The sequence below is a fragment of the Rousettus aegyptiacus genome, unplaced genomic scaffold (assembly GCF_014176215.1).
Source record: "Rousettus aegyptiacus isolate mRouAeg1 unplaced genomic scaffold, mRouAeg1.p scaffold_m13_p_4, whole genome shotgun sequence".
Taxonomy (NCBI): domain Eukaryota; kingdom Metazoa; phylum Chordata; class Mammalia; order Chiroptera; family Pteropodidae; genus Rousettus; species Rousettus aegyptiacus.
Window position 1 is genome coordinate 59959892 of NW_023416307.1, and position 72089 is coordinate 60031980.

Genomic DNA, 72089 nt, shown 5'->3' on the forward strand with positions numbered 1-72089 from the left:
GTGGTGTAAATTAACAGATCTTAGAAAATAGAGTGGAGGACTAGGTTTTGTTTCAATTCCTTTGAGGGCAAAGAGGTAGAAGAAAGGGGCCCCATAGCACAGGTTCTTTTTCAGAACTATGTATTTCACTGAACGAGGGGTAAAAATGCCCTGGATTTGAACAAGGAACATCATCTTTTCACACCACTGACCAAAACACCTGGATTCCAGTGGTTCTTCAGACCCAGCCTGTTGCTCCATAAACTGAATATTTTCAGACTAAAATCTAATCTGAAATGACCTCAGTAAAGGTATTTTCTCAAGAAGCCACTTGGAATAAGAACTATTGCCTTAAATCAGAAAGCCCAGGGGAGAGGACAGAAGATAGAAAAATTGGAAGGATGTGGAGACATGGATATTTCTTGCTTTCTAATGGTTGCATTATCACAAAAAAAGAAAAAAAAAAAAAAGATTAGCCCTATTCATGACTTAAGACTATGGAAACAGTGAGCACCAAACTTGTGGGAACTGGCCGCTCTCAGGAAGTGGCTATTTCCTACCTTATTTCAGTGACACAGATCTGAGCTAGATGTAAAAAGACATCATATTAGCTAAATAGTGAATCCCATAAGACATGATCACAGGCGCCTGTGATGCCAGTTTTAATCATTTCTTAACAAGGAGAACAATCTCAACAAAAAGCTTTTTTATACAGTATGTATGTCTAAACTTTTTTCCCCTCACTTTTAGTGAGTATCTGGTTTATCTGGTGGTTCTTTGTTTAAATGAAGACGCACAACTTTCAAGTCTTCAATGAAGTAGCCTAATCTTCAGATCATAGGGAAAATCTAGCCAGAGTAATGGGAGTCCTGAGTTTTAAAATACCTAATTAGCGTGTAAAACATCCCTCCTATCCCCCTTTCAAATTCGGAGGTTTCCTTGGTTCAAAATGCCTTGATGAGATCCTGATACACCCAAGATAGGGGAAAAAAAAAAAAAAAAACTAACCCCATAATAGACATCTTCTACTGTTGCAAACAGAAGTTTGTTACTGCTCAGCAAAATTATTGCAATTTATATATTCTAGTAATGAAAGGGACTTAACCCATCTAGTATATCACAGCTGCTGTCCAAAATGTTTGTAAATGAGTATACGTTACACAGGTACACATCCAGTGAGAGGTGCTCTCAGTACAGAACTGTTCCACGTCCATATTCCCCAGCAACAAAACAGATTTTGGAACTTCTCGTCAAAGGTCTCACATATCTCCCATATTTGCTCCTGCTCTGTTTACCTTGTTTGGGTGTATCAGTTCTGTCCGCTCTGTGTGATGAGGCTGTAGGGCATTCTGAAGGAGCCCAACCATCAGTAATTTCTATGTACCCTTTTCGTGAGAAACTTGAACATGCTTGTGTGGAATAGAGTGCACTTAACAAATTCTGCACTTCTACTGGATTTAGTGATGTGTTTGTGGATGTGTGTGTGTGTGTGTGTGTGTGTGTGTGTTTTTGTGCTACTTATAGACCGGGAGAGTGTGTGTGTGTGTCTTCAAACGAAGCATGTACAGGCATAGGTCCTGGTGCATAGATACAGTTGTTGCTTCTTCACACCATTGTGCTCAGGACTTGTGACTTCTTTGCCAGGAAGCAGTGACGTGCCCACTCAGTTGCTTTTTGTAGCATTTCAGATTTGAGAGAAAGAAACGCAGCTTGTTGGATCCACAGCAAACCCATAGTGATGAGCTGTTTTCTTCCAGAAAAAAATAAAAAAGAAATACTCAACTAGTGAGCAGACAAGAGGAAGCAAAAGTCTGAGAGACCTTGCCAGGTCTCCTGAGGAGGAAGGGGCATGGAGGCCATGCAGGCAAGACCCATGTAAACTTTGGCCTGAACCATTCCATGGCTTGAAGGCCTCCATGCCTTCCCTCTATGCAACCCTGTGTGTGCGCACAAACACCCATCCCCTTGTAAATTTTACTCCCAAACTTAAGCTTCCTAATCCCGCCTGCATCATAAACTGTGTCTCCTGAAACCATTGTGGCCTTTGCTGAAGTCTTTCCAGGAGTGAGTTGTTTACCATGTCTAGCAAACCAATAGACTCTCGGGGGAATGTGTTTTTGGTAATCTCTAAGGGTTGACCGCTCATGTCCATCTCAAATGTTAAAGTAAGTACTATTCTCAATGAATGGACCTGACTCTCGTAGCTGACTTTGAAAGGTGACCTGGAAACAGTCTGATTCCGTTTTCTCTCTCCCATGCCCTTCTTTCACTAGATGGTTTATTATTTTTTATGACATGTACATTATTTCTGCTGATTTCCAGAATTCAGAGGACCTTTTCTCTCCTCTTCTGTTTTGGTGACTTTTCCCCTCCCCCAGTAAGTAAGGCTACTTCAGTTGCAATCTTTTCCTTATTATTATTTTTTTAAATGTATATCATCTTTCTATATCAAAAAGAAGTCTGTGACTGTAACCATAAGTATTTCTTTTTACTGGAAAAAAAATGAGTTGTTCTTTTTTTTTAATTAACAGTACTAGTGACCTTGTGGAAGAATATGAGTTACTATTAAGGTATGCTTACTTAAGTACAGTACACTACATTACAGTATTTCTAAAAGCTAGAACGTACACATTATATATAACAACTATATTGAAATACATTACATTATATTCATTTTACCTTTTGAATCTGCCTATGATGATGAGTTGATTGAACTATTATTTCTTTACATTTATCACCCATCACCAACCTGTTGCAGTTAATCTGGTGCATTTAATAATAATCATTAGTGCTCTAGTTTGCTTTTTATATTATCAGCTTTAGTATTGTCTTCACAGGATTTTAGAATTTTTTTAAGCTCAGACTTAGCAAATGTAGGAAAGTGAAAACTTTTTGTAAAAAAACTTTTGTTTTTGGTGTGGCTGATACAAAGAAGTTCATACTCAAAGTGATCTTGTTTAGCTGACCCTCTCAATATCTGAAGAACAAAAGAAGTGCATATGAATGTATATGTGATTTTCCCCTCCAGGGCTGTCACTGTCTATATTTGCTTTTTAAGATAAGACCAAGAGGATGCTTAATCTCCGTACAATCTGACCAATAATTTATAGGCTGCATTTCAAAGGGCTGCTCATCCAAAAAGCGTAAGGCAGGGAAATGCCTAAGTTTTCCAAATTTATTTTCAAACATTGGTTTTAAGATTGGTTCTTTACTGACTGCTTCCTGTTTTCAGTAGGCTTACAGTTATTTAAACTAGTCTTCAATGCTTCCCTGGAAGCAGCTTGGCAATATAATATCCATTTTCCTAGGAGATTTTTAAAAAAAGAAATAGAGTTTGAGGAACTTTTTTTATGACCAATCCTAATAGAAACAGAACTCAGAAATATATCACACACACACACACACACACACACACACACACACGTATATGTATATCATTTAGTCTGCAGAATCAATTAAAATGGTGGCTCTTGGCTATCTGGCCTTCAGTATCTCCATCTCTCTGTTAAAGTGAGGATTTGGTGCCTTTCTTCTTTAACCAGGCCATCATGGAAACTTTAGAAACCAGGCACCTTGTCTTCCTAGCAAGAAATATTTTCAAATAGTATTTTCAGATAAAGAGCTTCTTCAGCTTCCCTCAGCTACTTGACCCAATGCCAGGGAAACTCCACAGTTGGTTAAACTTTACATCCATCCTGGGTGTCCGAAACCAGTCTCATTCTCTCGGTTCTGCATTCAAGACAAAATAAAAACAGCTGTTTGTAGTACTCAGAGTGAAAATCCTCCCCACTCTGGACTAATATTAAGGCTTCTCAGTGAGAATAATGCCAACTTCTTCCTTTCATCTTTCCTAATAAATATTTATTTTTAAATCCCATCCAGTTCTACTGTGCCCCTCCAACAGATTCTTCCCCACCCCCTTTATTTAGGCTTTCCTCCATGCATTCGTTTTATGAAGCATGGCACTCATTAAAGAACTACCTCTTCTAGTCTACTTTGAAGGGGTAATATTGAGTCCAATAGCAAAATTATCAATCTGTTTCTCCAACGTTTTCAACTAAAAATATTTCTACCAAACATAATTGTGAATTGAGAGTTGGAAGCTGTTTCATTTTCAATGATCACATAATATGCTAATTGTATCAACTTCATTATTTCTCTCTTTCTTTTCCCTAAAGCTTTCTCTTTATTTCTTGTTTCTCTTTAAGACTTCTTTAAATTACCTCTTCTCATTACCACTCCCCAAAACTCTGATAATTATGACCCCTCCATGCTCATTGACTTTTCTTTCCCATACCTCGTTGTGAATATCCTTCTTTAAGGTTTATGTAGTTAAAAAAGCCTCGATGTGAGTTCACCAACTTGAGACTTGTTGTTAGAGTGAAGCATTTCTTCACTGTACCTTCAGATTTTAAAACTTATCAATATTCTTTTGAGAGTAGGAGGACCTGAGTCACAGTTTTAAATGTCAACTGTACTAGCTGAGGTCATTAATTCCTTTCACCTTCACATCTGGCCAAAAGATAAAGAGAAAAATATTTTCTGGTTTTTTTTTTTAAATACCACAGTGTTAAAATTCATGATATGAGTAGACCATTTCCGAGGGAGAAAAAAAAAGCATCAATGTTAACTATTTCAACACCTGCTTGTATTTAGCCAAATGACATACTGCTGGATACTAGGGTTAATCTAACACAAGGGTTAACATTTCAAAATAACTTTGATAACTGCTCAAGCCATAGTTCTTCTGCGACATGTAAAGCCACTTCCACCCAAACACATTGTAGGAGACAATTAGGAAGAATTTTTCATTAACTATCTTTTTACAAAACAAATAATTATTGATTGGTTGAAAACTTTAAGCAGTAATTTACTAAGATGAAAAGATCCAAAAAGTTCCTAAAATATCTACTTCATAACCAGATATTTTTTAAGCATAATTTTAATATGTATTTAAATAAAATAATAAGGCTGAGTGGATACTTGAAGAGCTATGTAATATACTCTGTAGTTCCTAAGTACCACATAATTTGGTCATTGTGCTGGATCTCATTTGGGTGAGTTACAAGTGTCTGGTCACCAGAGCATTGCCCAAAAGACTGGTACTGTTCTAGATCTATCCTGTTACAAGATGTTGATCATGTGATCTTAATAATGACTCTGTAACACAGTGTTTCCTGACTTCCAGTCCAACACTCGTTGTCCCTTGGCTCTTATGAAGACAAATTCTGTGACATTTAGAGTATTACCTGATTTTGAGTGCACAGGGGTTTGCTTTCATTCCTTGCTTTTCCCATAGACAAACAGAATCAACATAGGATATGGCAAACAAAGACAGGAAATGTATTCTTAATTGGACTTGAAGCTTGACCCGGCTTTTATCTTAATCGAACCAGAAACCATAAAGAACAATGCAGTAAAAAGAAGATTCAGGTGCTTTCCTGAGTCATGTATCGAGTAAGAAACCAACATTTCTTAAAGCTAGAATTTATGTTAAGACTATGATCATCACTTGGTATGTTCTCTCAGTCAGTCCTATGTCCTTTTCCTCTTCTGTGCATTCTGACTCCCTATATCGTCTTTTAAAATACTCTTCATCTGAAGGACTCTTCTCAGGCCTTGGCTTCTGAAAGAATCAAAAGACTCTCTTTTCAATTCCACGTGCTGTCATTTGAAGTATAATGTGGAGTAGGACATGATCTGGTTCTGTTAGATCCCATTTGGTCCAATTAATCAGAAGAATTTCTCCAGGATGCCATGTTGATACTATTACTTCCAGTCTCCGAAGAAGAGTTCTAACCCTGACACCCAGGTCTTCTCATTATGATCTCTGGATTAGCCTAGATTAATGTCTAAATCCTGTTTAATATTCCAGATACTACAGGGTGTGGATTTGTTATCGCTTATGAGCCTCCTGCTTTTCCAAGCTGACACCTGTCAGGAATACCTACAGCCCTAACAATAACTAATGCAGCAAAGTAATGGTCAGAAACTTTATAGTGTGTGTTCAGGAGGATAGGAAGGGATTTCTTTTTTCTCCCCATAAAAACCTTGCTTCCTCCCCCAACCCCACCACAATGCATTTCAGAAAGTCTGCATCTCATTTTACAGATATGTAGTTTTAGGATTTACAAATATAGCTTAGGAAATGTTCTGAGATTGAGGCTGGTTGCAAGCCAGTTTATTTTCTGCACTGGACTTTAGGACAAGTGTGCACAAATGCAACTCCTTCCAAGAAAGTGAAACTAACATAAAGCAAAGGGATAATACTTTTACACATTAAAACAGTTGTTTTCTATCTATAAACCTTGATTTAAGCATAATTATTACTTTTTTGAAACCTGAAACTGGAGGAATGTGTATTTTAGTAAAGTTTGTCTGTTAATTTGTTTGCCTTTATCTCTCTCTTTTCAAGGTAATAAAAGATTTTGATTTTTTTTTCCATTTGATAATGTCCATGGCCATAGGCATCAGTCAGATAACTGCAAGCCTTTATCAGACTCCTTTCCCTTTCCCTCCTAGAATGAAAAGCCTTCCATCCTACCATTAAGGGGTCTTTTCTCCATGAAAATCTTATCTTCCTTTTCTAGTAGCACTTGAGAGCTTTGAGGAGAGAAATTCTCTCTGCACTTTGAGGGTGGAATAGTTAAAATAAAAACCTATTCCTTGAGAAAGGTACCCATTTACCTAAACTAACAGGTCTGGGGCCAGAGAATAGGAATTGATTGCAGGTGAAGGTCATGCATTTTACACTACAAATCCTTATTAGTTCCTCGAATTTTACAAACAAAACTGTGAATAAATTAATTTACTGAAAATCCTCTTTGGCTATTTCTTATTAATATCTAGTGTGCAGAATACCCAGAAAAGAAAAAGAGAGGGTGTTCCTAAAATGCCAAAATGAATCAGCTATAGATTTCTATAATTGTTCAGCTTTCTTTTCAAGACTGTATGTTGTTCTGAGGTCTTCGATAGAGAAACATCCACTTCTCCATTGCTTCTCATCTCTACCTAGCGCTAGAGGTGATAGTCGCAGAGGAAGATTGGCACTGCATTGCCGGGACTTTACTTGTCCATACCCCCACCACCACAAAAGGAGAAAACAAATTAGAAACTTTTTAAACAGGGAAGTATAGTGCTTCATTTGAAAGCATACTGCCTTCAAATCAACTCAACTTACAGATAGCATGACAACCTTTTTAAAACCTATCTTTTGTACCATAATTTATATTCTTAGCTCAATCTTTTAAATAACTGCAATTTTAATTAAATGAACAAAGGAAAAGCAAAGAGGAGAAACAGGACAATGTGATAGGACTAAATCTGATATAGGTCTGGATTCCTAAAGCCAGTTACCAGGGTTGCCAGACAAAGTTAATGCCACTCGCCCTTTGCCATTCTGCCCATCCCTCAATATTATGGTTCCAAGAATTAGTAAAATAACCTCGCTTCTTTGTGATTTAAACTCCTCTTAATCCTATCAACCCCTTAGAGAAACTGTAGACACCTTTGATTGCTCCTATATCTAACCTGCTCTCCAGGGCATATACAGAGACATAACTGAAAATAAAATAACGCTTCAAATTTGATATAAGATTTAGACATAATCTAAAGTGCTCTGTGTATGTTCACTGCCAGGGGTTTCTTTGAAAATTAGGCTAATTACTCTATTCCTGCTCTCCTTTGGACAAACTTTGATTTGGAACAATCTGTAGGTAGATGCATAAGAGAAAATTGTCAAAGGCATTGTTAGCATTAAACACCTTCTTTAGTCCCATTGATTTGAACCTCAGTTTTCCTGAGGGGCCTATTGCAATATAAGGGTAACTCTTGTACATCTTAATATTAAATTTGTTTTTTTGCACTATTGTTGAAAGAATTGTGGTTTTCAAAGTTGAAGCTGGGTCTCTTAATAATCCTTATCATGGCAAAGGCAAGTATTTGATAGAATGTGTATAGAGAAAATACATAGTAACTTTATATTTTAAAGTAATTTGAGTGTACTGGCCCTACTATGCCAAATGCCTGTTTCTATAATCTATTCAAAACTACACATTGATTCTCCTGAGACTTCCGGCATGTACATGTGTGTATGAACAGACAAGGAGATTTACGTTTGGAGCATGGAGGCCTAGACAAACTGAAAAGACTGATTCTTGAGGACCAGAATCACTCAGTACTGCCATATCCCAAACTAATTCCAGATTAATATTAAGTGAGAAGCTCCATAAAATATCCTACTATGAATGTTTTTTTTTTCTTTCTTACAGAATAATACAAGAAGAGGTACAATGCAGATTCTTAATTTTGGTGTAATAATTCTTTTATATTTTGTAACTATACTTTTTGCGTGAGTGTGTCATAGAGATATTTGTACCAATTTTCAACCTATCATCCTGAGAGGGGCCTTGAGAATTTTTGTGTATGTGTATTTAGATCTCTATTTAAGTATATTCAGAAACATAATTGAATAGGAAAGGAATGAGGGAGATGGTGGTCAGTGTAAAGAAGCAAGTATTTCAAGTGGCCCTATCTATGTTAGGGAAGGTGTCTGCTGCCCAAAGCCCTTGAGGAATAGCTGATTGCACTATTCAAAAATAAGAGCCCAGCACTGTTAAATTTAGGACCGTGTTTTGAGAAACAGGAAAGCTTTATCTTTTCCTGTACCCATTCCCTTTAGCATCAGAGCCATTTGACATGATGTAACCATTCAGTAAAAACCACTACTGACCTTGGCATTAAATCGTTATTTTCCTCTTCTAAATACTACCCTTGGTTTCAATTCGACTACTTCCCTTTATTTTCTGTCTATTGGTTTAACATTTTAAAGAATAATGGAGAGGTGCGTGCTAGTCGTTTCTCTCCCTTGAGCTGAAACTAACGGGCATCGAAAGAGATGACTCACAGAAGTGCGAGGTAAAAACTGAATTTCCCACTTTTGTGGCGCTGGTAACCTTTAGTAAGAGCTGTTGAAGGCTGAGCTTGGGTCGGTAATAGGGCTTTTTTTTTTTTTTTCTTGCACTAAATATGACTGCACTGCATTGCACTACTGAAATGTATTTACTTGTGCTGGGAGAGAGTGTGTGAGGTATGGGAAAGAGACAAGTTATGAAACTAGAAGCATTGCAAAAAATAGAGTGTTATTTCCATCAGGTTTGTTCTTTAGCAGGGCTGGTGAGAATCTGGAATCTGCCAACTCTCAATCAGGCCTAGAAACTGCCATGCTAATAGGATTTTTTTCTTATTATAAAGAAGCTGAGTTAGTATATTAAGTCTAAGATATTTAAAGAGAAGGTTGGCCAATGTTGTCTCCAGCTAAGTTTTCGGTAAGAGTTGCCAAGGTGAGGAAACCAAGCAAGGTGACGTGAAAATCTTCCCTTGGGCCACACCACAAAGCCCTTGCTCTTCAACATTTCAGTGTGGCAGAGGGCTGTGGTGATGTCCTCCTTTCAGAAAAACATAACCTTGTCCATGTTAGAGATATTCTTTCAGCCTGAGCATGCTTTTCCCTTCCTGGGTGAAACCTAGATCAGGCTAACCAAAGAGGAAGGCCATGCACATGGTAAAATCCTTTAAGACGACAGTAAGGGAACAGTGCAATAAACACTGAAAACCAGTGAGGCAAAAGGTTTATTTTGAAACAAGCTAGGCTAACTTTGAAAATGGAGGAAGGATTGGAGGATCGGTCAGAACCTATTTACTAGCTGCTCTGTCATAGACTATCCTTTATTAAGTAGAAGACCTTAACAGTGCCTGAAAGTTTAGTTTTAAGGTTGTTGGGTTATTTCAATTTTTCTTTATTGGATTTATTTTTATTGCCTTGTTTAATCTTAGAAGTAATTAGAGTTGGATTGCTCTGTAGCATCCGTTAATAAAATAATCTTACACCACAGGAAAAGCAATAGATTATGTAGGGAATAATAACACAAGAATGAAGATATTGAAGGATTCTTACAGAATCCAAGGTGAAAGCTTTGAAGATTTTGGTTCAGTAAGAAAGGGTCACAACTATATAAATGTTGAATTTCTCTGAACACTGTCACATGTGGGGGCATCAATTTGGAAAACTCTCAGTGGAGGCCTCTTTTCTAAGATTATAACATCGATACCTATCTCTTTTTCTCTTCTCTTTAGCATCCATCCAAGTCTACTATTCCAAGGTTAAAAAATAAATAAAAAAATTTTTAAGGAAGCTGTCAGCCTTGCTAGTCACACAAACTCCATTTAGAGCTTTCAGAACTAACATAAGAAATCCCTTTAGCACTCAAAGCATTATCTCCATTTTAAATAAGAAACTCAAAATTCAGAGCTCTTAACAGGTACTTACAGATGTGCATTGGGTAGGCACCAAGAGGATATTGACTGCACCAAACCAAAGTTATAGAAGGAAACAACTGACTTTTTAAAATGTGTTCACATCGACTGCCCTACGACACTTGTCTGGAGGCTTTGGGAAAACAACTTCCTTGCATACCCACTGCAGTTTTGTCACCAAAGATTTTAATCTCCAGAGCCCAACCTCCTCTCTCACAGACAAAAGTAATACAATGGGCCCAAGAAATATGCTTTGGTGGTCAAGGGATGACACTTTGATTTTCATTCTCTACACAGCGATATTTGCAGGAGACTTGTTATTAGAGGAGCTACTGAACTGTCTTTCTAACCAAGGGTTTGGACAGAAGTTTTTAAAAAAATAGGAAAATAATAAATAATAGTTTTTGACACTGCAAACTGGTCTTTAATAGAGTCATGACCTGGAGACTGATGGAGAGAAAGAAACTTCCATGGAAGAGAGTGAGCTAAATCATTTAGAACCAAACAAGGATCACTGGTGAAACGTGGGGCCACATGGACACAGAGCAGATTAGTGCTCTGCATGGCCAGAGCCAAGAGCAGTGGCAGTTAGTGGAGTCAGATAACTGGCTAATGAATTGAAGTATTGAAAAAGCCACAATCTGGGTTTCATTGCGGTTGCTGGAGTGGTTAAAATGTCCATGCCCGTGGCAAGGAAAATACAGAGGCTGACTTGTTGTGATAGTGCCTTTCTTGTTGTAGTGAGTGCTAGATTAATAATTTGTTCAGTTATGCTTTTCTGGAACATTGCCCCCAGTCTTCCAAGGAGGTCTGAAGGGATAGTATTCACATAGGATGAAGGGATAGGATATTGCTCCTGGAATGCTGTGATTTGATATTTGCACTAGATTCTAAACTCTACTTTAAACTGGAGCAACTGAATGAGAGAAAAACCAAGGATGGTTTGAAGTTAAAAGAAACCAAAAGCAGTATTTTCTGACTGACGCCATTTCTTTTTCTTCTTTCTTCCTTTTTTTTTTTTTTTTTTTGTGGAAGAAAAACTTTATACTTGTTGATTACCAAACTCAACTCTTACCAATTCTTTTTCTTTATGTTCTTTTTCCCACATGGAACCATCAACATGAATTAACCATCAGGTAGAAATGGTTAATGTAAACTTTGCAGCCTTGCAGCCCTCTCTGCCTCATCAAAGGCATGGGACATTGGAAGCTGGGATCCTTCAGAGCCACCCAGCCCATGGGAAGGCCAATAAGTATAGATATCATACTGAGAGCTGAGCTGACGTATGTTTGCTCAGAGGATATTGGGGCCTGTAGCTGGTCCTAAAAGATGCTCAGAAAGAGAAAGAAAACAACGTGTTGAAGAAAACAAAGGGAGGTGGTACCCAAAGTTTGCCTATTTCAACTCTCTCTTCTCTTTCCCGCCTCACCGCCACGTCCTCTCTATTGGAATTATATTTCATCTCACATTTAATATGTTACCAGAAGAATTATTTGGTTCCTTGGTTTCTCTCTTTACCAATGGGCTAGGAACTCCTCCAAAATTAAAAACATACCATCAGCAGCTCCTCTATGTCCTTCCAGTTTCTCAAATGCTGTCCACCTTATGTTGACTAGTCAACTAAGGTAACTTGGAAGCTCTAGCTGGCTCAACCACCTGTCCACCTTATTTTCATTTTGTTTCCATTTCTATTTGAATTTTGAGTGATCCTGTGGGAAGGTGGAAATCACAGAAAAGGTTTGGAGGCTACAATTCTATGGCATAGCTTGTCAGGAGTTTGTATTATCCGAAATATATCTTTCTACACCTGTTTTCAGTATAATCTGTTGCCCTGATTTATAATTTCTATTACATTTGTGGTTATTTTTATAAGAGTAGAGTCCATTTGCTATGTCTATTTGAGTCCTTTTTTTTTTTTCATTTTCCCCATATGGATGCAGTACCAACCTGTTCATGAAATATCTTTTTATTATATTATTAATATGTAATTCTACTGTAGACCAAAAATATAAAACCGAATTTGTTCTTTTTAAAGATATAAAGAACTAGTGAGTTAAAGATTAAGAGTTGAAGGAAAAGACAGAAGAGCAGTGGTTAACTATGTTGAGTTAGAAATCTAAGAGTAGCCTTACCTGTTTTTTAACCAGTGCTTGCCAATCATACCATCATACCATGGAATTATATAGTCTTGGCTCCTTCATTCTTATGTTCTATAATTCTTGTTTGTCTGTTTGTTTTTCTTTTATGTAATTGAGGTTGCACATCATGCTATTTTTGGCAATGCCTGATTTTATTATATTGTACTTTTATCAGTCATTTCCTTTAGAAGGATGGGGGGGGAAAGTTTTATTTCTTTTAATTTAAAATTTGTTTAATGCACTGGAAATAAAATTGGACATATTTCACTGTTTAAAAAATCAAAACAAAACAAAACAAAAACCACAAAGAAAAAACCAGCAACCCAATGAGCAACAGGGAAAAAAGCTATGAAAGAAATCAATCTGTACTGAATACACATATAGAATACATCCCATACAAAAGAGAAACACCATCGAATGAAAAAATATATATTGTTTAAGCTACAATGCTGAAAAAATAAAAGCAACCTGGGTTCAATGGGGAAGAGGAAAATAGGGCATTCTCTTGAGATCTGAGATCTTGTCATTGTTCCAATTAATGCCCAAACAGGTTAAATGTGGGAGAGGCAATGATGGAGAAAGTCACCCCAGCCTTCCTCATACCACCGGAGCTCTATGTGACCTTGTAGCCTATGCTTGAGCTCCATTTTGAGAAAAAAAAAAAAAAAAGTCCTATGATTGAGAAAGGTGCTTGTGTAGAAGTATGTGTACAGTACACATGGACATAGTTTAGTCTTCTGCCCGTGTACTACTTCACGTGATTCTTTTTTCCGTGAGGTTTTGCAGTAAAGAGGCCAGCAACATGGAGACTATAAATGACTCAGAACATCAGCTATTGCTAAACAACCTCTTAACTCCGACGTGATCTCATTTCTTCAGCATTCGCAGATACCAACAGAGCCAGTTAACCCATACAAATGCACAGTGAATGGAAAGACAGATAGTTTTCCTAGCCAACTGGCTGTATCATTTGTTTAATATTTGCTGGGTTTTTCTGGTTTTGTTTTGTTTTAGAGTAGGGGTGGGAGTGGATGTAACTTTACAAACCTAATACAGTAATTGTTTTGCATCTTCCATGTTTTATGCAAAAACAGACATTTAAATCAATAAATAATTGTGCCCTAGACTGAAAGTTAATGTTTAGGAGAGGAAAAAAATTGTTGGAATTTTTTCTACATTTTTTTGTGAAGAATCTTTTTTGGAAAGGAAGGATACATATTTTTGTTGTGTAATATTTTCTATTTTTGAATGCATTTTATTGGTACAAGACTGTTTTTTTGGTGAAGACATTATTTAAAAAAAAAAAAAGAAAAAAACTAATTGAAAAGTTTGCCCTTAAGGATATGCTGCAGTTTTGAGGTTAAAAAAAAATAACTGATTCAAGATGCGTGTTAAAAGTTGGGATTATATTGTTGTTTTTTGTAATTGTTACAAGAAGAAGTTTGTACCCACTGCTGTTTATTTTGTTTCAGATGAGTAAGTAAAGGGATTGTTCTTGTTTTATTCTTTTTTTAGAGAAAAAAAAAGCTATTTATGAAATGTCAAAAACACTGGACTGTGAGTTTAAGTGTGGAAGCATTTTAACACCCTGTGTCTTCGACCAATTATGGGAACCCCTTTTCTCTTCCCCCACGCCTTATCCTTGCCAAATGAGAAAAAAAATATATAACAGCAGTCAGATGATCGAAGCCACTGAAGCCCTGCTTTAATTTTTATGGTTTGAAAAAGTTGTAAAACCAAAGTTAAATTTGTTTCTGACATCCCACTGTCCATAGTCCTTTTTTATATGACACAGCCAGCTGACTCTCTGCCTCTCTGTCTTGGACCATTGCCTTCAATAAGACTGGGGCCAACTCTAATGCAAAGTGAGGCTGAGAGGTGGTGAGCCTGAGAGTTGAGGTCTCATGAAGTAAATGTGAGTGGGACTTCAGCCTCTCAGGGGGCAACCACGATTCCCTATCCTGGGGCACAGCTACTTAGAGCACGCTGCTTAAGCTGCCTGAGGAGAGAGCCTCCAGTCGCCTCCACCCTCGCTTCTAAGACCCTCCTGTTACTATTGCTCTCCAGGATGGCTTTGCCTTTCTCAGCAGCTCACATTCCATGGATGGGGGGAGGTAGGGAGAGGGATCCAGTTGAGAGAAATGGCTGTGGGTGCTATGACGGCAACCCAACCCCGGGGAAGGTAGGGCAGGGGACTGTCTAGCACAAAGGATCTTGCCCACCTCCTCCTTGATTCTGTGGATTGTCCATCCATCTGCTCACTGTGAAGATGAAGAGGCAGAGTGCCCTAAGGCTGTTCAATAGCTTTTCCATATTTTTTCAACATTGAAAAAATAATTTTTAAAAACTGTGATTAAAAAAGAAAATCATTTGGCTGGAGGGAAGGGAAAAGGGAAACACCAAAAGCTGTAACATGATTAACTGGAGATATTTAACTGGGGGCACTTTCTAGACCAAGACAAATGAATTCCATTCTGGACCCAAAAGCAGCCAAGTCTTGAGACTGTCAATGACAGAAAGCTGAAGAGACGCCTCCATTTCCTCCTTTCTCCTTTCTTTCTCTCTGTCTCAAAATTTCCTATTCTCTTTTTCCAACTTCCTTCGAACTACTGCCCCAATGGCCCTTGGACTCCCATTTTGTGTGTATGTGCACATGTGTGCATGCGTGTGAACACACGCACACATACACACACACACACACACACACACACTTGCAAAATGCCATTTTTCTTAAGGATTGTGGGACCGAATAAAATCATGTGCCTTCATTTTTTTTTCCTTTTATAGTTATATGAACCTCTTCCTTTTTACAGTGTTTAAAAAAATAGGGGAGGTTGAAGTGTTAGTGGACTTGGGCATCATTTGAAAAGTAACTTTTGTTTAGCACTTTCCCCCTAAACATTGAAAACAAACATTTTAGCCCCTTTATGATGCTCTTTGGACATTTAGAGCATCAGGTACCCAGATACATGACAACCTAAACCCATTTGATCTGAGAATAATTCCTGAAAATTCTATTTCATAGACTTCTTTGATTTTTATCAAAAATGAGGTGAGCAATGGCAAGCAGCCTTGTTCTCCTGATTTGGTGCTTTTTGCGTGTGGCGTGGGTGGGCATGGGGGTGGGGGGAGTGGGTGTGTTTAGACAAAGGGTGCATTCCTACAGATCTCTGGTGCTGAAGGGCCTCGTGTTCCTTTCAGAGACTGCATTCGACACACTTTACACACAAATGAATGGTATCACATGCAATATTTTAATGGAGCAGTGGAAGAGGCTCTTTGAAATGGGGTTTTGCATCTTTTTGTAACATTTTGATTTCTCTGGTGCCTTATTCCTACTTGATGCTGGCACTCACGTACCCCCCAGGGAAATGACATGGAAGTCAGCCTCGGCAGTGGGGACGCCCGGGTGATGCTTGAGCATGCGGGGACGTGGGGAGGTTGGTGTCAGTTGGTGGGGAGAGGAGTAGATGGCATCCCTTAGCTGAAGCCAAACAGGAACTGTGCAAATCCTTACAAAGTTAACAATTCCGACCTGTAAACACACCCCAAACTCATTCTCCCTCATCTGAGCTTTCCTTTCTTCCTTCTTCCTCTTCTATCTCCGCCTTCTCCTAAAGGTGCTGCTGCTGCTGCTGCTAAGGTGCCCGGAGTCCAGAATGCCCAGTAATCACTCAGGCACAAGCCTGGCACTGCCACGTCAGCCCCTGGCACGACCAAACTCAGGTTTCTCTTGCTTGGGGCTGAGAACTGTCAGATTTTCTCATCAAAATGTTTTCCAAGGAATCAGTGGATTACAGTTATTCTGCATTGAAAATGCACTTTAAAAAATAAATAAAAGCTCCAGACTGTTTAAAACGGACAGAAGGAGCAGGGGAAAGATAAACGTGCTAGTGTCTGAACCCAGTTCAGTTTATCTCCAGTTGAAACAATATACACTATATTATGTATAAATGTATACACACTTCCTATATATATCCATATATATAGTGTATATATTATACATGTATAGGTGTGTATATGTGCATATATACACACATGCACACAACAAAATCAGATGCTCATTACAAATCCAGATGCTCATTACAAAACCAGTTGCTACACAAACAGCAGCAGAGGAAACAAGGTTGGACTCTTGCAACAGATCACAAAAAATAAAAACAGCTACTTGCAGTGACTTTGGTCATTTCTGTGTGTTCATAAGGAATGGATTGTAACAAAGAAAAAAAAGGAACAGTGTTAGTGAAAGGAAACATGGGCGAAACCGTCTTGATCCAATGGGAATGCAGTAATGTTCTATACTATACCATTTCATCTGTTATTTCTTTTAGTCATATTGATTTGATTTCAGTTTTTGGCTATTGAGTAAACTTTTTCAACTCAAGTGACCCACAACAAACTGAATAAAACAACTACAGTGAAAGCCCTTTTCAATGGAAGATGTCAGAAATCTCAAAACCCTTGGCCTGGCTCAGAACTACCATGTGCAAATCAGTACTCTCTTAATGTTTGAAATAAAAACTTAAAAAAAAAAAAAAACTTTTTGAAGCACCTTAATGTGGTCATCTACTTGAGGAGTGGGTGCCACTCTTTTTCTTTGAGCACCTTATTGATGTGTTTTGCTATCTGCTGTCTTTCTGTTTCCTGTTGGCTGAACGGCTAACTCTTAACATCCACATGTGCACGGACTGGATGTCCGGGCATGTGATTGCTGAAAGGTGAACCCATGTCCTGATTTTTCCACCACAGTGTTGTGATAAGATTCAGAGAAACCCTATTTCCTGCACAGAAATGTTTCTTATCACATTGTATTTTAGTATGGAAAGGAATATGGTCCCTTTTTTGCAATTGCTACTATACACACACACACACACATATTCATTCATATCCAAGTGGTATTTTCAATGTCTGTGTGGGTGTCACTGTTTATGCAGTTTCTATTTCCCAGTGAATTTTGAAAGGAGGGCAACTTTCCTAACCAGATTGTCTTTTCAGACTGAAGACCTAGGAACTGGGGAAGAGTTTGGAAAGAGGGAGAGGCAAGGAAAAAGAGAGCTTTAAATTGAAAGAATAAATTCCCAAGAGGATCCTGGGCTCAATGACTGCAGACACAGTACCCTCTAATCTTTTCATGTGGGCATGGAACACTGCTCATATCAGTCTGTGTACGGTATAAACCCATGTAAACACACACACACACACACACACACACACACACACCCATCCATCCATCCATCCATCAGTATATACGTGGTTTGGGATGAGCAGGTCAATAGTTTTGAGAGGGAGTTTGTTCCTTTTTTTTTCCCTCATTATACTCTTAAATTGTTGTCAGTTATCAAACAAACAAAAAATTGTTTTCGAAAAACCTTGCATACGCCTTTTCTATCAAGTGCTTTAAAATATAGACTAAATACACACATCCTGCCAGTTTTTTCTTACAGTGACAGTATCCTTACCTGCCATTTAATATTAGCCTCGTATTTTTCTCACGTATATTTACCTGTGACTTGTATTTGTTATTTAAACAGGAAAAAAAACATTCAAAAAAAGAAAAATTAACTGTAGCGCTTCATTATACTATTATATTATTATTATTATTGTGACATTTTGGAATACTGTGAAGTTTTATCTCTTGCATATACTTTATACGGAAGTATTACGCCTTAAAAATACGAAAATAAATTTTACAAGGTTTCTGTTTTGTGTGGAAGAGTAATTGATGTTGCTAAGAATGATGTTTGTTTTTTGAGGTTTTTGTTGTTTTTTTTTTAAATGTTACCAGCACTTTTTTTGTAAGTTTCACTTTCCGAGGTATTGTACAAGTTCACACTGTTTGTGAAGTTTGAATATGAAGGAAAAATTAAAAAAAAAAAAACCTCTTCTCTTGGTTTCCTATCGTGTCTTCTTTATACGGTGCAAGTTTTCCTGTTTTAGGCAGTTCTCTCTATTCTTTCATATGTTGTAGCTTAGGTCTAGTTTGAGATTATCTAAAATGAGGACTATACCAATAAAAAAAAAGAAAAAAGAAAAAAAATTCTCACTATATCAGTCCTTATAGTTCAAGAGGTAAGAATTCCATGATTGGTGAGGTTGAGGTCACTTCAGGGAAAAATAAGGCAAATTTGGGCATTTTCCATCCCTATCCAAACCTCGCAAATGATCCCATGGCTCATTTACTGCTGTCTAAATCATTCACCTTTCATTTTCTCTCACATGCAAATAACTATATATCTGCTTCTTGTGGAAATAACCAATCCCATATAACACGATGCCTATCCTTGTATCCAAGGAAAGTTCATAGCTCAAAATATGTCCGCATTTGATGACTTCGGAGACCTCTAAGGGACTCTTATTTTCTACATAAACCCTTTCTCATATGCAGCTCTACCCTAAGGGCCAACTTCATCATTCTCATAGAAAATGCTAGTGTGATGAAGAAGACTTATACCTCATTTGTCCTTAGTGAAGTCAACCCAACTGAATTAGATTTGCGAAGTCTTCAGTAAGCATCTATATTTCACTCGATATTGCGCAGTGTGTGAAGAACATGGAATCAAATTAATTCAGCCCTGGTAAGCCTTAAAGATCCAATAACTAGAAATAAAGATTTGTATAAAATCAAGAGCTAGATTGTACCAGTCAAACTCTCAGTGGCATGAGAGTTTATAAACTAAGAAATGTATATGAGCAAGGTAAGTCAAGGAAGTGTTCAAGAAATAAGCAGTCTAGCTTGTGGACTCCCAAAGATGCAGGCCTTGGGCTGGAGGAGCTGAGTACAGACAGACATTTCCACCAGTGTGAAGAACACAGAGATACCCAGGTGTGAGCTTGGGATGGGAAGGGTCTTGAGAAATCTGGGTTGAAAGGTGACCTCTGTGAATTTAAATATTGACTCTTGCAACTCGATCACTGAACTCCTAAGTTCACCTGGTATTCTAGGAAATAGGAAATAAAGAGGAAGAAAATATTTTCATGATGCATGATTGTCCCTATTTGATTTCTACGAACCTTAGCAACATCTTAATGATGCCAGCTAACCTCACCCAGAGCCTCTGATCTCTCCGCATCATCCCCAAACTGTTGAGGGCTCTTCTCTGTCTGTTGAAATATTGTGATGTGGTTTATATACAGGCTAAAAATGGCACATAGGCTATTCATACAGCACTTAGCAGTTTATGAAGTTCTCCTTCATTTACTTCATCCATCCTCACGATTATCCTGTGAAACATGAAGTATTTATTATAGAAACGGAGGTTCAAAAACGTGTTTTTCCAATACAAAATGATTAATAAACTAGTGCTTGAAGTCGAGTTTTCTGAAATCCAATGATATATATACCACACCAGTGATATATAAACCACACTCCAACTTGGTATATATCCTTACAAAGGAGGAAAAATTACTTCTCAAGACCTCCCCCCACATGAGGGGTCTGTGATTATTTTTATTATAATGTTTATAAATAAACTAATATAAAGTATAATTATTTTATTATAATCTTTCTTAAATCTGCTCAAACATAAACCAGGTAAACCTATTATGGTTATAACTCTTAAAGAATTATAAAACTAAAATAAAAATAAAAGTAAATTTTAAAATATTTTAAAATACAAGTAAAAAAATAAATACAAGTAAACTATAATAGGTTATAATAACAACATTAATATATTGGATGATACTTGGCTGAATCTAAGTCTCTACACACACACACACACACACACACACAAACGCGCACGCGCGCGCGCGGAGTATTGCCTGCGTGGGCATGTGTCCTTCTAAGTGCAGCCCCTACTCTGCAGTGAGCAAAGTGCAGACAATTCTCCTGCCACTTTCCTAGTATTTCAACTGCTGCAAAATCTTCCACTGCTCTGCTCGCCTGGAACAAATGAATCATTTATGAATTAAGCCTCCATGTCTTGAAATCAGCTTATTTATAAACACAAACATGGAGACTGGAGACAATGGCAGCACTCTGTTCTAAGAAGGTCATCTCTACAGGTATTATGCATTGGAAAGGGATACCACCAGGAAGAAACATGGCTGGCCCATAAACCTGCCTCTCTGTGTTTTCTTCATATGCAAGGCAATTACTAGAATTGTGATGTCTAATATACTAACCACCAGTCACACGTCACTATTTACATTTAAGTTTAATTAAAATTAAACAAAGTTCAGTTCCTTAGTCACATTAATCACTTTTCAAATGCTCAATAACCCCATGTGGTTAGTAGCTGCCATATTGGATGGCACAGACATAGAACATTTCCAACATCATGGAAAGTTCTATCAGATAGTGTATGTCCTAGATGCTATAATAAATTCTCTGACACATCAAAGTATATAGTTCTGACTTTGAGGAAGCTCAGGCTCTTACACATATAAGGATCTCCTGGGCCTCTTGACAGGTGTGCTTTGGAGTAGAGGTGGGGAATACTAGTTACAGCCTTGAAGCAGGACTATGTAGAACCAAAAGACTGAACAAAACTCACACCCTACAGCTGGCACCTACGACCTACTGCTGATTCCCTCCTCTTTGTGGGGTATAGTATGCCTGTCAGAATACTGCCACTCATTGTAACACAGCTGCCCTGCCTCTCCAGCTCGACGCTGATGGAATCTGTAGACCCTGGGTGTGTGAGGATTCATTTCCAGGGGCTCGCTGGGTAAGAAGGGACAAGTCATGAAATAAAATTGCAGAGGAAGGTCCTGTCTACTCATGCAGATTATCTACCTCAAAGCTCCATGACTCAAAATTTCTCATATTTGTTTAGCATAATCCTTTGGATTATAGATCAGACTCTATATGCCCAGGCTTAGAAGGCAAAGTGATAAAATGTAGGGAATCAGTAAGTTTGTTTCTTTCTGAACTCTTATTCAATAATTCATTTATTCTCCTCTCCTCTTGTCAGAAGATCCAAGAGGGGATCCAAGAGAGCTTAGGGTCTCTTCCTGCCTGTACTTAATGGTCCCCTACCTCAAGCTCCCCTGTGATTCTTCCCTATGTTTTTCTCAAAAGACATAATAAAAGCAAAAAATCTCCTCAAAGCCTATTTTGAATGAGAGGAAGAGACCACCAGTCAGAGACAGGCACCCTCCACAACTACCAGTATGGCTTGGATTTAGAGTCTAGAGCTGCACGGTCCAATAAAAATATGATGGGAGCCACATCTGTAATTTGAGATTTTTCCAGTAGTCACATTAAGGGAGAAAAAAGAAATATTTTATTTAACCCAATATATCTAAAATATTATCATTTTGACATGTAATCAATATTTTTAAGTTTCTAATGTGATAATTTACATTCTTATCATTCATATTAGGTCTTCGAAATCTGATATATATTTTAAACCTACAGCATAGCACACCTCAATTCAAACTAACCACATCTCGCATGCTCCATAGCTACATGCAGAGTGACTACTGAACTGGACTGTGCGTGTCCCCAGGAATCTGGTTCTTCAAGGAAAATCTAGTCCATTGAATTCCATTTTAAAATGTATTTTCCATTGAAGTCAATCTCATTTTAGTAACTTGACCCACTTACAACATCTATGGGTCCTTTTGTATTTCTATCACCATCCAAGTGGTATTTGTAAATGTTTCCCAGTTACCATCATCATGTTAAATAACACCCAACTCTCAATCTACCTCAGGTCAATATGTGCCTCCATCGAATCAAAATACCACTCCCTTTTTGTCATTACATCTTAGTTAATTTCCAATTTTTGAATTGTGTTCTACTCCCAATTTACACTAGTTTGCGAGAAAAATGTTGAGAACTGCCAAGGCAAATAACAGCATTTTACATATATCTTTCTTCCAAAAATCTTGGCACTTTGGACAGATTTCAGTTTATTGCTCCTAACTACATACCTGTTTCGTAGAAAGGGGAGGAACATAAAAATAAAAATTCAAGAAGGAGTAGGAGTTGAATTGTCTTCTTGTTCAACCAACCAAATTCTTATGGAGCAGGGCAATGCTTTAATTTAGCAGTTGGCAAAAGACAGCCTTTCTTCACATTTTCTCTCAGTTCCTGTGCCGTGAAAGGAAATCAGTCACCTGTAAACCAACCTCCCTCCTTATTCCTCTAGGAGAGATGGTGGGAGGGTAAAAGCCCAAATGCCACTTAAACAGAAATGAACAGCTCAGATGCCACCCCAACCAGAGCACAGAGAGGTCAGGGCTGAATTTAAGGGGTCAGAGAAGCTAGTTTGAGGGTGTACATTTTTAAAATCCTCTATCACCCTCCTTTTATTTTTTCCTAGGAAGAGTACCGATTTTAAAAATCTAGGTTTTCCTTGTAGTGAGAAACGGATTCTTTATTCAAAGGCGCAATGGTGGATTGATAGAGAAAAGGTGGGTCACGGCTAAGACAAAGGCCCCACAAGGACGTGACGTCCCAGTTCACTGTGGGAGGAGCTCCTAGTCTCCACATCAGGCCATCACTGGATCCTGAGTACATCCAACAAAAGGAGACTTCAGTTACCTGCCCAAACAATAAAATCTGAAGTCTCTTTTAGTTCCTTTGGTACCAGGTTCTTCCTTATAGGGCTTTCACTCCCACCTTTAGTTTCTACTAGTTCCCTGCACAAAACTCCTGTTCTCACCAGACCAGCCTCACTGCTCCTTACACTGTCAAGGGCCACTTCACTGCAGATAAGCCCCTTCGACCGGCTCACACCAAACTGACACCTTTTCCCAAACATGTCTCATATCCTTATCTCCTTACTACCTCTCCATGTAAATGTCATCTCCCTGTCTAACTGTAAGTTCCTAAAGGGCTGAGACTTAAGACCATGGCTTAGTCATCCTTGAATCTCCCCCACAGAAGCTGGTACCAATGCCTTCTTCACAGGTCACCTTGAGGGTGTGAATGTTGGCGAAACTGACATTGGGAAAGGAGATGAGTGTGGCTCTGCAGTCATACACCATCATCACCCACCACAAAACCCTGTAGCCTAAACCACTTCCCGATGTGATGTCGGTAAGAGGAATAGATGGCTCAGAGCCACAGAATCGGCTCAAACCGCCCAATTCAAAACCAGGTCTTTTTTTTTAAAAAAAAAAAAAAAAAAAAACATTGCATTTATAATCAAAGCTTGAGCTGCTCACCCCAGGCCTACCATAATGGAATGGAAGGAAAGGGTACAGGAAATGCAGACAGAGAAGAGGATGACATTCATTCACTCAACTGAACACACACAGAGCACACGCACGTGCCCACGCACACACACACACACAGAGCACTAATGGAGAGTTAAGATGCTTATACATCCATTTGTAATAGCAAAGACAGTCTGTGTCTCCCAGAAGATGCCTCTGGTGGCTAACCCATCTCTGCTGGGAAGCTGAGGCTCCCAAGGCTTCTATAACTCAGGACGTTGAAGTAGTCATGCTGCTCAGCATAGTCGTCTTCCCTCTGCTCTCTGTGGAGGCCTGCAGGCACAGCTTCCGCCTGGACACAGCTTCCATGGGGTGACAGCATACTGGGGCCCCACTCCTCCTCTGCAGATGCTGGTCTCCTGAGGCCACTTTCTACAGAACGGGTTCTGAGAAATTTCTTCTAAAAACAAACAAACTACAAAGTGATTGTGTAGGGATGTTATTCAAAAGTTACTCCCCAACATGATACATAATTATTATGATCCCTCTCTTCCTTCCTTACACACACACACACACACACACACACACACACACACACACACACACATATTCTTCTACTGCCCCATACCTAAAAATACTGGCTGTTCCAAATCAACTACAATTGCATTTATGGGACAACAGGCCAGAACAGTGAAATCTGTTGAAGAAAATCAAGGATGTGAATGAAGTTGGCCATCACATCCATATGAGAGCATCAAAGGTGAGGGTGCTGCAAAGGCAAGGAAATCAAAAACCAGCAGGCACAAACAGGATGGGGGAAGAAAAGCTGAATGACACCCAATGCAAAGATGACAACTTCTCAGCCTTACCGGACACTGCTCTAAAACTGGTCGCTCACCTCCACTGTAGGTCTGAATGACAGAATCACAAAGAGCCACATACAGGCTTGGAAAACAATAGCAAACACCAGCACCATTACTGGCCAGCATCACGCTCAGCAGTGCACAAACATATGCAAGGAGCTGAGACAGAGGGTGGGTTGGGGCCGCATGGATGGGCACCATGAACAAATATGAAAAATTGAGATGATGTCACAACTGCAGGCCCTGAGGTGCTGGGCCTGGAGAGATGCCATAGCCTCAGAAGCACACACACAACTCAGGTAACCTCTCCCCACATGTGGTTTCATTCATTCTTTTTCAGTAGAAGCAGTTGCACCTTATCTACCAAAGGTATAAAGAAAAAGAGTGTTTTTCATAGGTCATGCTGACGCTATGCTTAAAAGGAGTACTATATCCCTTAACACAACCCAATTCATTTTTATAATATGTATACTCAATTCATTCTGAGAGAACTGCTGTGACCTCTTGTGCTGGTGTGTTCTCGTTTCCATTCTTAGACTTGTCACCCTTGCCTTTGAATCTTAAGACTCTTATGGCTTCCAAAAGTCCTCTGGGAAATGTAAATATGCCTGAGCTGAGTCTCTCAGCTGTTCTGTTTGCATGAGGGACTTTGTAATTGTAGTCAATGTAAAAAACAAGTCTGGGACCACTGCACTGCCGGGACAGACACTGCGCTCTTGAAGAATCTGAGGAGAATGGACAGTGGGGTTAGTGGTCATTATCCTGGAGCTGCACACACCCATCTCTCCTTTACCTCACAGAAGGTTCCTTGAGGGCACTTTTGCCATTAGCTTCTTGGCAAATAATATTCATTCATTTAGTCATAATCAACCTATGCAATATAAATATTTATTGAGCATCAGGTATTATGAGGTGCTATAATAAATGAACTTTATAATAATTATAAGAACATAATTATAAGAACATGTATTTATAAGAATAATAGTTATTAATACATGCCAGGAAAAATGCCATGTGATTTGCGTGAATTATGTGACTTAAGTTTTTCCACAACATCATGAAGGTAGCACCATAATTATTCTTAATTTACAGGTGAGAAAGCTGAAGCTCAGCAAGGTTAGGTGACACAGCTACTCAAGTGGTAGAGCCAGAATCTAAACCTATGTCTGCCTGAATCCAAAGGCCATGTTCCTAAATATTGCACCCTACTGGCTCTCAGAGTCTGTAGGGAATGCTATTGGTGTCCTGCTCAGATCCTCTCCACCTGGCCATTGCACCCATTCCCCAGACCTGAGCGTCTCACAGCTGACTCTTCAATGCAGAGTTGTTTTCGGGCCTTCCCTGGTGAGGAACCAGCAGTCAATAACTAACTGAGGTGGTTTTTAGGAAGCCAGCTCCTTGTCTGAAGGTGCAACCAACTCTGCATACAATTCTTGCTTTAACCAAGTCTCCAGCTGAGACCACATCATGCTGAGCTTTCTTCCCTTAGCCTAGGAGTCCCCAACTGGTCTGTGGCCTGTTAGGAACCAGGCCACACAGCAGAAGGTGAGCAGCCAACAAGCAAGAAAAGCTTCATCTGTATTTGCAGCCGCTCCCCAGCGCTAGCATCACCATCTCAGCTCCACCTCAGATCATGAGGCATTAGATTCTCATAGGAGCCCTGGTCCCTAGTGCCAAAAAAGTTGGGGACAGCTGCATTTGGCCTATCCTGCTTCCTTCAATACTCTTCTTCTAAGAGGCTATCTCAATAAGTCACTGTTACCAGAATTCACATATCAGGCTCTACTTCCAGCAACCAGATCTAAAACAGTTGCTTCTAAGAATGGCCCTAGATGGGATGTGGAAGGAGATCCCTCACCAGCTGAATGGGAATACAGGCCCTACCACTGGTGCTAGAAGGGGATGGGACACAGATGGAAGGGAATTATGAACTAGTGCAACAGCTCTGACACATGAGAAGTATGGGGCAAGTAATGACTATTAGGACTGGGATTGGGTGGCTTTTGCTAAATCCTCTGGTGCACTGAAGAGAGAAAATGACAGATCTATCAGCAACTGAAAGCAAAGTGTGAGAGTCAAAGGTCCTCCTCAACAGCATTTAAAGAAGTTGCTCCTCTCCGGTGGTGAAGACCAGACACAGGACTTGCTTGTAAGAGAGACAGAACTTCACAGAAGGCTGGATTCTAAGCCTGGGCAAGTCTCCTATACCAGGGTCTTGATAAGAAAAGTGGAATCTCTTATCCTCCTTTATTTCTCACCCTGCAGAAGTGCTAGATAGCCCAGCACTACTAAAGGATTGTTAACATTAAATAAGCTAATGTACCAACATCCCTAGTACAGGATGATGCCCAAGATGCACCAGACTCATAGTAGATGAATCAAACTCCCAGGGGACTGGCTTAAGGGACAGGCAATTGTATATGACAGCAAGATGGAGAGGAGGCAGGTCCAACCTTTCAGGAGATCCCAGACAAGGGAAAGGACAGAACAAGGACCATGAAAAAGACACAGAAAGCATTGGGGGAGATCACATCTAGGTCTCTCTCTAGACAGAAAGAGGGTGTGAAAGGATCAGCGCGCCAGGGGCGAGGTGCTCAGGACTGAGCTGTGCAGCCTGAGTTGTTACCTTTCTGGCCAATGCGACCGCCGCGAGGACCGCTATACAGATGACGACTAGCGCTGTGGCTCCAAGCAGTGGGGTCAGGAACCTAGAGCTGTGCTCCGCCTCTAGAGAGGACAAAATAAAGGGAGTGGGCTGAGGCCAGAAGCAAGGGGAAGGTGCAGCATCAGGGCACAGAGGCGGGTGTTGGCCAGGCCTTTCTCCACCCACATACAGCACTGGAGTCTCTAAGGCCAGCTTTTGAGAAAGCAGAGCATCTGCCAGGCCCATCATGAAACACTGACTGATCCCTTGAGCAGGGGCGCACCTCACACATGTGATACCAGAGCAGACCATTTTTAACACTCCCTTCCTCTGCATGGTAAAATCACCATTACTAACAATCATGAAATGAAACAACATCCAGAAAAAATAGAAAATGAGCATTTTCTTTTATTATGCTTCATATTTATAAGCATACTAGTAAAAGTATTTTTATTTAATTAAAAATTGAAATTAAAGTACAAAAAAGTAAAGAAACCATACAACCTTTCACCTTAAGCCCATAACACTTGACCACCTAGGCTGAGACCCCAGAGGGAGTGAGGTTCTGGGGCTTTCTTTATCTTTGCTGTTCCTCAGCACTCGACACACAGCAGGTGCTTAATAAATATTTGTGGTACGAATTAAAGCATGAACAAGTGAACTTCTATTAAGATATAAAGTGTAACTGGAAGGAAGAAGAGGAAGGAAGGGAGTTTTGAAGAGATGAGTGATATTTGATCCAAGAGAGTGGGAGAGAAATCGGACCATTGTCTGGATGTGTGCTGTGCTGTAGGTGGAAGGGTTTCCAGGCTGCATCATCCCATCTCCACTCCCTCCCAGGTGTCCAGAGAAGTCTTGAAAAGAGAAGCGTGTAGTAGAGACCAGGCTCACTTCCTTTGAACTAAGGGCTTAGATTGCCAGAAAGGTGGCTAAGGAATGCAGTTCCTTAGGACAAGGGCAGTGCTCACAGGTCCCATGTGGTACCAGGCAGAGGAAGGGAGGAAGCCCAAATCCCCTAGAATGTGTTCCTCCTTCCCTGAGGACTCAGCCCCCTGTCTGGCTACAGGTGGAAAACAGGGCAGATGGGGAGCAGAGCGGCCATGGAGAGCACAGTTGGGGGGTCCAGAAGGACTGCAGAGGGCTGTGCACAGAAAAGGGTGTAGGTTCTTCCCCATATGCCGCATCGGTCTATGTCGGAGCCAGCCAAGAAGTAGCCTTTGAAAACAAACTTGAAGGTAACCTTTTATCTTCTCGGTTTCACATATTTTGCTAACTCAGAAAATTTAATCTCCAACTCAACCGACAGCAGCAAATAGAAGTTCTGAGGGTGCAGTTTTGTGAAACCAGAACACCTGTGTTAAAATCAGCTCTAACGTGCTGAGCAACTCCAGGTCTCCGCTTCCACTGCCATCAGTCAGATAGGAATCACATTCATAGCTAACAGTTATTTAGGGCTCACCATGTTCCAGGGCATTTGCTGTTCTATGGGAATTTTCTTGTAATAAGTAATTCAATCCTACATTAGCATCTCATAAAGTCTTACACCTACCTCATTGAGAAAAACCCAGAGGAGCTAAGAAATCTTGTCTGAGGCCAACAGCAAAACCAGGATTCAAACCTAGGTTGTCTGGCATCAGTTTGAGCTCATACCCACTTTGCTATACTGTTTCTCAGATATGATAATAACCCTTTCCCACCTTCCAGAGAACTGATTTAAGTGTCCAGGTGGATAATGAATGTGAGAGCATTTGGATAACCATGAAGTATGCACGAATGTAAATTATTACACATTTGTACCTAGCACACAGCTTCGTTTTTAACCAGGTATAATCCTTTATAAACTAATTTCCGTGATGGATGCTAAACTAATAAATGAGAACCTTTCCCAAATGACCTTACTGTCTTCCTAGTAAATACACATAGATGTCCTTCTTCCACCCAAAAGTGTGGTTCACAATCCTGGCTGCACATTCGAGTCACGAATGATGCTCTTAGAGCCTATCCCATCCTGGCTCTGCCCCTAGAGAATCTGATTGAATTGGTCTAGGATGGGGCACTGCCATCAGCATCATTTAAAAGCTCCCGGGTGATGTGAGTACGAGCCAGGGTTGAGAGGCCCCGCTACGTAGTGTTTGGCAGGAACACATTTTCTACCCTAGAGGATGAGGGTCATCAACCACTCTGCTCCAGAGGGCATACCTGAGTTTAGTAGGACCTCCAAGAAGAGTCTCCCTTTGTACATCCCATCGGGGAAGGTGTAATAGACGCAGAGGTACTCCCCTGTGTCGTTTACAGTCAGCGACCGGAGGGTGAGGCTCAGGTTGGCGCCAGGGACCACTCGATCCCTGAAGACTGGGGAGGTGTGCCACCCCAACTTAGCATTGTGAACAGCCAAAAGTTTGTCCTGCTGCTCCCAGTTGACCTGAGTCACTGTGGCAGTGGTGAAGGAGAGGTGACATTGTAAGGTGACAGAGCCACCTTCCTCTGCAGAAATGTTCCCCGCAGTTACAATTCTGCCTGTCACAGCTCCTAGAGAAGAGGAAAAAGCATGCATGAGTCCTGGGTCAACAGCTGATCTCAAACCTTCCCGTAGAAATTCCAAGGGGCTTCGAGGCTAGACTTGGTTTTTGAATAATAGTCTCCCCAATTCATCCTGTCACTCCCCGACCTAGACTACAACTGCCACACAACACAGCCCTTCACCTTCTCAGGGTATTCTGCTATAATAAATATAGTTTCACGACCAGCTCATTGATTATTTTCATATGCTTATTTTGTCTCCCTACCTAGAAAATAAACTCTGTCAGCCACTGTTTCTGTTTTATTGAATCTTCCATTGGCTTAGTTCTGTGCTGGACACATTATCCTTTGAAATAAAATCTGGCTGTTTGGTTGATTGCCCTGTGGGGTGCCTGGAAAACCCATCAGGAAAGTCACAAAATTCAAAGAAAAGGAGCACTGGAAAGAAACTGTTTCTCCAAGGTAAAACCACCGTTTCAGCTCTTACCATTCCCAGCACCCTCGGACACAGCTCCACCCTCAGATGGTTCAGAAAGCAACATAAAACTAATTTACACTACAGTTTTTAAATATTTGTGTCCGCTTTTAATACATGAGGAAATAGATTTAACATACATTCAATCTATAATGGTAGAATCTCCAGAATCTGTGAAGAAGACATTTTGATCCGCAGAAAATGTACAATGTTTTTCTAGAAGTTTCCTCAAGGACATAAGAACAGACGATGGAGCGGAAGTGAATTTATACTAGCAAACTGATCATTCTTTCTTCTTAGTCCCTATTGCTCCTCCTGCTTCCTTTCTTGTCTTGGCCTGTCAGACACCCCCAACCCCAAGTCCTTCATCTGCCACCCAAAACAGAAATATGCTTCCTTCTCAGAGAAAAGAAGTGGGACACAGGACTCTGAAAACTGTGGTTTCCTTCCCACAGACGGATATAGCATTCACTCCCAACCTTCCTCCCCACCCAAGCCCACCCCAGTCCCCTCACCCCCACCTCCACCCCTCACCCCGTTCCTCTTCCCTGGTCTCCCTCTTCCTTAGGTTCCAGGCTAGATTTTCAGTCCTTACCTGAGGCAAGGAGGGGAGCCTGCCTCAGCCCCTGGGCCCAAATCAGGAGGAGATACCACTGCATGCTTCTGCCCAGGGGGCCTACAGAAAGCACATGTGGCCTCTTCTACCACCGAAACAGGCCGACTGCAGATGGCAAGGTGAAACTGAGCCTGTGAGGAAAGAGGGTCTCGGAAAAACTGAGTTCAGCAAAAACAAAGCCAGATAAATCTCTCAACAAGTACACAAACTGCATAAGGCTGGCCACAAGAAAGACCATGAAGGAAACACATTAAAAAATAAGCAAAAATGTGGTTAGAAGTACACTACATCGTCTTTGGATTACATTAGTCAATACATTATTTTAAGTTCTCTTACTGTACTTCTTAAAAAAAAAAAAATCAGCCATTATCTAACGAGCTCAGTGCATTCCAAGATTCTGTAGAATCTCTTACCAATGGAGTTCACTTGCTCTCCCTGACTTCATTCTACTAAAGAATGTGCAAAGATAAGAGAAACTTAAGTCCGCACACTTATTGGCTAGGAACTGCTCTTGAAATCTAATGAGCCAATGAGCAAGAGGCATTTACTTTGGCAACAAGACATGGATGGGACAAAAGTCTTGGACAACACAGCAACTTTTCCTTGAATGAAGTCCTCTCCTTAAAACTTGTACCGTTTGCCTTATTTGTCTCGACTGAGACTTTGCTGAGTTCTGGCTTAGTCTCTCTGACCCACTATTATCACAGGAGACCGGAAGAGTGAGTTTTCTTGTGCATGGTGACTCCATAAAAACCGGGAATTCAGAGAAGGGCAAGCCCCAGTTGCCTAACCCTAGAAAGGGATTAGTTCAGCAGTCCCCAACCTTTTTGGCACCAGGGACCAGTACTCTTATGAGAATCTAATGCCTCATGATCTGAGTTAGAGCTGAGGAGGTGATGCTAACACTGGGTAATGGCTGCAAATACAAATGAATCTTTGCTCGCTCACCTGCTGCTCACCTCTTGCTGTGCAACCCAGTTCCTAACAGGCCACAGATCAATACTGGTCCGTAGCCCAGGGGTTGGGGATCCCTGGATTAGTTGATCCTTGCCTGGAGATCCCAGCTCATCATCAAATCCTACCGGTGACTCATTCTCCCTCCCCCCTGCCTGCCTTCATTCATTTGAAAGTTACTGAGTGCTTACAAATCACCATTCTCAACACCAGGCTCTGAAGATACAGAGGTGAATCATCACAGCCCTGCCCTCAGTTCACAGTCAAAGCTTGCTCTCTGGTGAAGCCACACTCTACAGAAAGGAGGTGGGGGGTCCACATTCACCTGCTTCCAGGGCACATTGTTGCTCCCTTGGGCATGCTCCACAGTGCATAACCTGAAAATCTACAGTTCCAACAGAGGAAGCATCTGAAGTCGGGAGCTCTGTCCTCGCAATTCCAGGCATGCATCCTGAGCATTCTACACTCTCCAGGCTCCTGTCTTCCTTCTCCACTTCAAGATGTTCCATCTCAGACCAATTTTCTCCCCTCCCTGGGTCCAGCCTATTCCCAACTCTACACCATGACCAATCCCTCAGAGCCTACCTCCAGCCCCTTAGACAATATATGCCTCGCCAGCTTCTCTCTGCCTTTCCCAAATTCAACCTGTCCTTCAAGGCTTACCTCAATATACAACACCACCCTTTCCAACAATCACAGTCCCTTCGGCTAAAACAGCAGTAACACCTAGTGTCTGAGGGAAGGTGCTGAGGCCGAACTGGTGGGGTGTTTCCAAAACTCGTTGTCAAGAAAAAGGAGGCAGGAATGGGACAGCCAAGAGTAGCTAGTGGGACCAGAACACAGAAAGAGGTGGACACTGGGGTCTGCGCTATAAAAAGTTTACAACCTGTGTTTCCATAGTGGGGGTGGGTGGAAACCACAGAGGCAGGGCCTGTCTTACATAACAAGAAATCCAAAGTAGTTAAAGTATTGATCTATTTGTTTCTGAGCAATTAGTCCAAAGAAGAACACAGTCACGTTCATTTTGTTGAATGATGCTCCCAAAGACATTTGAGGATGGCGATTAGCAGACTATAGAGTAAGAAGTATCTGGGTCTAAATTCATCCTGGCTTGGTGACTTTAGGAAAATTACTCAGCCTACTTAAGATTCAGTTTCCTCATCTGCAATGAGAACAATAGTATCTCCTCCCACCTCCAGCATAAGGTCATTGTGAGAACTCAGTGAATTAACGTTCGGTAAGGTGTTGAGCACAGTGCCTGGAACACAGGAAGTATTCAAAACATCAAAGATATTGATAACAATATTAAGAAGTAAAACAAAAATCAGTAGAGAATATCTCTCTCAATCTATGTAATATATTTTGCCAGGAGTAAAACCCTGGTCTCTAAACTCCAAAGCTAGGATTCGAGACAAGCTTTTTGCTCTGTCATATGCATCTGATATAAAAAAAAATATGAGGACAAAATGTTCCTGCAGAAAAGAAGCCACTGTACCAGCTAGACCCTGAAGAGGCTTTGGATGAAGGTGAAATGACAGAAGAGTCTTCCAGGGAATCTTCCAGAAGTCCCTCTTGGAGCCACCCACTCAGCAGTGGCTGCAGTCAGAGCGAAGCAACACAGCTCTGAGGAGCAGGTGTGCACTGAGAGGTGCGCGCTGAGCCTTTGGGGCAACCCCTGTAGCACAACGTAAACCTCTGAGATCAGTCAGATGCCGACTCATTCCATTTAAAATTTTTAAAAAGAGCCACCATAGTTTTCCCTCCCTACACTTTTGGGGTTGCAGGATGACCAGGTCTAGTTGGCCTTGATGCAGCTAGATGGGTATAGGTGCTAGGGAAGGGCCTCTACTTGCATGTAAAGGGAGAAGAAGTGCTGGCCTAGAATATAAAACATTCCCGGGGCTCCTCAAGAACGTTCACAGCACAGCCTTCCCCTCAACCCTGCAAGCCCCGCCCATATGAACCCACAGCCCATTCTCCTGGTTACACTTGTAAATCTGTGGCCAGGTGGGGACCACAGCACTGGGCGAACGCAACTGAGAGTGGTCACACTTTCCACAAGGCCTATGACATGTACACAGAAAACACTACCCAGAGTTCTCTCAGGGCACTTACCAATCTCTCAGCAGTGTCTTTGAACTTCAGCCTCTCCGAAGTCTTGCCTCTGGCTCAGACATGGAGGAGGGGCTTCAGACATATCACAACTTTCTTCTCCCTCCTTTCCTTGCCTCTAACCAACTGCAACGTTCTGCAGCTGCAGGATTGGTGACATCCTCAGCCAAGGGCTCTCACTCTCTATCTGTCTCAAAGACCAGCGCCTCCTGGTGGTAGGCTCTCTTGTTAGGGAAGGGGCAAGAAGGCCCTTAATGCATGCAGGTCCCACAGAGGTTGTAGAGAAGAGAGACAGGAAGTAGGCAAAAGGAGAGAACACAGCTGCCCAAGACACCACAAGAAGGGAGACACCTCAGAAAATCAAAGACTAAACATGAAAGAAATGTGTATCGCCTGAAGCGTTTGAATAAGTCTTTGAGCCACGGGTTTGTTGGTTAAAACTGGCTCATGGTAAATGCGAGTAGGGAGAATTTGGGGGTGAGATTGCTGACTGTTATTCACCTAGGGAGAGGTGACTTGTGAGAACCTCCCTGACAAAAGCTGCCAAAGACTTTGGTGGACTATGGGAAATTTGGTTTCCCGGCTGTGAAAATAGAATAGTGACTCCCCCGCCCCCGCCCCCCACCACCTCAGGAGAGGTTAGAATGCAGAATCAGAAGAAAAGTCTTTAGGAAGAAGCAGCTGACCTCTCACCTTAGGCCTTTCCTGTAGCCTCTCTTTAAAGCCCTCCCACCCACTGACATCCTGGATGTGATTATATTGTCAATTCACCCTCCCTTGTCCCATCTGCCTTAGGAAAGGTATCATCTGTCCCCAGAAATTTTGTTCCTTCTTCCTACTCCCTCAACATCCAGGACAACTAGGATTGAAATAGAAGTATAAGTGAACATCTTTCATTCAAAAAACCACTCAATCATCAAGCTCATTCCCTTCACCAACAAAAAGAATTCCAGGCCTAGATGGCTTCACGGGAGGACTCTAACGAACCTTTAAAGAGCAGATAACTCTAATGTTAGTTAAAATATACAGACATAGGACATAAATGAAAACTTGCAAATTAGTTTTATAAAGAGAATTTAAAAATGATATAAAAATTACTAAGATTGAAAAATCAGATTTTAATCTCACAAATATTAAGAAAAAAATTCTAAATAAAATATACATAGACACCTATAACATATTAAGCAAAATACATAATAACAAAGTAGAATTTATTCCAGGGTTGCCAGGATGATTCAATACTAGAAAATCTATTAATATTAAATATTAGGTCTACATAAGAAAATCATATGGATATTTCCTTTGATGCTGAAAAGAAAATTCAATCTCATGACTGATTAAATAAAAAACACTCAGTAAAATAAAAATTGATAAATTCTGTCATAACATAATTACACACATGCATACACCAGCCCCAAAGTAAATGTCTCTTTTGATAGGAAAACTCTAGAGTTACCATAAAAATCAAATAAGACAAGAATACTCATTATTGCTACAACTAGTTAACTTTCAGAAGTATTATCCAATTCAATTAAATAAGAGCAGCTGTTAAAGGCATAAGAATTAGAAATAAAGATTAAAAATTATTTCTAGTTATTGATACTAATATAAATGGAAAATCCAAGAATATTAATTTAAAAATACCACAAAAAATAGAATTCTGCAAAATTTTCAGGATATAAAATTAATAAAAATACACAAATAGTCTTCCCACATATAACTATTAATCAGTTAGAAGATATTTTAGAAGGGAATCCCCATTTACAATAGCAGCAAAAAAATATAAAATACTTAGGAATAAATTTGACAAAAAATGTGCAAAAGCCATATGAACAAAACCTTTACTCCAATAAATCAGTTATTTAAATATATTTTTAAATGAAACCATACAAATACTAAAAGAAAACCTAGGTGACTTTTTTTTAAATCTGGAAGTAGAGAAAACCTTTTTCACTATGACTCAAAATCTAGAATCATAAATACAATTTAGTGAGGAATTTGACTACATCATTTTAAAAAAAAAAAAAAAAAGCTTTCACATTTAAAACAACCATGAAAGTCATAAGACAAATGATAAGCTAGAGAAAATATTTGGGACTTATTTCATAACCTAATAATTCATCTCCTTAACATAAAGAGTTCCTATAAATCAAGAAAGAAGAGACCAAGAACACTGAACAGGTCAAAATACATGAATTGACAGTTCATAGAAAAAAGGACCTACAAATGTTCCTTAGACGTACAGAAAGTTCCTCCACCCCAGTCATAAAGTGGGAGTATATGCAATAAAAGTACATTGTGATACCAATTCTCCTCTACCAAACCGGCAAATATCAAAATTTTAACATTATACTCTACTGGTGAAGCTAAAAAGAAACAAATGCTGTCATTCACATATTGCTGTTGGGAGTATGAATTGTACAAGTCTTTCAGAGGAGAAATTGTCAATATCTATTGAGATCGCAGCTGCGGTTACTCTTTGACCCAGGAATACCACTTCTCAAAATCTATTCTAAGGACATAATTGCACAAATATGAAATGACATACACACAGAGTTATTCACTGAGGCATTATATGTACTAGCAAAAAAGAAAAAGAAAAAAAGAAACGTGAAACAACTGAAATCTTCATCAATACGTGCCTGGTTGAATAAACTATGATATTCAGTCCCTTATTGAATAAACTATGGTACCTCCACATGACAGAGAACTAGGCAACCATAAGAAGAATGAAAGCATATGAAAGTATTAATATGAAGTGATTTCCAGAGATACTGTAAAATAAAAAAGCAAGGTGCCAAAAAGTGTGTATAGTATGCTACATTTGTGAAAAGGGGTAAAAGGGAGTAAGCATGCAAGTACAAATTTGCCTATATTTATAATAAGAAACACTGCAAGAATTAATTAGAAATTAATTTTTTAAATTGGTTACCATTAGGTGAAAGGTGAGTGGGTAGGAGGAAGGGATTGAGATGAAAGGGAAACTTCCTTGGGTATAGCTTTTAACTGTTAACTTCTAAGACACGTAACTGTTTTACATATTCAAAAAATACATGTACAATTTAAATGCATATACGATTTGACACATAAATTAATCTATTGCATATAAAATGTATAATGTAATTACACAGGGAAATTAATCATTTCAACTCAGTTTAAAACAGCCCTTTTATTCCCTTGGTGGAATATATTTTAGGATATAAAATATATTTTATTCATTCAGTTGTATTGTTATTTTGAAATACCAATACAATAAATAAGCAATTATATTTAAAGTATTAGAAACCACTTTTCATGCATAAGAAAAAAAATAGATGAAAGTATAAATTCAAATAATTAAGTAAAACCCCGTAACATTAAATTTGAATTTGAACTATCAATACAAAGCCATGATTTAAGTCAATATACATATTGTCTAGCGCAGCCCATTGAAAGAGCTAAAAATCAACAATATTTCAGTAGCACGTATCCCAGGAACCAGATTATGATTTCTAAAGCCATTCTGCATTTAAGGAAACAGCTTCTGAGAGAAATGACTGATTCCAGGTTTGAGGGCAAAGAATGTATAAGGCAAGCATGGAGCAGCTCATTCTCATAGGAAATAAAGGATCTTTCAAAGATTAATGGAATCATATCAAAAAGACCAGACCATTTTGCAGGGGTCCCAAGTGGGCCAGAATTGGGCCATTTAAAGTGTGAAAAATAAAAATGGCTATAAGAATATATTAAAGGCCGTTAATCTATAAGTGACACTCCAAAAACAGAAAACAAAACAAAACAAAACAAAACAATCCTTATTTGTCAGTACTGGACGTAGTTATTACACTAACTCCTTGTTCCAAAAATTGGTAATTAAAATTAAAAGCATTTATCCTGTCTTTCCATTTGGAACTATATTTAAGGATAATTAAATAGCCTCAGTTGATGAGAGAGACTCTTCTTTGCAGAATAATTCTGCTAATAAATATAGAATAAATTTGGTAAATTCTAACGAAACAGTTGATTTAGCTGAGAATCATCAATGGAAACTGAAACCAATTAGCTGAAATGCGATGGCAAAGTGGATGTTCCGAGGTGCTAAAGCAGCCTCCACAGGAAGTTTGCCGGTCACAGGGGGGAAACGTCACTGTTCATGGGAGGGATCAAGCTGTCCCTACTTTATCCCAGTGGCTGAATCTAAACATCACTTACATTTGAACAACCAGACATACATATGCAGTCTAATGGGACCCAACATGAAGTGTACAGTATTACCTATGAAATCTTGCCTAAAATGCTTGAAGTATTTAATCTGAATCTAATCAGGCCTTTAGGCCTAACTTTTAATTTATAGGAAACCCAACACAGCACACAGGTAAACAAGTTAAATTACTCTGCTAAAAAGCAGGGGGAAAAAAATGCAAAATGTGAGATAGTAGCTTCAGCAAGACAAAATCATGGGAAAAAAAGAGGAGGAAGACTAGCTTAGATTAAAATAAATTTAGGGGATAAAACAGCCAAATGCAGTTCAAGTCCTCGATTGACCCTTGGTTTGAACAAAGACATTTTGGGGATAGGTGTAAGAAATCAAAGGCGGATTGGACATTAATTATATTAATTAGCTACTGTTAGTTTTATTAAGTGTGTGCTATGACCTGAATGGTGTATCCTGCTTCCCCAAATTCATATGTTGAAGTCCTAATTCGTGCTACTTTAGAATGTAATTGTATTTGGAGATAAGGTCTCTAAAAAGGTGATTAAGTTAAAATGAGGTTGTTAGGGTGAGCCCTAATCCAATATGAATGTTGTCCTTATAAAAATGGAAATTTGGTCATGAAGAGATTGACATATGAAGAGAGGAACAACAAGTGAGGAGACAGTGAAAAGGTAGCCAGTCATCTGCAAGCCAAGGAGAGAGGGAAGCCTTGGAAGAAACCAACCCTGCTGACACCTTGATCTCAGACTTCTAGCCTCTGGAACCGTGAGACAATAAATTTCTGTTGTTTAAGACCTCCAGCCTGTGGTATTTCGTTATAGAAGTCCTAGTAAACTAATACAGTATAATACTGATACCATGGTTACATAGGAAATTTTTTAGCGATTTTTACTCAAGTTTTGAAGTGTAAAATGTCATAATGTCTGTAATTTTTAAATCCTTAAAAAATAATGAACTAAAGGTGGCAAAATGTTGATTGGTAAATTTAGGTGATGGGTATTAATTATCTTTCTACTTCTCTGTAAACTCAAAATTCATAGTAAAAAGTCAAAATTAAAAGAAAAGAAACATTCGAGTGCATCTAGGATAAGGAGGACAGCAGGCAGGGCGCACAGGCAAGATGGGAGAGCAGGAGGCCAAAGAACCCAGAGGGGAGACTCTTTAAAGGAGACCCTTGTCTGTTGCATCTTTTACCACATCCGAACATGATATAGGGTCATTCGAATGAAAATGCACATTGCATCAGAGGAATTCCCAATAGCAAGGCTGCTAGAAGGGAACGATTAAAAATGAATTTGGTTTAGCTATAAAACATTGCTAATTTCAGTGGTTTACATGAACTACTAAACATTTATATATAAATACTGTTTAGCGTAATAATAATTAGGCGCACGACTGAAGAATACAGTTGGAAATATATAATTAATTTAAAATGTCATAATGAATAAAAGAGCTTTTCAGTACCTAGCCAAATTCCTCATATTGGATAGACAGTTCCTAGTCTGAGCTAAGGCTGCTTGATTCTCTGTCATAACAAATCTAACAACCCTAACACATTTCTCCATATCAATCAATCAACAAATATTGAGCCCTTACTTTGCAAAACTGCAATGCAAGGCATTATGGTTGATATTAAGAAAAAAATTTACTTAAAGAGTTTACAATCTAATTAGGATGTTTTACACCCAAACAAAAATCATGTAAAATATAATATAAGCTATAAGTGCAAATTATTTTACAGATGAGCAACAGGTAAATTTAAAAGATAGCCATTTGTATCAGGTAAAAGGTGAAAGAGGTCGCTGTGTGAGTGAAGCGAGGATGTCTAATCTCAGAGCAAGGAGATGCACCTGAAATATTAAGGTCAATGTGGAAGCAGTAACAACCTTTGGCATGCAGCCAATGCCTGGACAGAGTCGTGGGGACAGTGTCAGCCTGCATCTCCATTCACGTGCTGCTGCACCTCAAAAAATAGGATGGGAAACTCAGGCCTACTTAGACTGAATGTTCACAAACATGTAGTGTGAGAAACAAAACATATTGTGGATGGTGTTGTGGCTCAAGGGGACAAAATGAACAAAGTCTCAGTAAAGAGGAGTTTATTGCACCCCAAGTCCCCACCTTGACTCACAGGAGTTGATGTACACAGCATGCTCCCTGGGTCAAGCAGCTCAAGTGGTCAACACAAATGCTCAGCGCTCTTCTAAAAACAGCTCGGGACACTGTGCCTCCTGTGGGGCAAGTGGAAGAGTCAGACTGTGCCCCACAGTCATTCTGGCTCAACACAGACAGGTTTTCTTTGCCTTACGGAGTGGAAGCTACCCTGACAGAGTGAATAAAGACTTCAAAAGAGAGGTAAGACATGACCTGAAGTCTAAATAACCAAGAACGCATAGAATTTTGCCAGGAGGAAAAAGAAGCGTTGAAATTGAGGTGCAGCTCTATCTGGTTTTCGAGAAGATCTTGCCTGTTTCCCTTCCACCAAGCCAGACCACCTCCTACTTCAATTTTATGGTCTGCAGTAAAGACCACTGCTAATTAGAAGGTTTTGTGCAGGACTAAGCCCAGCATGGCTTCTCTTCCTCTTATGTTCGATACTATCAGAAGTCTAGGCCTCCAAGATAAATGCCGGTCACCTGGATTTTTCTTTCTTTGCCTCTCTACTCGGACTCAGTTTCCTACCCTTCTTGCCTCCCCGACTCCAAACTCTCCAATTCTGCCTCTTGAGTCTAATGGATTGTCATCAGCAATATTCCTTTTATCTTCAAACTCTTTAAATCACTGGTTTTCAAAGTGTGGGCCTGGCCCAGCAGCATCGCATTGCTTAAAAACTTGGAAAAAATGCAAATTTCCTGGGCCCTACCCTAGAGTCACTGAATCTGACTCTCTGGGGTGGGGGCTCTCTGCATTGTAAGAAGCCCTCCAGGTTGTTGAGCAGATGCTAAAGTCCATCTGCAAGGACTCTCCATTTAGATCTTCAAGAAGCTTGTGTTACTGCCTTGATCAATGTAGTGGTCCACGTCCCTTCTTGTATATTAAAATATCCCACTCTAAAACAGCAATAAGGCAACCTTTTCTACCTTTCATTCTCACCTCTAACTTCCAATATCACCCTACTAACACACACACACACACACACACACACACACACACACAATTCCTGAATCATCATGTCTGAATTTATTAGAAATAATTCTATTTTCTTTTACTCTGGAAAAATGATCACATTTTTTTCCTTTTTATTTCACACACCATCACTTAAAAAGAATTTAAGCGGTGACCACCCAAATGTTTATACTCATATAAAGTATGTATGCATATGACTGTAGTTATATATTTTATACATTATAAGACAAAAACACTAGATAATATTAACAAGTAGGTAAAAATACTGAAATAACAAATGTGAGGTCTTCTGTATGCACCCCGGTAACTCATCCTTTACAAATTACTTTGGAGACTTCCACTTTGAAGAAATCAAGATCCTGCAAGAACCATGCTTCTAGTACAAGTTTCTAGACCCAGAGACATATGGACCCTCTGACTAGAGGTACAAGTAAAGATTTTTGTAGTTGTGTGATCGTAAATAATTAACAACAGATCTCAGCGAGAAAAAAGGGTGCCAGGTTTGTAACCTTTGCCAATATCAGTTGTGTAAATACTCCCACTGTGGTGATTTTAAGTTACCGATATGATGTCACTGAATGTGAAGTGCACAATTGTCTTGAACAAGCCAGTACAAGCCAGCTCTGACACTGGATTTTTGTACTCAAAGCTTTTCGACTAAAGTCTATTTTTTCGGTTAATTCCCTTTCTTCTAGAGAACTGGTTTCCCATCGGAGGCAGTGAGAGATAACATGTTTAGTAGCTTCTCCAGTTTGAGCAGTAGCTATAATAAACCCTGAGTAGGTGTCAACTATTACATGCACATACTTTAGTTTTCCAAATTCTGGGATGTGTGCAACATCCATTTTCCATAGTTGGTTAGGTACCAAACCTCTGGGATTAACCCCATAGTAAGGCACAGAGTGATGTTCTGGGCAGGTTGTGCACTGTCGAACAATCTGCCGAGCAGCTTCCCTGGGAATATGGAACTGCGTCCTTAAACTTTGACTATTTTGATGATGAAATGCATGAGATTACTGTGCAAGCTCTAGCTGAGTAAAAGCAACTACTTGAGTAGCCTGGTCAGCAAGAGCATTGCCTTCTTCTAGGGGTCCTGGGAGTCCAGAATGGGCTCAAATATATCCTACATAGCATGGATGTGTACATGCATGCAGACACCTTTGCACTTGAGAAAAGAGTTCTTGTACTTGACTGTTAGCAGTATCAATATACGCCACTGTTTCTAACACCTGCAAAGCTTTAGCAATGTAATGACTGTATATAGGTTGAAAGGACAGTGAGCCATGTTCTTAAACACTGCAGCTATGGCTCTGAGCTCTATAATTTGAGCTGAGGCAGGAGGCATGTAGAGAACTTGTGACTGACCTTGAATTATATATGCTGCAGTGCCATTAGAGGACTCATCAGTAAAAACTACTTGAGCATCTTTTATAGGATTCTGCCTCACAATTTTGGGAAATACCAGAGCATGATTATTGACAAATTGCAACAATTTGTTCCTGGGGAGATGATTGTCTATAACCCCTGGGTAATAGGCAAAGGCAATAGCCCATGTATTCACATTTTGAAAAAACCAATCCATCTGTTGTTTTGTGAAAGGGACACCAATCAAGGAGTTCTCAGCTCCAAAATACTTCCAAGACTCCTCTCGAGCCATTTGAACCAAGCAGGCAACAGACTCCTAATGAGGGGTTAACACTCTTGCTGGTGAAACAGGCAGGTGCAACCAGAGTAGTGGACCACCCTGCCACAAGACTGTGGTGGGCGTATGTGCGGTTGCTAGAACATAAGCAGCCCACCCCTGTGTGTAGTCCACATACTGCACCCGTTGTTGCTCTATGGCTTGTTCCACCTTTTGTAAGGCTAATCCTTCCTCAGTTAACTCTCCTCTAAGGATGTTAAACAAAGGTTTTAACTCTGAAGTAGCTATTTTTAAGTGTGGCCTTAGCCAGTTAATGTCCCCTAATAGTTGTTGAAAATCATTTAAAGTAGTGTTGCAGTGGTTTGTTACATGTGAGTTGTGAGTTTATTTGCCCTCGTGTGAACTCGATTTGAAGTATATTACATGTGCGTAAAATGGCTCCACTAGTGTTAAACCTTAGAAATGTAACCAACTTGTTTTGCCGAACTGAAATTGTTTACCCCAAGAGTGAAATTGTTTTGACCAAGAGTGATAACTAAACACCCGTGCACCTGGCTGATAAGACACTGAAGACGTCACCGCTACACATAAAATCTCCAGGACTCTCTGCCTGAATCAGAGCACTCTCTCCGTCTATAGTCTGATGGTCTGTATGATGGGGACTTATTTCTAGAATTTCTATTTTTAAAGAACGGATTATTTGACTTCCAATATCCTGATTGTTGTTTAATATACTGAGGTCTATTATTAGTATTGTTAGCTCTTTTAAAATTCATATTTTGCTGTCCTCTTATATTAGTCTGGAAAGAGAATGTATTAGTTCTGATTTCTTGTTAGTATTAAATGAGAACTTTTTGTCTGAAATCAAGTCCTCATGTAAAGTAATTTTTTGTTTCATTTCTTCTGGGGTATTTGCTCCTACAATCAAATTCTGCATTTGTATTTTATAGCTATCTGGGGCATTTTTTATTAATGTCCTAACTATTCCTTCTATGTTTCTACATTCCCATGGGCTATCACACTCTGGGTGATAGAGTCCATTAAGTATTGTTAGTTTTCTTAGCTGTTTTTGTAATTGTGCAAGGGTATGCCATTCCTTAGAAAATTGGGATGATGTGAAGTCAATTGAGGGAAAGGCCTTCACCCAAGCATCTGTTATCCATGACCACAAGGTAGCCAATCTCTGTGTATTATTTTCTATTTCTGTTTTTAAAGCACCTCTTAATTTAGGCAGCTCAATAGCATCTGCTACTTGAGCAATCTCGTCACCACTTAACATAGTTGTGTGGCCTCCCTTCTCATATATTGATACTAACCATTCAATATCTGATTTTTCTCCTTTTATTAACATTCCTCTGAGTTCTATATGTTCTTTCCTGTTATAAGAAGTAAATTCTCCCATTTCCTCTACATTTGAGCCATCTTCCTTCTTGATTAATTTTTTAGTAACAATGGCTGGTGTGCTAAATATTTCTGCACTACTTTCCTGGCTAAGTTTTTTCCTTTATCTGTATCTTCTTGTAAATTATGTATAGTCTGAAGTAGTATGGGAACTATTTCCTTTTGAGATGATCTTTCTATTACTAGTATTAAAGTAGCAGGGTTATTATTAACAGTTTCTGGGAGGTGCGGAGCAGTTTGAACTTCATATTTTTTATTTAAAGCGTCTTCTAGGATGCGCCATTTACCTTCTGCTGGTATATTATGAAGAGAGTCATTTTTGTTTACGTGCTTCCTCCACCAAGATCTCAATTTTTGAAACATTTTTGTTAAATTTAATTTTTGGTCCCCCATGTCCAAATGGATATAGAGTTTTAGGACTAGGTCTTACTGATGTCTCACAAGAGTTCGGATAGAAAAGAAAGATTTAGTAAGAACGGAATAAGAAAAGCGAAGGATCCTTCTTAGTAATTTCTCGCAGTGCTCTGCCATCCAGTGTATAAACAAATATATCTATTTCTTATTCCCGTAAAAATTTTGGAGAAGTTCTGATTATGAAAAAGGGAAGCATTGGTCGTTGCCTGTTGGAAGGAGAAAGAGAGACTAACCACCTTCGCGTAGACAATCGGTTGGTACAATCCACCAACTCGGATCCCTCGGTACAACTGGTCGCTACCGCCTTCAGGCTGTTGCAGTCAGGAGATAACACAGTCATGTTCGAATAAGAGACCACCGAACGACAGGGGACTTTGCCATTACGTGAGCAGTCGGTTGGTATAATCCACAAACACGCACCTCAAGAGGCGGCGTAGCTGTTTACGACCCACGGCCGTTGCCTTTGGGATTCAGCCAGGCAGGGCGTTCCTCTGAGGGAACGGCTTAAGCTCTTAGTAAACTGGCGTAGTCCCTTGGGTGGACAATTTATGCCCTGAAGTGGACAAGTAGGTCAGATAATCTCTATCTCTGTCACACAGTTTGCCGAGTCCCTCGGCTCTAGTGACTATGGCATGAATCTCAGCTCCCTACCTCTCAGAGAATTCAGAAAAACCTCCGGTGTTAGTTTGCTTTTTGTACCTCAGCTGTTTCTCAACAGCGGAGGTAGGGGTCCTCTTATCAGCTTTAGAGGATATAACTTCTCCTTTCCCAACCCTTTTTGCCGCTGTGCTCGGCTGAAATTTAGAATTTGGTTTACGTCCCTTGATCTTAGAATTCCAATGACAAATGCAAAGATAGTTTTCCAAACTATCCTGCCGACAATGCCAATTGTCCAAGTCAAGCTCTTTTTTGGACTTATGCACAGGTGGCTTCGTTTGTTCCTTAAGGCCCTTGAGCCAGTTTGAACCCGCAACAGCACTTTGCTTAATATACTTAAATATGAAGAGCCCAGAGAGACAACAACAAGTAAAAATGCAGACACGCAAATGAATAAGATTGCAAGCATGCTAGGATTTACTCATACCAGATCCTGATGGCTTTCAGTCCTAGCAGACCACCCGGCGATGCTGGCTGAGACAGACACACGATGACCAGGAACGGCGCCGTATCAATGCTGGGTCAATTGCCGGTCGATCAACCATCGATCGGCAAAGAGGCCTCTCGTTTGGATGGGCAGAGTCTTAGGCCAAGAAGTAAATCAAGGGATGGAGAAGCATGCTCTTGTGAGACAGAGAGAGTGCTCTGATTCAGGCAGAGAGTCCTGGAGATTTTATGTGTAGCGGTGACGTCTTCAGTGTCTTATCAGCCAGGTGCACGGGTGTCTAGTTATTACTCTTGGTCAAAACAATTTCACTCTTGGGGTAAACAATTTCAGTTCAGCAAAACAAGTTGGTTACATTTCTAAGGTTTAACATTAGTGGAGACATTTTACGCACATGTAATATACTTCAAATCTAGTTCACACAAGGGCAAATAAACTCACAATCCACATGTAACAAACCACTGCAACAAGTAGTTAGACTGTCTTTTCTAATTTGGATCTTTTGAGGCATAATGGCTTTGGGGTAAAATTTGTGGCCCAAATAAGAATAAGGTGGCTCAGTTTGCACCTTTTCAGGTGCAATTACCTACCAATCGCTGATCTCTCAAAGCTTGCTGCAAGTGTGCATAAGCTGCTAGTAAAATTCCTTCTTGTTTCTGGGCCAAGAGAATATCATCCATGTAGTGAATTACGTAAACCTGAGGGAAAACTTGTCTAGTTTTTGATACTGCCTGAGCCACAGATTTCTGGCATAATGTGGGACTATTGGCCATACCCCGAGGTAATACCTTCCAATGATATCTTTTCATTGGCTCCCTAAAATTTGTTGATGGCACGCTGAAGGCAAATCCTTTATAGTCCTCAGGAGTGAGTGGAATAGTATAAAAACAATCTTTTAAATCTATGATAATTTTATAAGTGTCCCGAGGTATTGCAGATGGTGTAGGCAATCCTGGCTGCAGAGCTCCCATTAGTTCCATAGTCTCATTAACTTTTCTCAGATCTTGTAATAACCTCCATTTACCAGATTTTTTTTCTGATTACAAAGATGGGAGAATTCCAAGGAGAATTAGAAGGAGCTGTATGCCCGCTGTCGAGCTGTTCCTGTACTAACTGCTCAGCAGCTTTAATTTTGTCTTCGGTGAGAGGCCACTGATCCACCCACACAGGATCCTCACTTATCCAAGTGATTGGATCTGCATGGAGTACAAGCTGGTCAGTGACCTCCTTTAAAAATACCCCAGACCTGCTCTTGGAGGCCGCTGGACTGGCATTAAGGGCTCCTGTATTCCTGGGCCATCTGCCCCCAAGCCCTGATTAGGCAAGAGCCCCTGGTCAAATATTTGCTGGGTGACAGGCTCACTGGGACTGTATAAGTATACTCCCATCTCTCTCATTGCATCCCTCCCCCAAAAGTTGACTGGCAGACCTGGCACGATGTATGGCTGAAATGTGCCTTGATGTCCTTCTGCATCTTTCCAAGACAAAACATCACTGCTTTGTTCTGGGCTCTGACTCTGGCCTATTCCTTGTAATTGTGTCATCGTTGGTTGTTTAGTCCAAGCCACAGGCCACTGCTCTGCAGCGAGAACTGAAACATCAGCTCCCGTATCCAGCAGACCCTGAAAGTTTTTCCCATTAATGGTTAGGGTAAACTCGGGTCGCTGAGCTCCTATAGCTTGTACCCATAAGCATCCAATGAACCAAATCCTGCATCTCCGCTTTTTCCTTCTTTTGCAGCATTTTTAGTTTGAATCTGAGGGAGTAACAACAATTGAGCTATACATTGTCATGATTGTATAACAGAAATTCCTGTAGGGGGATGAGTCATGATCTTAATTTCTCCGGTATAATCACTGTCAATAACTACTGGCTCCACTAAAATTCCTCTCATAGTGGCACTACCTCTTCCCAGGAGTAGCCCTACCGCACCTGGCTGTATAGGTCCATAGACCCCGGTTGGGAGGGCCTGCATCCCTATTTCAGGTGTCAATACTGTGTAGGCGGAGGAACGGAGGTCCAGTCCTGCACTGCCTGGGGTTGCTCTAAAGAGGTCCTGAATGGATTTCTTTGCTGAGGGATGAAAGTCTGTAGTGCCCCATAACATTGGTGCGGGGCCTGAGGCAGGCCCCTCCTCCCGTTTCCCTGCATGAGAGGATTCCCCATGACATCTCTTTTAGATTTGCATTCATTGGCCCAATAATTTCCTTGCTTACATTTGGGGCACAGACCTGGCTGCTGGCCTCCCTTGGAAGGGCCCTGAGGCGCAGATTTCTGTCTATTTGGACATTGCTTGACTTGATGTCCAGAACGACCACACCTGTAACAACTCCCTGAAGGTCCTGAAGCTCTACCTTTCATAGGCTTTCTCTGTTGAAACAGCACTTCTTTTACAGTTTTTTCTTGTAATGCAGCTGCCATAGCAAGGCCCTGTGTATATGCAGGCCCTATGTCCGAACACAATCTGACATAATCCGAAAGATTGCCCTTCTTTCTAAAAGATCTCAAAGCAGCCTGACAAGCAGAATTAGCATTTTCATAGGCTAGCTGCTTGACTAACAACAACCCTGCATCAGCGTCCCCTAATCTGCTTGCTGTCTGCAGTAATCTATCCACAAAATCTTGGAATGGCCCCTCAGATCCTTGCCTGATTTTGGATAAATCTGCAATCTGCCTTCCGGTAGAAGGTAGTTTATACCAAGCCCTCTTAGCAGCAGCATTAACCTGTGCATATACCCCCGGGTCAAATTCCAACTGCTGTAAAGTCTCCTGATACTGCCCTTCTCCTGCTAACATTTCAAATGTGACTGCTAAATTTTGAGCCCTATTGAGTTCCAGTTTTCTCACATGGCTCAACAAATTCTGATTTCCACAATAGGAAGCCCCCTCCCCCTATAAGCATGCTCTTGCTAATTGCTTCCAATCCCCAGGCGGAATAAAATCAGCAATTAATGACTCCAGCATAGCCTGTGTGAAAGGAGCTGTAGGGCTGTATTGTGCACAAGCAAGTTTTAATTCTTTTAACTGGGCCGATGGACTCGCCCTTGTTGGCCCTGAGCATCACCTTCCTCAAATACTGGGCAAGCCAAATGGAAGCTCTGAGTATCCTCTCCTCTTTCAATAGTCTGCTGGATCGTAGCCTGCAAGGGGTATAGAAGTGATTGGGTCAAAGACAGGGGCTGTAACCCTGAGGGTCTCTGCACCACGGCTATAACTGGTTGAGACCCCTCAAAGGGAGGAGGCGGAGAAGGCGGAGGATCTAATCCCGCTATAACACTAGGAGTCCTTCTCAGGTTAAACTTCGAAACCCATTCCGAAGGTTCCAGGGGCTTCTGAGGAGGCTGCCACTGCTGCATCTGAATAGCTAAAGAAGACACAGCATTTTGTAAACGCTGTATGTCCTCTGTAAGCGCATCATCTTTTTTAGGAGCATCAGATTTTGTTAAAGCAATAAGCAGAGGATCGTCCTCCTCATGATATTGGGCAGCCTCCTCTTCCAACTGTTCTGTATCCCCTGGATCTAAAAACTCCTCCCCATGCCCAGAAAACAACATCTTAAAAAGCTCTGCTTATACGGGCTCAGCGGGCAGTGCAGAGAGTTTAGATTCACTTTCTTCCCTGACCGCTGGGGCGTCCCCTGGTCGATCTGGCTCTTTCTTTTCTAATGTAGTAGACTTCGAGAGCTACCTTCTAATCTTATCTCTCTCATGCCCAGGATCTAAAATATACCTAATAAAAGTCCATAAACTGAAAGTGTCCACGGGAACCCTGCCTGGCCTGTGAACATCATAATAGTCCCGAAGCCTTTCTCCTGCTTTCTTCCATGTCTCCAGATTCATTGTTCCCTCCTCAGGGAACGAAGGACAGACTTTCTCTGTGAATTCTAAGAACTTACACAATTGTTGATGTCCTCCTTTGGCTCCGCGAGCATGGAGCATATTTTTAAGCATGTGTACAAAAAGCAAGCGGCTGTTTCCATTACCCGTTTTTCTTTTATTAAGTCGACTTTCCTGTTATTTCTTTGTATTTACAAACTCCCAATAATTACTCACCACGACCCTTACTTTTCCGAGCGCTCACTTCACACGGTGTCCTTCACTGTGTCCCCAGTACTCAGGTCCCTGTTCGGGCGTCACCTGCCAGAGCCAGCTGGCCTAGGTTGAACAGCACCTGAGGTGGGAGTGAGGATTAAGAAAAAGACAGAGACAAGAGATAGATTCTGGAGGGCTCACAGTCAATACTGCAGCAGCCCCGAGTTTATTTTGCACAGCATATTTATACCCTGCTGAGTGCATAAGAAGCAAAAAACCTCTAAGTAACAATCTCTGAAACTTTGTAGCTATCTTAACACCCTCTTTCCCATGGTCAAAGAACATTCAGTTTCTCTCCCCCAAGTCAGGTGTACTGCTTCCTGAGTCAGCAGACTGCACAGCTTGCCAACTCTGCAAAACTCCCAGCTTTACTGGCAGTTTAATCCTTCCTCAAAATGGCTCCCGACAGTTTCCTAATTAAACATTTTCTAATTAACTTGCTCTCTTTTAATTTCTCATAGCCCTGCTGGGGTGAGGTAGATCTTAAGTCCTTCTGGCTTCGGCGAGGGCCTCCAGGTTCGATATGGGAGCCAGATGGTCACCTGAGATTTGTCCACTTGCAGGCAAGAGTAGGGAGAAAAAGCAGTGACAGTTGTGCCTTGGAATTCCCTACCACCTGGCCCTATGTCAAAGATGTAGGCTTCTGCCAATTAACCAGCCTATACAAAGGGGTGCTGGGATTTACATTTCTCCAAAACCCACACTCCTTAACTTTAGTAGCTCCTGCCTCCCCGCTCCTCTCCCCACATGCAAACCCCAAACCTGACAGTGGCAAGTAGGTAGAAGCTCATGAAATTTTAGAGCTAAATAAAAGTAAAAAGTGCTTATTAATGTTAATATTACTAATGCGAATGGGGTATTTACTAGGTGCCAACTTCTTTATAAGACAAATACAATGAATATTGACATTTTGAAGATGAAGAAACAGGTTTGGAGAGGTTAGACAACCTGCCCAAGGCCATGTAGCTAATAAGAAGTAAAATTTGCATTTAAACCCCATCAGGTTGACCCCAGAGTTCATGCTTACAGTGACTTACATTCTCCCGCTGACCTCTATTATCTAATGTCTTCTGGGTGACTGTCAAAGAAGTGTGCCCCTGTCCTCAAGATGCTTTCTGAAAGTTTACAGGCTCCTTAGGAAAGCGACACTAATGTAAATGAGGTAATTAGAACATCTTAGCAGACAGTCTGTAATTAGCTGTAATGTAATATCCTCCATGGCTAAGAAAAGTGCTTCCTGGTGGAGGCCATGAGACCTAACCCCTGCCTCCAGAGCTATAATCACTCTTCTAAAAAATCAGAATCTAGGTCAGACGGGGCCCTTGGCCTGCAATCTGATACTGTAATTCTCTCTCCCAAGGAATCCTACCTGACCAAGTGATATAGCCATTAAATAGCTATAGAAAGCTGCATTGTATACACAGTTTTATCTAATTTTCACAGACTAATGAGAAAATATTTTTAAAGCTCTTTGTAAAAGTTCCTGGTTCTCAAGTGCCATAGCAGCCCTAAGGCTGAGATCTGGCTTTTCACCTTATCCTCTCTCCAGTGGTATCAGTTTTTTGAATTTTCCCAATACCGTCCACCCTAGACTAACAACGCAGATAGAAAATAAGATATCCCTAGAGAAAAAGGAACTTTAGAAGTCCAAGATTGTTCCTATTCTCATTGTTGTGGAATAAACTACCCCAAAACTTAATGACTTAAAATAGCAACCATTTATTTATCTTTCACAATTTTTGTGGGTGGCAAATTCTTGCTTGGTGAGTGTATTAGTTTGTTAGGGCTGCCATAACAAAGGACCACAGACCGGGTGTTTTAAACAACCAAAATCTATTGTCTCACAGTTCCAGAGGCTAGAAGTCTAAGATCAAGGTTTTGGCAGGGAGGGTTGATTTCTTCTGAGGCCTGTTAAAGTGACCAGATTTGGCCCAAGATGAAGCCGCTCATCCTAAGCCCCACATGGGTAAACGAAAATTAAGTGTCTATGCTCTGCTAGGAAGGGAAGGTCCAGGTCAACCAAGCAGTGCTTGCCTGCTCAGCCCAAGTTCCCCAACCCGGCTCCAAAACCTCCCTTTTCTCCACATAAGGGAAGTAACCTTGCTTTAACCAATCAGCAAATGCCCAGTGTAACTTTTTTTCCTGTTCACTCGTCTTTAAAATCCCTCTTGTTTTGTACAACGCTTTGGAGTCCCTTTCTATCTGCCAGATTAGATGCTGCCTGATTCATGAACCATTAAAACACAGCCTACTAGATCAGTACCTTGCCTGTGGAAAACTTCCTAACAGACTTCTCTCCTTGGCCTGTATATCTTCTCCATATGTGTTCACATGGCCTTCCCTCTGTGTGTGTCTATGCCTTAATCTCCTCTTTGTGTAAGGACAACAGTCATACTGAATTAGAGCCTACCCATACAACCTCATTTTTACCTTAATCACCTCTTTAAAGGCCCTATCTCTCACCAGGTCACACTCTGTGGTATGCAGGAGGAGTTACAATTTCAACATATGAATTTTTAGGGTACATAAGTCAAGCTATAACAGTGAGTTTTTTCCTCCTTGTGCATTCGCTGACATAACTCAGTGGGACTCAGTGGCTGATGGGCTGGTCTAGAGGGTCCAAAATGGCTTCAATCATATGTCTGGTCCTTCGGTGAGGATGTCTGGACAACTGAGCTCAGCTGTGCCTGTTGACTGGAAAGTCTTCCCATGTCCTCTCCATCCAGGCTGTCTTGGGGTAATTAGATATTTTACATGGTGGCTGGTGCTCCCAAGAGAGCTGGGCATGACCTTTTAACACCTAGCCTCGAAAGTCACATGTCATCACCTCCATCATGATATACTGATCGAAGCAGTCACAAATCTGCTCATATTCAAGGAGAGAGAATACGGACCCCCGTCTCTCAATGGAAGGTATCTCAAAGAATTTCCAGCCATTTTGTAAACTGCCACAGTTGTTTACAGTTCAGCCATATTATCCACAAACTTTCATCTTGACCCCAATGAAAAGAGCTAGATAAACGCTACAGTTACTCTCAGCTCTCTGGGTTCCTCTCTGTTTCTTGAAGACTGGGAGAGGCAGCTCAGGTTTATAAGAACCAAATGGTCCCTTTCAGGCCTTGATCTGCCATTTGACCTCATTAATCTTTCAGGTTCTTTCCTAGTGGTTCAAACACTAGGATCTATGGATCCTTCTTCACTAACTTGGCTGCTGTGTCTGATCATAGGAAGTCCTGACTTCCCACAGTCTCCATCCCGCCCCCACCTCTTCATCATGATCTCTTTTGTTTTCCTTTCTGAGTTGTTTTATTGGGCTCAGACCTCTCACTCCTGTACCAGAGAGCTACCATTTCGTATCTCGCATGCCACTTGCTCTTCTCTCATCTTAGCCCCTTTTTTTTTATAGTAAAAATTAGAATTTGGGCATGTCTGCACTACATGGCACAGGCCTGCCAGAAACCTATTTGCTGGAGAGACTGAAAAGCCCAAGAAGGAAGTGTCCCTAACAGAAGACAGAGCACACTGACAGTCTGACTGAGAAATAGAGCCTTGCTTCTCAGAATCTCTGCTCCTGTCAGAATGACACATGTCAGCTGGGTTCATCCTATCTCTCAGCCTCTAGAGACAATCTGGATTCTGGGTCCTGGTGAGAGACAGGGCTTTAAATAAAAACTGAAAGATCTATTCCTCTCCCTACTTCAAGACCTCCTTGTAACTGATTTTATCACTAAGAAAGGGGGTTTTTCTTCCCCTTTTCCGTAGAGAAGGGGTTCCACAGTATCGTGTGTGATGCTGTTTTCACTGGCATAAAGAACCCATGTGAACGCCATGGGAATTCCAAGAAATAACTAGGAGATGATGTTTCAGGGGCAGGAAGCCTACACCAATAGTTTGGGCTCTAGGGAGTGCGATTTGAATAATTAAATTAATTAGCACCCATTCATTTCTACAGAGGAGACCTGAAAAAATTAAGCAAGAAGAGAAAATTTATCTTTTTGCTCCTCCTTGCTTTGCTCCCCTTTTCCATCCCTTGGGGCATGGTCTCTTCTGGCCCAGTGGTATTTCCTTGAGTGTTACCAGCAAGCTCCTTCCATGGGGCAAACTAGGGAGCTCTGAGTTCTTATACAGATCCTGCCACTTCTAAGTCTTGTAAGCTCGTGCACTAGGAGTTGTCTAAATTAAGTTTCTTCATCTCTAAATTGTGAGTTACGCCACCTGCTCATTAACCTCAAAGGGCTATTTTAAGAATCAAATTTTCTAAATGACTTAAAATGAATGGAATCACTACATAAATTAAGTATTCTAAGTATCCCATGTCTCTGAAGATCTCCTTTATAACTTCAAAGGGCATGGAACGATTTTAACAGCAACTTCTAGACTTCATCTCCGCCTATGCATACGCCTCCTCACCACATTGTAGACCTTTTGAATGTAGGGATAGTGTCTTATGCATATTCACATTCCCTAATGCACCACTGCATAGCTTAGCAAACCACTGGGGATTAATAAATCATTAATAACAAACTTAATTTTAAAATCTCTTTATCTTATTCTTTCTCATCATGAGTCATCTCTTAAATTCATAACAAGTCACCTTATTTCTTTTCTAGATTAAGGCATAGTACTAATGAATGATTAATTAAGTTTCACCATCACCTCTGTGGGACTATGGGACTGAGGCTGTGTCTTCTCCCAGTGACTGCCTTTTACTATCTGGGTTTGTGAGTAGGAATCACACTTTCCTTGCTCCTGCACACAAAAGAGCTTCTGCAAGGTTTAGGAAGAGGGCTGTTAATTTGACGTCTGCAGATCTGTATATTTGGATGCTGCTGGCTACCAGGCAGTCCAAGCTGATTTATGATTGTCTGAGTCTTCAGAGTGACAATGTCAAGTGTGGTCTGGCTATCCTCGACGGTGATAACAGTGCTTAGGAAGTGAGCACATGTTGAGTGTTATCATTTTTCTTTCATAGGTAAAAGTTCTCTTCTTCCCTGAACTCAGCTAAAACTAAAAATAGTGTCCTTCCCAGCTCTCATTTTAAGAGGTCTGCTGTTACAGCAGTGACTCATTCTTTCCCTCTCCTGGCAGATATCAGAGAAGTATTGGGGAGGGAGGAGGTGTCAGGGTTGCTCTCATTTAGATGGTCTTAAAAAAAAATCCTTACCTCTGATCAAAGCGCTCAAGTTAAAACAGGAGCTCCCTGAAAGTTTAGTTTAAACAAATTAAATGTCTGGCTATACAGGTCTTAAAAAAAAAAAAAAAAAAAAAAAAAAAAGATCTTAGGCTCCTTCTTAGATGCGTAGTACCATGGAAAGAAAATGACAGAAAGGCCCTGGTTGAACCCAATAACTCTGCTCTAGTTATGACCAGGCATCCCAGACTCATTTGCATAGGTGAGTCATTATGGATGAGTCTTGACCATGCATTCCTCATTTGCATAGGACTAGGAGTCCCAGGTTGTCAGTGACACGCTAACTGGATATTAATCTACTGCTTCCATCCTGACAACTCCCTTCAGGCCTGTACAACTGATGATGTGGGGAAAACTCTACCTGGCTGACCAAAGACACCGAACTCACCATGTTCAAAATTGAACTCAACATTTCCACCGCCAAATCTACTCATTCCTTTGTGCTTTCTATCTAAGTTGGTGGCACCCTATCCGCACTGTCATTCAAGTTAAGAACCTTGAAGTTATTCTTAATACCTACTTTTTCTTTACCACCACTTCCAACATCTATATACAAAGTCCTTAAACTTTGGGGAACTTTTCCTACTTCTACATCTCCAATATCCCTGCCCAAACAGAAGCTTTCATCATCTCTAACTTGGAATACTACAGCTGCCTCTCATGAGCTCTTGGAATGGTCCACCTAAAACTTAAATTTGAACCTGTTGTTATTCCATTAAGTCTTGTCTATAGTTCCCCTAAGTCTACAAAATAGAGTGCAAAGAGTTTTAATAATAGTGTTTCATCTGGTACGCAAGATCCTCCAAACATAGGCCCTGCCAACATCTTTAGTCTTATCTCTTCATTCACTCTTATACTTTATACATTTGTCACCACAAATTGATCATTGTTTTTCCTTTGGTATTTGGCTGGAGTAAGCCAGGTATTATCAAAAAGATTTTATGTTCTATTTAGGTTACTCTTTTCCTGGTCTTTTGACTAGAGGGAAAAGAATTTGGGGTAGAAACTTTTTTGGGGGGGGGTGGCTTTGCATGTTAGGCATTCTAGATTGAAAGCTTCTCCAGGACCCTTCAGTTTGGGATACACTTGGGGCAAAAGGAAAACCCAGGGAACTCACCATTGTGTTGGTCTCCAAGTCCTGAGGTTCGAGGAAGTACGTCTTTTTCCTTCTACCTTTCAGAGTCTTTCTGTGTTTGTTACATTGTGTGTAGGATTTTTTTTTAGTTGTAAGAGTGAGGACTACAGAGAAATGCAACTATGCCAGAACCAAAGTCTATCAACTAAGTTTTAATGAATGAATCAAAGAGATTTCTTGAAAAATACTTAGTGACTAGGCCAGCTGGGTATTTCGATGGATGTATACTCTTTTATTATGGAGAATATGGAAGAGGGAGAGAGGGGGTTCTCCAGAGAAGCCTTGCTCTGGGTTTCTGGGATGTACTCTGAATATCAAAATGATAAAAAGTTATTCTCTATTTAACTCCTAGAGAGAAGTTTCAAACTGTGGGACACAAGAAAATCCTATAAGACTGAACACTGTCTTATGAAGTGTCTGGGGAGAGAGAGTGGACTATCTTAATAAGGCTAAGCAGAGAGCAGCATCATAGTAATCAGTCCTTCCTCTACTGAAGGTCAAAAAAACCCTGGGGCACCCCCAGATGAACTTTGTTAACTCCCTCTCAATGACAGGCAAATACATCTTCATAGGGACAATTGAAGTTCTCATATAGTAACAGCTGCACCTGTTCAGACACTACTGAAAGAGTCTTCAAGTTGGCAGCTTCGGGCAACAGTGTGGCGCAACATTTAATTGGACAAAAAAGCAAGAAGAAGCTATGGGCAAGGACTAGGACAGCCTGGAATAGGAAGGCATGGTTAGGGAGATCCTCCACTTAAACTTTAGTTTGGACTATATTTAAGATTCCTCCTTCCTCACTTTAGCCTATGTCCTATTGCTGGAAATGACTGGATGTCAAGAATGGAAATGGGAATCTTTAGTTAATGAGTTCTTAGAGATGGCATGATCATCCATATCTAGGCACTTAAAGACTGCCAAGACTGGACCAGACTTTTTGGCAAAGGACTTTGAAAGTTTCAAAGTTGGGAATTCTGAGATGCATTGAATTAAAATGGAACGCAGTGGTCCATCTGATATTTGCCTTTTAAATCCCAAGTTGGAGTTATAAATGCAATTATGGTTCTATGAATTTATGAATTCTGCTTCTGACAGCATTCTCTATCATTCCATTCCTATCCTGAGATTTATTAATTTTTCACACTTGGACTTATATGATCTATATCCTATGAAGTCTCACTGCAGACCGAGATAGCCTAAAAGTGGTATTGGTATGGGGGAAATTCATAGATCTGGATAATCTGATCTAGTCCCTGATTTTCCAGGTGAAGAAACTGAAGGGCAAAGTGAATTTCCCACAATAGTTCAACAAGTCAGTCCTATCTCAAATGTAGGCCTCCCCATTTTGAATTACCAAATACTCCTAGACCAAGAAGCAGTGAAGATTTCTGTTTCCAATTCATGAATCTTTTCAACAGGATACTACAGAATGAGACTTTGACATCTAACAACCTCTGAAGGATTTGCTGTTGGCCCTGTAATAGGAAACATGCCAAGAAATAAACATTTCTTTATTTATATATGAATAATTGAGGAGTCGAGCAATCTGTCAGTAAATGGTAGGCAAGTAGAACAGACAGAAAGCACATGGGAAACCTCCAGTCAGAAAGAATATTTTCTGAGAAAAACAGAAAGTCATCCTCCCTGCAGCAACCACCATGAGAAGGGACTTCAGAGTCCACTGGGCACCTGAGAGACAGGTGTGGAGCTGATCATAGCAGCTCCAGGGCCCAAAGGAAACTCCCACATGCAGAAAGGAGGAGGAGCGGGTCCTATAACTGACAGAGGTACCGATTCGCTTCAGCTTTGGAAGTGAACGGCTCCCTCATGAGGCTGAAACAGAGCTGTCTCACAAGAAACAGCTGCCAAAACAGGTAACTATCCTATATTGAGTTTGGTGGTGGTGGTGGGGGGGGGGTTGTTTTGTTGTTTTTTTGTGTTTTTTTTTTTTTTGTAGGCTTTATATTGTTTGAAGCAGTAAACTGTGGTGAAAGAGTTCTACATGGGCAGGTCATTCTCATCTTTGGTCCACACTTCTCTTAGTAGGTCAAAATGGTATAAGAGAAATCAAATTAGATAAGATGATATGAGATAAAGGTTGAAAGACTAGGAAAATACAAAGGAGAGTTTATTCCTAACATAGACGGTCAAGAAGAATCTGCATTTTTAGAGGAAATGACATTTTAGTTGGGCCTTGGACATTTAGAAAAGGACCAGAATGTTCGAGGCAGAAGCAAGGAGCAGGCAGAGAGGTGAAAACGGGCACACACTTGGGAGTCTGGAAAAGCTGAGTACTTCAAGAAGGTGGTTCCATAGGAAAACGAAACCGAGTTAATAAATTTCTAGAATCTGGCTGATGACCAAAGTGCCTGGGGAGATTTAGTGGTTTCTTTGTTTCCTTTTGCTTTAAACACAGTCTTAAGCTCCTATTGGGCTCCTCTCCCTTAGAATCCTGGGATGGGTGACAGTGGGGGGTAGGTGGGGTAGAGAGCAATCAAAAGACCACCAGCACTTAAAACTGTTTGAACTCACCTCGAAAACCATTTCAAGACCATTACCTTCTTTTGGACTTGCTTTTTTTTTTTTTTTTTTTTTTTTTTTTTTTTTTTTTTTTTTTTTATGAAGGCAGAAAATGTGCGAGCATTGAAATATGTCACCCATGTCAGTCTCTTTAAAAGTCACTACTTTGATTTTCATTTTCCTGCCTGCATGTCATGGGACGCTGTTGCTAAGATCCCAGGGCCTATCTGCTTTTTGGGTTTTTTTTTTCCTCTGTCTCCTTACAAAGCATTTAAAGGACCGGCTTCAGAGGCTTGCTGCAGTGGGAAGAATGGAACTTCTGCTGCCTCCAAGATATCTGTGGGATGTGACTGAAGGCAGAAGTGGCAATCGGGTGTGGAGGTTGGCAGCAGCAGGAGAGGAGTATCTGAGCAGGGCTGGGTGCCACCTACTTCTTCATTTCTCTGTCCTGTGCCTGATTCCTCTACTCCTCTCCTCTCAGCCATTAGCAGTGAAAAGAAGAGAGAAGGGCGCGGCTCCATAACAGAGCTCTAGATGTGCTCACACTGAAGTTACTCTTCTCTTCCTCCTCCGTGCCTTACCCACATTTATGGTAGACGGATCCCCTGTGGTGAGGGAAGATCTCTTTGACCTGAGAGTTTGGAGAGCGTAAATTTAGAGAAGTCTCTAGGTGCTTCAGCACAGATGAACCCATGAAGAACCTAGCATTGAGTGGAAAAGAAGTCCAAAGGCACCCTGCCATGTTAAGGGACCTCCCAGGTGGAAGTGACCCACTCCGGGTCTTCTCAGTGACAGAACTGGGATCCTTCCCTACTGTAGGCGGATGTAGGAACCAGATTCTAAGACATAGTGATGAAAGTATTCTATTTCTGCTAACTGGCAACAGAACAGATCTAGAGAATAAAACTCACTTTTCTAGAACAGGTGAAACACACATCTCACCAGCAGAAAGTTAACCATATGCAAATCCCTCCTAAAAGAAGTGGAGACCACAGAGACGTGGAGGTGATAGAGTAGCTGTGGTTCCAAGAAGCTAAATTTCCTGTGTGATCTTGTGGCTTGTAGGCAGAATGATCTTCACTTCTCTCAGGGTTTCTAGAAGATCCAGGGCTTGTGGGAACACAGCCTGGATTACTGTGCATATCCCGTACAAAGTGTTATTTAAAACTGAACAAACTACCCTTTAGAAAAGGGTAATATATGAACATCAATATCATATAATGTTTATGAATAAACATGTTTTCATGTATATGCATATATAAATGCAAATGTATAAAGCAGTCGAGAAATGATAAACATAAAGTTCACCTCTAGTAAACAACCTAGATACTTCCAGAAGTGGTATTAGGTTAATTGAATCAAGAAGACATACACAAGAGGTTTCTATACATTGGTAGAATTTTCTTTATTAAGCTGCATGGTAAGTATATGGGTAGTCATTCTATTATTGTCTATATGCTTGAAATGCAATATTTTTAGAACATTTGAATATAGTTATTAAGAAAGAATTTTTGAGATATAGTTTCATATAGAAATTCATTCATTTAAAGTGTACAATTCAACGGTTTTTCGTATATTCAGAGTTGGCTATCACTACAATCTAATTTTAGAAAGTATTACTCACCCCCAAAAGAAACCCCATATCCGTTAGCATTCAATCACTATCCCTTCCTATGCCCCCACCCTACATTCTGTCTCTATACATTTACTTGCTCTAGGCAATTAATATAGTTGGAATTATACAATAGCTTCTTTCACATAGCATGTTTTTAAGGTTCATCCATGTTATAGCAGATGTTAGTACATCACTCCTTGCAGCTGAATAACATTCCTCTGTATGGATATACCACATTTTGCTTATCCATTTATCAGTTGTTAGACATTTAGACTGTTTCTACTTTTTTTGCTGTTATGAATCATGATGTTATAAACACTCATGTACAGGTCTTTGTGTGGACATAATTTTAAATTTCTTTTGGGTGTCTATCTAGGAGTAAAATTTCTGAGGCTTAGAGTAGCTCCACGTTTAAATTTTTGAGGAACCACCAGACTGCTTTCCAAAATGGCTTTATCATTTTACATTCCCACCAGTGGTATGTGAGATTTCTTCACATTCTCAGCAGTACTTGTTATTGTCTTTTTAATTTTACTCATTCCAGAAGGTGTGAAGTGGTATCTCATTGTGGTTTTGATTTTCACTTCCCTAATGGCTAGTAACATTGGGCATCTTTTCATGTGCCATTGGCCATTAGTATATTCTTTATGGAGAAATATATATTCAAATCCTTTGCCTATTTTAATTGGGCTTCTTGTCTTTTGATTATTGAGTTGCAAGATTTATTTATGTATTCTGGACACAAATCCCTTTCCAAATGTATAATTTGCAAATCTTTACTCCTATTCTGAAGGCTTCCATTTCATTTTATCAGTGGTGTCTTTTGAAGCAAAAAAGTTTTTAATTTTAATGAAGCCCAATTTATCTATTTTTTCTTTTGTTGCTCATGCTTTTAGTGCTATCTCTAAGAAACCATTACCTAACCCAATATCACAGAAATTTACTCCTATATTTTCTTCTAAGAGCTTTATATCTAGTTCTTACATTTGGGTCTATGATCCATTTTGAGTTAATTTTTGTGTCTACTCTGAGGTAAGGATCAGAGTTCTTCCTTTTGAGTGTGGATTCAGTTATCCCAGCACCATTTGTTGAAATCATTCTTTCTCAGCAGAATCATTCTTTTTAACAAAAGAAGCTTTCTCTTTTTTCTGAAACTTTTTCTGGCACAGTCTTATTAGACTAGGACCCACCTTAACAACCTCATTTTAACTTGATCATCTGCAAAAACATTGTTTCCAAATACAGTCATATTTATAGGTACTGAAGGTTAGGATATCAACATCTTTGGGGAGGGTGTAATTCAACCCATAATAGTAAGTATGTATATCTTATAGAAATGTTGCTCTATTATATCATAAAAGCATGTACTATTAGAGACATAAGGTAAGGCCAATACCATGTGAATGCATGTGGAGTCTCCACTAAAGAAAGTAGATACCACACCAATCAGTCATCCTTAAGAGTAAAAGATGACAACAGAAAATGTGGTAGACAGGCCTGAGATGTGGTTGAGAAGGAAACTTCTTCCTGTATGAACCTTAACTTGAGCCTAAACTCTGGGGAACTGAGGCATGTTTGAGGTATTTCTGCCTAGTAGAGGATATCTTCCCTCTTCCTTAAAGGGGAAGAATGGGCTCTGAAAAAAAGGGAGTCCTATGGAGGCTCCAGGAGGACCTAATAGAAACTGGGGGCTCTAAGAACAGCCATAGTTCATATCCAGTTGTTAGTTATTCTCTGTGCGGAAGTTCCTATGTAATCTCCAGCCATCAGCAAAGTCTTGTTAAACTTTCAACCTGGTCTTATATTAGAGAAAAAGCCTGTGTTCATGCTTGGGCTATAGTGCTAAAGGGAGGCAGAGGAATGGTGGTGGACACTCTGCCCATGAGTATGTCCAAGGACCGAAAATTGCAGGTGACACTTTATACTCACAATGTTTAAGTCACCTGCAGTATCCCAGGCAAACACAGGAGCCCTTGTGAGAAACCCCCTGAGAACTCCCAGCTCATGCTCTGAGTATAGAATAGCTATTGATGTGACCTCATTTGTACCAACTTCCTGCTGAGCTATTCAGGTTACTTAAAAGCATTGCTACTGATAGGTCAAATGACTAAAAGTGTTAATCATTTTGGAAACTATATATGTATACATATATGTGAATGTGTGTGTGTGTGTACACACACACACATTCACATATATCCTTAAAACTATATATTGAAAGACAAATTCATTAAAGAAAAAATTAGACTTTTCCAAGAAGCAAAGCTAGTTCATTACGTAAGTGCTCACATTATCATGGTTATGATCCTGGTATATAGTAATTAGGCTCACATTATCATGGTTATGATCCTGGTATATAGTAATTAGACTTTCTTGAACTCTTAAAAGTGGATATGACTGAGACCAAGGACCACACTCAAAGAACCACTTCTGGAGAGAACTTTGTCTCAAATGTTTAGCCTTTTGAGATTAATGGGGACACCTGTCCCAAACAAGACAATCCAGTACCTATTCAGACTGGCTCCTACACAGCTGCCTAAGTTATGACCATCCACCACTGCTTCCCATCATAAAGAGAGTCCTGCTGTCCTGAAAACACAGCTGAGCTCCCTGCTTTGTTGAGAATACTGAATATACTGACTGCCAGTGAAACCTTTGTGTGAGAAAACTATCGGATTTTCCCCGGTGGTGTGCCTGCCCTGCCCTGTCTTTCATTCTCCATTCTCTCTCTCTCTCTCTCTCTCTCTCTCTCTCTCTCTCTCTCTCTCTCTCACACACACACACACACACACACACACACACACACACACAACGACCAAGCAGGTGATAGCAACAAAAATTCATACTAAACATTCTCAATTATTAAATAATAGAAGAATTTTTTACAACGGGAAAGCTAAAAGAGTATCGACTGTTGACCTCCTCTTCGACAATGTAGATGGAGGTTCTGGACAGTACAGAAGATGTAAAAAGAAAACAAAGTTTATGTTTTCACTAAAAGGCAACCTGCCAGGCCGTTTCACTGGGACACCAGCAATATCAGCATCTTTAGGTGTCTCCTCTTGAGCTGACCAGATTTTCAAAAAAGAACATTCCAAACAGCTGATAAGAAGAGCAAAGATGGGTGGAGATCCCACCACTCGGTGTCAATGACCATCAATCCTCTTCTTTCCACTGCTTCCCAGAACGTTGGAATTTGCTCTCCTTCTCTAGTTCCAAGATCCTCTCTTCATTTTAATAATCAACTCCGGCTTGAACAGAGGAGGGCAGTGGATCAGGGTCCTGCTCAAACCACTGTCACCATCCCCCTTCACACGATGGCCTCCCCTCCTCACCAGTTCCACAGGGACTTGTCACTGCTGGGGCCTCAATTTTTGAAGATTCTGCTATATAAATTGTGATACTTCCAATTGCTCCATTGCAGCACTGGACTAGAGCACCCTTGGACTGCTGAATAATGTTCCATTCTCTGAAGAAGCAGTTCGTCCATCCTCTTTCCTGGACTCTCTCCAGGTGTTTGCTATTGTGAACATTCTTGCACATATCTCCTGGGACCCATGTGGAAAATCTTTCTGGAAGAGACTTTTACGAGGCAAGGCCAAACTTTTCCAAAATGGTTTCACTGATGACAGAAACATCAGCAATGTGATAGAGATCCTGAATTTCCATGCCTTCTCCAACACTCCATACTTGGACTAGACTGATTTTAACACCTGGCCCCTGTGTATAGTTTGACGTGGGTTAGCGGGTAAAATAACAGCGATAAGTAGGGCTCGTTCTCTCCCCACACTCTGCATGACCAAATTTCTTGCGTGCATGTTTACATGCATTTTTGGAGGTTCTCCCTGACACAACTAGACTAAACTTACGAACACACGTGTGAACTTCCTTCCAGAGTAACTAAAAACTTAATTCCCAGATTATTTTAAAAGTAAAACTGAGGCCTCTGGGACTTGTAGTCCTGCGTGTGTTGGCTGAGCGCAGTGCTTTCTGGTATCTGTAGGCTCAGGCGCGATTTGCGCAGGCGGAAGGCGGAAGTCGAGCTGCGTGGACCTTTGTCTTGCTGGATTGCAGCCGCGTTCCAGGTAGCAGTGTCGGACGTGTCCGTGACCTTCACTTGTGAGGAGCGGAGGCAGCTAGACCAAGCCCAGAGAACCCTGTTCTGGAAAGTAACTCTGGACACCTGCAGACTCTTGTTCTCACTCAGGCGTGTGGTTCCCAAAACAGAGTTGATCTAACAGCCGATGCACAGGTAAGAGTCAAGGAAGGGAGGCCTTTGCTGAAGCACCTGTCCAGCTGACAAGTGAAACCCGAGACCAGCCAGCTTTGTCTTATGGAGCTTTGCTCCAGAGAACACTGACTCAGAGAGCCAGAATGTCCTTCTGGTTGTTGGAAATGCAGGAAGTGCATGTGAAGCCAGTTATGGCCCCCTACGAGGAGACACTCCTTAGGAAGATGAATGTTGAACAGAGTGGCTGTGGTACAAATGATAGCCTTCCCGCAAGGGTTTTACAGAAGCAAGACTCTAGAGGAGATGCATTCCCTGAATGTGACTCACAGATACCAAATAGAGACACCTCGGTTGGTGCAAGGAAGACCCTCCACAGATGCAAAGAATGCGGGAAAGTGTTTAAGAAGAATTGCCTCCTTGTTCGACATCAGCAGATTCACACTGGAGTGAGGCCTTACCAATGCCAGGAGTGTGGAAAAGCCTTTCGTGAAAAGATAGACTTTGTTCGGCACACAAGGATTCACACTGGGGAGAAGCCCTATAAGTGCATGGAGTGTGGGAAGGTCTTCAACCGCAAATCACACCTCACGTGCCACCAGCGGATTCACACTGGTGAGAAGCCCTATGAGTGCCATGAATGTGGAAAGAGCTTTAACTACCACTCTGTTTTTGTCCTGCATCATATGACCCACACTGGAGAAAAACCCTTTGGGTGTGAAGAATGTGGAAAAGCCTTTCACTACAACTCTTCCTTAACTCGACACATGAAGGTTCACACCGGAGAGAAGCCCTACAGGTGCAGTGAATGCGGAAAGACCTTCACCTACCACTCTGTGTTTTTCAGACATAGTATGACCCACGCTGCACAAAAGGCCTATGAATGTAAAGAATGTGGAAAAAGTTTTTGCTACAGCTATTCCCTCACTAGACACACACACAGTCACACTGGAGAGAAGCCCTATGAATGCAGTGAATGTGGAAAGACCTTTGCCTACTACTCCGCTTTTGTCCGGCATAGTAAGATCCACACGAAAGAAAAAACCTTTGAGAGCAAATAATGTGAGAAAGCCTTTTTGTGGTGGCGTTCCTCCCCTTGATACTTGAGGAATTGTGCTGGAGAGAAACACTCTGAAGACAGTAAACTTTGGAGAGCCTTCGGCTGCTGCTCATCCCCCACCAGCATTGGAGAGTTAATGATGGAGCGAAACTCTGTGAGTGTAAGATGGGTGGGAAGGCCTTTTGCATATGAGCCTACTTCAGTTAACATCAGAGAACTTATACTGGGAAAAGACGTTTTGAATATATTACCAAGAAAAATCTTTTGGCCACAGGAGATATCTTATCTGGTATCTGAGAATTCGTCCGGGAGAGAGAACTTTGGGTTATTGTGCACTTAGAAGAAACTTCAGCCACAGCTCTCTCCATAGGTTATGTCACTAAGCCATCTCAGGAATATTGTAAAAAGAATAAAGAAAAGGGTGCTGTACAAGAGAAAAAAAGAAATGCGTGCACAGCTTCTTTCACACTTCTCTGAAAGCCAAGCCTATGAAAATATGAATATGTTTCTCTATTTGGGGACATCTGAAAGGTAAAAGGGCCTTGTCTTTTTGTGTATATATATATATAATCTCACATGTATATATTCTATCTAATGACTGCAGAGTTGGACAGATGAGGACAACTGTATATAAAGATTTGTTGAAAGCACTCTTTGTTCCAAAACAGTGTCTGTAGTCTTGAGGAGCATAAGTCTTTGTGAGAAATATGCAGAATTAAGTCGCAAAATCCTGAAATTTGTAAGAAATTAGGTTATTAACAATACTGTCACATGAAATTATTTTAGATTTAAGGAGAGAAGGATTCACATGTGGATGGGCACGTTTTACTGCATCATTTAAGACTTAAAGACTTAAATTTTTTAAACTCTCTTTCTTCATGTGGTTGTGAACACTCAGCAGTCATTGTTTTATTGACTTCAATATGCTTGTTTGTTTTGCTTTGTTTTCTCAGGGACATGAGGTTGGTTGTGTAGCTGTGTGACTTTCCCAGTTGATCCTTAATTCTTTCCTCTGTGGCTTCTCAGTTTCTTTAGTCTCCTGTAGAGGGACTTCTTCATACCATATCAGTAGTTGCTTAGAGGATAAACTAGAACTAAAACAAACTAAAATACAGCTAATTTAAACTAATGGAAAACTTTCAAGAAAAAATTTTAAATTTTAAAAAATGAACACTGTATTAAAATGTAAAACCTGTTTTATATTTGACATGTTAATTCAGTTTCTAGAAATCTAGCTTAGAAAAATATTCTCACAAATGTGCAGAGATATGTGTATAAAAATAATCACTTCAATTTTGTTCTTCTGTATGAAACACTGAAAACAACCTAAATGTCTATCAATAAAGAAATAAAATAAGTTAACATCTGTTTTATGAAAAACTATGAAACAGTTATCTCTGTATGTGCATGTTAAAATATCTCCCAGATATAGTGTTAGGTAGAAGAGCAAATTGCAAGAAATCTAGATCTGGAAGGATGAACAGAACACTTAATAATGGCCCTCTACAGGGAATGGGATGAACCAGGGTGTAGGGAACTTACAATGTTTACTTTATATACTTCACTATTGTTTGCACTTTTTAAAATAAAGAGCATATATTATTTTTGCAATAAATGTTTCAAACATTTTAATAAAAAAAAATGTTACCTTGAAATAAAAGTGACTCCTATTATTTCCTGTAAAGCGTGAATTTTACAGAATTTTTAATGTCCTGGTGTTTTTATGTCTTTAAAAAATGAGGTCTAGGATTCAGAGATATTTTAACCACACTTAATAAATAATAAGGTAGTTTTAAAATGAGTCAACATATAGATAGCATAAATACGTGTGAAAAATGAGAGTTCAGTATAGACACTCCTCAATGAACATTTATGTCCTTTAAAATCCTAGTAACATAAATGCCTTTTTGTAAGTGGTTAGGTCTTAGGTATCAGGTTTTTATTTCCTTGGAGCTGATTACAAGGAAAGGGTTTTGATTGCTGTTAATGTCAATGTATTGTGTGTACGCATACACACATTTGCTGGGCACCGCTGATTTCTAAAGTTTGCTGCCGAATGAATGTGGTTTGGTTATACTGGATTTACTTTCATGATATATGTTAGTGTTCTGAATGAAGAGAAGCTTAGCTGCTTTTTTCCAATATAATATTCATGCCAAGCAATCAGACCTATTTTCATGTAAAGAAAATAAGTTGGATATCCACTTATTATACCTCAGCATTTGCCTCTGTTCTCCCCACAACATATGTGAATATTTGCTAACATTATTTCATTGGGAATCATATACCATCAGAAATATTTTCCCTATTTGGATATAAACAAGGAGTGGGATTTTCACACAAGCAAACCTATAAACCACAGGTAAAACCCTGTTTGGGTATTTCATTTGTAGTAGTTTGCCCAATAGAGTTGCCCCACGAGAGATTGATTTTGTGAGTTTTGTTCTTTTTTTGGAAGAGAAGTTGGTAACTGTGTTGTGATATAAGTAAACTCTGCCCATTGGGGTCAGTTTCTGAAAGTGATCTGTGAAAGAGAAGACCTTACTGGCTTAGGAGAATGTCTTAGCTCAGAATACTATAATAGATACTATAAACTGGGTGGCTTATAAACAGAAATTTATTTCTCACAGTTCTGGAGGCTAGAAAGCTCAAGATCAGGGCACTAGCAGATTGAGTGGTTTGTAGGAGACCATCTTCTCACTGTGTATTCACATGGTAGAAGGGACAAGGGAGCTCTCTGGGGTCTCTTTTATAAGGGTATTAATCTCATTCATTAGGGCTCCATTTTATGACCTACTCACCTCCCAAAGACCTCACCTCCAAATGCCGTTACACTGGGGATAAGTGTTCAACATGTGAATTTTGGAGAGACACAGTCTATAACAAAGGAGAAAATATCACCTTAAGATCTCTTTTCTGTGAGAGTCTTTGGGTCATGTAAGTGTAGGCTAAGCAGGTTTTGGAAAAAGTGTCCAGTGTTCTTAGACAATTCCACTTAAGGGACATTGGAACTCTTGGAAGATGCTGAACTTCTCGATAATAAGGCATGTGGGACATGTGAGCCATCAAATAGCTAATTAGAAAAACGGGGGGAAATGTCTATATTTAAATTCCAAGTCTGTGGAACAATTCGTTTCAGTTACAGATGAAAAGGTGTTTTCTTAAGGCTAATAAAATCTAGGCCTTTTGGAGATATAATTCTTTATGTATTACATTGTTAACTATTTTCGGTGAAGAACTTTGTCTACCTCTCCTTAAATTTCCATTGATGCTATTAAGAAGTCAGCTATCAGCTTATTTTTCCTTTATAGGTTATTTTTCTTTTCTTTGTAGCTTCTTTAAAGATCTATTTATCTATTTTATAACCAGTAATTTCAGTATGGTGTGTCTAGATGTGGCTTGCTAATTTATCATGCTTGGTATTCAAGAGGATTTCTGAATTTAAGGATTCCTGTATTTCATCAGTTCTGAAAATTTTTCATTTTTTATAACTTTGAATATAGATCTCCCCCATTATCTATCTCTATTATTACTTTCTGTGATTCCAATTAGATATCTATTGTACCTTCTTACTTTATCTACCTTTTCTTTTACCTCCCATATTTTCAATCTCTTTGTTCCTCCATGCTTTGAGAGTAATTCTTTCACATCTATCATCAAGTTTATTAATTCTCTTTCCACTCATGCAACTTAAATTTTTAAATGCCACTGGTCGTGTTTTTCATTTATAAAAGTTCTCGGTTCTTTTTTTAAAAAATATATTTTTGGTAATTTCCTTTTTTATATATATTTTGTATTCAATATTTCTAGTATCTAAAGTTTATAAAGTTCTAATTCTGCTTCTTGGTATTTCTCTTGATTTCTTCTCATGACATCTTATTTCTTCATTTATTTTGTGATTTTTAATTATGAGCTAATGTTAATGAGAATTATATCTGTAGAAAATCTTTGAGACCTGAAATCAAGGCACATGCCTTCAGAGAAAATTATATGTGCTTCTATCAGGCAGCTGGAGGCACTACCTACTCAGACAATTTTGAATTTTCAACTTGGGATTATTCAGCTCATACTAGTAATGGAAATTCTAACCTTAAATCCAATGAGAGTGACTCATGGTTATGAATTTATCAGAACTCTATCCTTCTTAACATCCTAAGGCTAGCACAGGCAGTTGTATTTACTGGCCTTCCTTTGAGGGGCATGTTTTCCTCCTATTTTCTTTCTTTACCAAGGATGTCACTTTTGGGGAGTAGTAGCATTAAGCAAGAGTCTTGATCCTGTTTCCTACCTTGTTCCCGAATGTAGTTTTCTCTGATTTGTATTTCTTTGTCATTTTTGACCTCTAGGAATTTTCCTTTCTTGCCAATAAACTATGCATTTTTTTAAATATATAATTTCTCCAATTTTTTATTATTTTAAAGTGCTTTGTAATAGAAGGACTTTTTTTTTTAATATCCAGTATTCCATACCAGAAATTCTAGTTTTCATTTAGTTAGCTATATCAAGTTTCCCCAGCCTTTTGAATTTATAAAACAGTTAATTTCAACAACAAAAAAAAAGAATTAAGAGACGTAGGCTTTCCAACTTTTTATTGTGTAAACAACATTTAAAAACAAACAAAAACCTAGCTACCTCCTATTAACACCATCATTCCATAGTAGAAAGTTAGACAGATTATGAGAGAAGCAGCCTTCAACTTAAATTTATTTCCCATATTGCTGAGGTTTGTGACGACTTTGTCATATACCAGCATTGGTCCATGGACGTGTCATCAAAAAGCATACGCACTATAAAATCTAACCAGAAATTCCAACCACCAACATCAAGTCAATTGACAATTGGCCTAATGCCATTAAATTATGTGTTTGCAGTTGAACAATAACTCCCAAGAAAGCATGGGAGTCAAGTCAAAATTTTGAGTCCCACCTCCATTTGGGAAAATCACTTAGCCTCTTAGCATCAGTTTCTTCATGTATGACAATAATATATTACTCATATGGTTATTTTGAGGACTAATAGGAGGAATGTTTATTGGGGTTACAGAATATAAACTGAATTCCCCCAAAGGAGTAAGCACCAAATTCCAAACAATAGGACTTTCTTTTCAATTTTGCTCTAGAACAGACAATGTGCTCCACTGGTTCCTTTTATTCTTGTTATGAAGAAAGAAGTGAGGGCCAACTTCCAGGAGAATAAAATTTTCTGACAAGAGAGAAAACCCTGCCAAAATTTAAGCTCCACAGAAGCTGGGACTTTGTTCACGCCTGTATCCCCAGTACTTGTAACAGTTCTTGGCACATGGTAAATGTTTGATAAATGAATGAGGAAAAAGAGAACAAATCAGAGCACTACAACAAAATGAGCCACACTAAAACTACTACCAAAATTACACAACAGGAGCAGAAATCCTGTGTTCCACTTTGTAGTGTTTCCCTCATCGGTTGTCTTCTCTCCTCTCCTCCACATTGTCTTCACCATGCAATGCTTCTCCAACAGCTTCTGCACAATCCCAGAGGCAGAACCTGGCTTTAGAAGAAAAAGGCAGAATTAAATTCAATATGTTGAACCACCTTTTCAGAGTCCTTGCAATCTGTGCACAAGTCTGTCATGCAATAACTGCTTGTAGAGTGCTCAGTGCTGGCTCTGAAGGCCTGCACGAACATCAATCAACTATGTAGAGGATGGTCAGCTAAATGCTAGGAATAATAGTACTTGTTAACATTCATTGAGCATTTTCATTATGCCCAGCTCTATGCTAGTGGTCTTTTATGATCTCATTTAATTCTCAGAGCAACCCACCCAGTTAAGTACTCTTTTTATCCCTATTTTATAGGAGGTTAGAAAGGTGAAATAGCTTATCTGGGGCCACATAGCTAATACTCTGTCTGCAAAATTCATGCTCTTATAACACTGTATAATACAGATTTTATACCACTTCAGAATCTTTGGTGTGGGTGTATGTAAGCATACCCATAGTGTGATATGACTTTTCTTTAAAAAAAAAATAAATCTTTTCCTTTTGATTTTATAATATTCAGATGTAAGTTGAAAAGATTAACATGAGGGGTGGGGAACAAGTCTAAACGTGAAAATTGAGTTTGAAGTGACAAGAGAAAAAAAACAATTGCTCCTCTTTCTCAAATTGTCTTTTTCCTCCTCAAAAATCTCTCTGCTCTGCCCTTTCTCTTCTTCACCACCATCCCCAGCCCATCTGACTTATTATTTCTTACCTCCACTACTACTGCAAAAGCTTCCTACCTGATCTCCCCATTTCTACTCTTGCCCCTCCCTATCCTAGCAATCCTTCAAGAAAGAGAGAATGCGTGGGATAGTTTTTAAATTGCAAAGCAATTTTTAAACACTGATCTGATCATGTTCATCCTCCCACCTAAAGCCCTTTCCAGTGGCTTTCCTTTGCTCTTAGGAGAAGGCAGAAGTCCCTAATGGGTCAAACACTGCCCTGCTTGTCCAGGCCTTACCTATCCCTCCAGCCACCGTGTCTCTCATTACTTCCACTGCACCCAGAGGATTCATGCACATCCCGTTCTCTTGCCTGATATGCTCTGCCATCACGTTTTCATCTAAGGGAGTCTGACTCATCTTTCAGACTGCTTGCCATTATATCACTATGTGCCTGCTGCGCATCAGAAG

At 40.1% G+C, this 72089-nt stretch overlaps 4 protein-coding genes across 43 annotated transcripts in view; 2 read left to right on the forward strand and 2 right to left on the reverse strand.

The window, feature by feature from the left end:
* Positions 1–1742, forward strand: part of ZBTB20 (zinc finger and BTB domain containing 20) — a 736649-nt gene extending 734907 nt beyond the window's left edge. For 35 of the 37 annotated variants that reach the window (XM_016137756.2, XM_036218893.1, XM_016137765.2 and 32 more), the window contains one exon: positions 1–1742. This exon is cut by the window's left edge and continues 6294 nt beyond it. The gene's annotated coding sequence lies outside the window, so the exon portion shown is untranslated. The other 2 variants (XM_016137771.2, XM_016137793.2) reach the window with 1 other exon arrangement.
* Positions 1743–20139: 18397 nt separating this feature from the next.
* Positions 20140–49859, reverse strand: TIGIT (T cell immunoreceptor with Ig and ITIM domains). 4 transcript variants are annotated; one of them, XM_036218899.1, is made up of 5 exons: positions 49666–49859; positions 30635–30786; positions 29244–29573; positions 27027–27127; positions 20140–23997 (listed from the first exon to the last, which is right to left on the reverse strand). In XM_036218899.1, exons 2-5 carry the CDS (start codon positions 30696–30698, stop codon positions 23761–23763), a joined length of 732 nt encoding a protein of 243 aa, XP_036074792.1. In that variant the 5' UTR covers positions 30699–30786; positions 49666–49859; the 3' UTR covers positions 20140–23760. The 4 variants fall into 4 exon arrangements, with proteins under 4 accessions (XP_036074792.1, XP_016006138.2, XP_016006137.2 ...); XM_016150652.2 differs by having other exon boundaries at positions 49654–49859; XM_016150651.2 differs by lacking the exon at positions 49666–49859 and adding an exon at positions 33725–35331.
* Positions 37014–49155, reverse strand: LOC118601719 (endogenous retrovirus group K member 113 Gag polyprotein). The gene is given in 4 exon segments (XM_036219654.1): positions 37014–48446; positions 48448–48494; positions 48497–48654; positions 48699–49155. Coding segments are annotated over 4 exon segments (1518 nt in total). The 3' UTR covers positions 37014–47590.
* Positions 49860–64241: 14382 nt separating the features above from the next.
* ZNF80 (zinc finger protein 80) lies at positions 64242–66567 on the forward strand. Its single transcript, XM_016150661.2, has one exon. The coding sequence runs from the start codon at positions 64525–64527 to the stop codon at positions 65437–65439; it is 915 nt and encodes a 304-aa protein (XP_016006147.2). The 5' UTR covers positions 64242–64524; the 3' UTR covers positions 65440–66567.
* The last annotated feature ends 5522 nt before the right edge of the window (positions 66568–72089 follow it).

What these genes read in the sequence shown, in the direction of transcription:
- TIGIT (XM_036218899.1), bottom strand. Translation starts at nt 30,698, where the DNA reads ATGCAGTGGTATCTCCTCCTGATTTGGGCCCAGGGGCTGAGGCAGGCT. An exon ending in GGCTCCCCTCCTTGCCTCAG is followed by an intron (nt 29,574 to 30,634) that starts GTAAGGACTGAA and finishes CCTCTTCTCTAG; the next exon opens with GAGCTGTGACAGGCAGAATT. An exon ending in GGAGGTCCTACTAAACTCAG is followed by an intron (nt 27,128 to 29,243) that starts GTATGCCCTCTG and finishes TGTCCTCTCTAG; the next exon opens with AGGCGGAGCACAGCTCTAGG.
- ZNF80 (XM_016150661.2), top strand. Translation starts at nt 64,525, where the DNA reads ATGTCCTTCTGGTTGTTGGAAATGCAGGAAGTGCATGTGAAGCCAGTT.